Source organism: Leucoraja erinacea, chromosome 1 (assembly GCF_028641065.1).
Source record: "Leucoraja erinacea ecotype New England chromosome 1, Leri_hhj_1, whole genome shotgun sequence".
Taxonomy (NCBI): domain Eukaryota; kingdom Metazoa; phylum Chordata; class Chondrichthyes; order Rajiformes; family Rajidae; genus Leucoraja; species Leucoraja erinaceus.
The window spans coordinates 110108790-110180878 of record NC_073377.1 but is presented as its reverse complement, the minus strand read 5'-3'; positions in this window follow the sequence as shown (position 1 = coordinate 110180878).

Sequence of the window (72089 nt, the reverse complement as noted above, 5' to 3'; positions counted from 1 at the left end):
AAAAGGCACAAAGTGCTGGAGTAACTCAGTGGGTCAGGCAGCATTACAGCAGAACATGGATAGGTGATGTTTCGGGTCGGGACCCTTTTTCAAACGTACGCTTGATGGAGATAAATGATACATATAAATATATCCTCAACTGCAGTTTGCTTTATTAAATCATTTAGTTTTCTATTATCAATGTGTTCATTTATTTTCAAATATACACACCACACATAAAATTTGAAAATGTACAATCCAATACTCTACAAGAGAGAACATTCTATTTATTCAAAAAACATAGCATCAAATTTTATTTAGCATATATTCCAAAGAACAAACAATCCAAGCTGCAGAAGCAAAGAAATGCAGGTGCTGGTTTACACAAAAGGACACAATTGCTGGAGTGACTCAACGGGTCAGGCAGCATCTCTGGAGAACATTGATAGGTGATGTTTCAGGTGAGGACTCTTTGTCAGACTGATTGTAGGCAAAGATCCAACAGCGAGCAACATAGATCACTCGACAAAAAAGACGTAGTACGGTCATGGGCAGATTCATGGGTCATTTTCGGCCCCATTTCCGTTATCGGCTTCCGTCTCCGCACCAAAGATCACATAGCGGAGCAAAGATAACTAGTGCGGAGACGGAGCCAGTACGGAAACATCCTCGTAAAATAAAATAAATGTTCTTTGGTAAAAATCTTCTCCTCATTTTCAGAATTATAATTTATTAACACAAGCTGTTCCCCCGCAACGTTGATTACACTGCGAATCGGGTCGGGTCGGGTCGGGTTACTGAAATGGATGAAAAAAAGGCCCACGGTCCGCTCCGTTGCGTACTACACGTCAGCCCATTGCATTCAGAAGGAGTGGTCTATCTTGCTCCACTATAGGATCTTTGATTGTAGGGGGGGAGGAGAGTGGGTGAGAAAACTAGGAGATAGAGGAGGCAGGACAAAATGTACATGTTTACAAGCTGCAGGAAATTACAGTTCCAAGACAGCGTCGGAGTGTGGTAACTCTCAGCGTGCCAGAAGCTGCTGCAGAAGAGCATCGACTATCATCCAAATGTAATTGTTGTACTCTGTTAAATCGCTATTACACTTCACACCGATGTTTTACTCTTTGCACAACCTGCTGCATGCGTGCATGGCTTGATTGTACTCATTTATAGTATGATCTGATTTAGTTTAGTTTAGTTTAATCGCCGCCTTAAAAATACCAAATGACTTGGCTTCCACACCCATCTGTGGCAAGGAATTCCACAGATTCACCCACCCTCTGACTAAAGAAATTCCTCCTCACCCTCTTTCTAAAGACACATCCTTTTATTCTGAGGCTATGGCCTCTGGTCCTAGACTCTCCCACTAGTCAAAACATTTGTGGGCGCAAGTGGACGCAAGAGGTCTGGCAGCATCTCTGGAGAACATGGATACACCCTCTGTGTAAAGACTAGAAAACAGAGTTGAACATTTTCAGCTAAGCAACCATTCATCGGATAGAAGTATAAAAATTATGAGAGGCATCAATAGGATAGATAATCAGAACCATTTTCCCAGGGTGGAAATGTCAAACACTGGAGGCCATAGCTTTTAGGTGAGAAGGGCAAAGTTTAAAGGATATGTGTTGGGCAAGTTTTTACACAGAGGCTGGTGAGTGCCTAGAACACACTGGCAGGGATGGTAGTGGTGGAGGCCGGATACGATAGTGGCATTTAAGAGGATTTTAGTTAGGCAGATGGATATGCAGAGAATATGCACATACAGGCAGAGAAGATTAGTTTATTCGCGTCATGTTTGACACAAACATTGTGGGACATCGGGCCTATTCCTGTGCTGTACCGTTCTATGTTCCATGCTCATCAATTCTAACGAAGAGTCATTGGCATTAAACATTAACTCTTTCTATATCCAGCGATGCTGCCAAGCACTTCGACCTTTGGTGAGTGTGGCGTGAGGTAAAAGGATTATATTAACTGAAGGTTTCCTTTCCATTGTTTCATCTCCCCTTTCTGGAAATATACTCCAAATAATATTTTTTGTTTGGCACGGGGTGAATTAATGGAATAACGTCTGCAAAAAATAATTATTAAAAATCCTGGTTTGAAAGCTGAATATTTGAATATCAATTAATATTTGATCACAGGCATGGCTGGAAGCGTTTAATATTCATGTCTTAGAGCAGTACACTCATGGGTCTGCTCTGGTTCGAATGCTGCATCTGCCTACATGGCTGGTGGGTGTGAATCCAACTCAGAAATGAAGTGAGAAAAGCAGATTCAATCTTGCAGAAAAGGGTTGAAGAAAATTTCTCAAAACTATGGAGCAAAGGCACATGATTGGAATTAGAGAGTTGTGGACGCAACCAGCCTCCCTACCATTTACTCCATCGACACTTCAGCTTAACCAAGGACCAGTCTCACCCCGGTCACTCCCTCTTCTCCCCTCTCCCATCAGGCAAGAGGTACAGAAGTGTGAAAATGCACACCTTCAGATTCACGGACTGTTTCTTCCCACCTGTTATCAGGCAACTGAACCGTCCTCTCACCAACCAGAGGATGGTCCAGACTTCCAAAGATTCTGACCAGAAACGTCACCCATCCATTTTCTCCAAAGATGCGGAGAGAAGGTGAGAGGGGCCAAGATTTAAAGGAGATGTGCGGGGCAAGGTTTTTTTACATGGAGGGTGGTGGGTGCCTGGTACGTGCTGCTGGAGTGGTGGTGGAGGCAGATATGACAGTGGAATTTAAGAGACTTTTGGATCGGAATTTGGATATGCAGGGAATAGAGGGATATGGATCACATGCAGGCAGTTACAATTTCATCTTGGTGTCAGGTTTGGCAGATAATGTGGGCCAAAGGGCCTGTGCTGTACTGTTTTACGTCATGTGTTCTTTGTTCTATGTTTATATCTAGATAAAGACAAGTTTTCACTTGGGAAAAGCCTCTAATAACTCCTGCTATATTAATAAAGATGGCCCATAGGAAGGCAAAGTGAGAGAGTGCCATCAGATTAGTTTAGTTTGGAGATAGTATGCAAACAGGCCCTTCGGCCCACCATGCCGCCCAGGGATCATGCGTACACTAGTTCTATCCTACACACAAGGGTCAATTTACAAACCTACAAACCTACACTTTGTTTGGAATGTGGGAGCAAACCGGAGCACCTGGAGAAAATGCATGCGGTCACAGGGAGAAAGTACAAACTCACAGGGAGAAAGTGCAGACAGCACTTGTAGTCAGGATCCAACCTGCATCTCTGGTGCTGTGAGGCAGCAACTCTACTGCTGCACCACTGTGCCGCCCATTAAATCTTTCCCCCTTCACCTTAAACCTATGTTCTCTGGTTCTTGATTCCCCTACTATGGGTAAAAGACTTTGTGCATTTACCCTATTTATTCCCCTCATGCTTATAAGATCATCTCTATAAGATCACACCTCATCCTCCAGCGCCCCAAGGAATAAAGTTCTATCTTGCCCAACCTCTCCCTATTGTTCAGCCCCTTGAGTCCTGACAACATCCTCATAAATCTCCTCTGCAAACTTTCCAGCTTAATAGCTTCTTTCCTATAACAGGGTGACGTGAAATGAACACAATACTCCATGCGGCCTCACCAACGTCTTATACCCAAGAATAGAGGGGTCTTGGCAGGGTGGGTGTGGAGACTGTGTTTTTCCTTGCAGGTGAATCCAGAACAATGGTTTCAAAATAAGTGGTCACTCATTTAAGACAGAAATTAGATGAACCTTTCTCTCTCTGAGGGATGTGTGTCTTTAGAACACTCTTATTCCAAAGATGATAGCTCTACGCTTGTACCCACTGGAGTTTTGAAGGATGAGGGAGGATCTTATTGAAACCTATCTAAAAATGAAAGGATTCGATGGAGTGGATGTAGAGAGGAAAATGGAAGATCTAGGACTAGAGGGCAAAGCCTCAGAAGAAAAGGATGTAACTTTACAAAGGTGATGAGGAGGAATTTCGTTAGTCAGGGAGTGCCAAATCTGTGGAATTCATTGTCACAGATGGCTGTGGAGGCCAAGTCGTTGGGTATTTTTAAAGCAGAGATGAATAGGTTCTTGATTAGTGATGGCATCAATGATCATGGGGAGAATCCAAGAGAATGGGGCTGAGAGGGGAAAATAAATTAGCCATGATCAAATGGCAGAGCAGACTCGATGGGCCAAATGGTCTAATTCTGCTCCTATGTGTTATGGTCTTAAGGAAGTAAAGTCTCTTTCGAGCTTCTAAAATTGTATGGTGGAGAGCAATTTGAATGATCGCATTGCGAACTCGTTCAGAAATTCGAACGCTCAAGAACAAAAGAGGCTGCAGAAAGTGGTGGACTTAGCCCACTCCATCACAGCCACTGATCTTCCCAGCACTGAAGTGATCTACAGGTGGTGCTGCAGCAGGATGGCAGCTCATATTATCATGGACCCACACCATCCTGACCATGATCTCATCTCACTGCTACCATCAGAAAGAAGGTACGGAAATCTGATAAAACCACAACCTCCAGGTTCAAGAGCAGCTTCTTCTAAGCAACCATGTGGTTCATAGAAAATCATAGAGACATGCAGTGTGGAAACTTGCCCATACTGACCAATATGCCCCATTTACACCAGTCCCACCTGCCTGCGTTTGCCCCATATCCATCTAAACCTGTCCTATCCATGAACCCGTCCAAATGATTCTTAAACATTGTGATAGCGCCAGCCTCAACCTCCTCCTCCGGCAGTTTATTCCATATACCCACCACCCTTTGTGTAAAAATGTTGCCCCTGAGATACTTATTAAATCTTTCCCCCCTCACCTTAAATCTACGTTCTATGGTTCTTGATTCTCCTACTCTGGGTAAAAGACTCTATTTATTCCTCTCATGATAGTATGCACCTCTATACTAATTCACCCCTCATCCTCCTGCGTTCCAAGTCCTAGCCTGCCCAACCTCTCCCTATAGCTCAGGCCCTCAAGTCCTGGCAAAATTCCTCATAAATCTTCTCTGCACCCTTTCCAGCTTAAACTTCGAACCACCCTAACCTCAACCCTATCTCAGCACCAAACTCCTTTGGAGTTTGCGCAACTATGGCTGTTCTTTGTACTTTGATTTCTGCAATATCATTTTCTAGTTTGCTTAGTATATCTAATAATTCATTGTTTTTTTATGGTTGCTCTTGTGTCTAACATGCCTGTAAAGCTGCAGCAAGTAAAAATTCCATTGCTCCGCTTCACGTCTGGTGCACATGACAAATAAACTTGACTCTTGATCCCTGAAACAGCAGCAATCAAGAAGGCCAAAGTACCAACAGTGGAACTAAATGTAAAACTAAGAGCTATCAGTAATGGACATTCATGCTTCGTGATGGGGGTGGGCTTAAAATGAGGTATCAAGACACAGAAACTGTGTCCTTTATATAGAATAATATAGGATTGCATTTAAACGATTAAAATTTAATTCCATGCATCATGCTCTTTCCTTATTTATCATTATCCCTCGATAAAGGTTAAGATGTTTGTGTTAAACAAGGGCAAGTAACATTCGCCATGAAATTACTTGTTCAGATATCATCTTTCCAAGACTCTTTTTCTTTTTCTGTAAGCAGATATTTCAATGAAACTCAATAGCAATTGCAATTTGTGTTAAAAAGCCACATAGAGCATTTTCTGATCATATGGCTGGTGGATTTGTTCTGCCTGGATTTGCAATGGAACTCGGGTAGGGTTATCAACCCTTCACGATTACACTGGAGTATCTAGGAATTAGAGATTAATCTTCAGGATACAGCTGTCAACAAACCCCAGGACAAAAATTATAAGAGGAATTGAAAAGATGGTGAGGGTAGAAATGCATCCTCGGACTCATCCATCAATGTAAACTGTGAATGGCTCGATTGGAATCATGTATTGTCTTTCCGCCGGCTGGTCAGGATGCAACTAAAGCTTTTCACTGTACCTCAGTATACGTGACTAAACTAAACTAAACTAAACTAAAAGTAGCCACAGACTTTATGCTTTTTTTTCTTAAAATTGGATATGCTGAAGTCACTCGAGACAAATTTCAGGAAAAAACATAAATTGGCCAACAATGATACTAGAATTATACTATATGCTGTACTGCTCTATAGAACATAGAGCAGTACAGCATAGGAACAGGTCCTTTCGCCCACAATGTCTGTGCCGAACATGATGCCAAGTGCAGGTCCATGGTGGATATAGCCAACCTCCCTTCCATTGACTCCATCTACACTTCATGCTGCCACCAGCATAATTAAGGACCAGGCCACTCCCTCTTCTCCCCTCTCCCATCAGGTGCAGATCAGTGTCACTCATGTTATGAGTCATACTTTGTAGCTCCGCCCACTAGTTTAACAGAAAGCCTCTTACCTTTTTTCCTCAGTCTTGAGTTATGTGTTAAGATGAAGTTACCTATGATGTAATGCTAATAAAGTCTTTGGATCTTAATCACTGTGCGTAAGTTAAGTTATTCCAACAACATGGTGTCAGAATACTCGCTCACTCCTTGCCAAATATATTGCTTTTATTTTAGTTTGTTGTTTTCTCCGGTATATATTATACTGTGGCTTCTGCTCTCAGAAAACCAGAAATCCTGGTGTTTGATGAAGACCTCACAGAACGGTGGCGCATATTTTAAGAAGATTTCACTATTTACATAGACTCACTCTGCTGCTGCTCCAGGTGTTCGTGCCTCAATTCTCCTTAATCTAGCATATACAGAAGTTACCCAGCGTGCCAGAAGATTTCGGTATGAATCAGCTAGGTTTGACCTGGCTGGTGTCCGGATCGCTCCCTCTGAATCTATCCGGGACCCTGACTGCTTGCTATGCAAATTCCGACAATTATGTGAGTTAGGAACTAACTTAATATTGGAGGGGCATTTGTTTTTGTCACAAAGCCAGAGACATGGCGAACCTGTTGAAATGCATGTTAGTGCTTTGAAGCACATTGCTAGTCCGTCCTCTTTTGGGGATATACGTGGCAGCTTAGTCCATGACCACCTGATCTATGGTGTCCGCAATGATAAATTACGGTACGAATTACTACGAGATACTGTTCACTCTAAAGACTGCTGAAAACCATTGCTGCATTGCTGAAATGGCTGATGCTCATATAAACGTTTTAGGACATGGCCCCCACTCTGCTGATGACATTAATGTTGCCGGCACGTCTTACCAAACCTCTCGCGTTCTCCTCAGGTGCCCAACAGCATTATCGTTAAACTAATAGACAATTGTTTTAACCGTGGGGGTTCGCAAGCTGCAGCTCGTGACCGGTGCCCTGCGTATGGAAAAATGTGTTGTTCCGGTAACAAAAGGAACCACTTCTTCAAATGCTGCCGCTCGCGTAGCAACAGAGTTGAAACAAGACAATCTGTTAATTCACACGGCCATGAGAACCTGCTCTCAGAACGCTCTCAACCAGCTCCCACGGATTTGCAGGCTGCTAGCGAAGATTTTTGATTTGGATGTTCCCTCCCTGTCTGATTTACTGCACAAGCATCAAGATTCCAAGGTCGCTTTGCTCGTTAATGGCAAGAATTTTTATCTGAAAGTTGGTATTGGAGCCAGATGTAACGTCATGTGTCTAGCTGTTTTGAGAAATATATGAAAAACAGAGTCTATCACTCCTATGGCTGTCTCCCTTCTCCCATTTGCCTATCGGTCAAGTCGAGTTACACTGCTGTCTTAACTCACTTGCCACAATCTGAGTTTCTATGTTGTTTGTGAGAATGTGCTCACAATCCCTGCTGGGTGTCAACGCTTGTCACGACCTGGGACTTGTCTCTTTCAGCCCTTTTGTTTGTCATCAGACTGCAACCTGTGACTTTACTCAACAAATCCTGACACAATACAAAACTTCATTTGACAACAAGCTGGGCAGGTTGCCAGTTAAGTACACAATTCTGATTAACCCTGAGGTACTTCCAGTTGTCCGTCCAGCACACAGGATTCTCCATGCTATGCGGGACCGTGTTCAAAGTGAACTCAACAGAATGGCGTCTCTAGGTGTAATTGCCACCGTCGCTGACCCCTCGAATTGGGTCTCGACCATGGTTGTAGCAACAAAGAAGAATAAAGACAAAATATGGATTTGTATCAACAAGGGGACTTAAACACAGCCGCTAAACAACCTCACTATCCCATGCACACTGTGGACGAGATTGTAGCACAGCTGGCTGAAGCAACTGTATTCACAGTACTAGATGCCAAGAGTTCATTCTGGCAGATTTTGCTGGAATGCAACTCCTCCACCTTCAGCACACCATTCAGACGATACAGATTTCATCGCATGCCTTTTGGAATCAGCTCTGCTAGTGAATTATTTCAACAAGCTACGGGCAATTGTTTACAGACTACCCATGCTCCATTGTAGTGGATGACATCCTCGTTGCTGGACGAACTATCGAAGAACATGATGCTAATCTGACAAAGGTCCTGGATCACACCAAGGCCATCAACCTCAAGCTAAACCCTCAAAAATGTAAATTCAGGGTAAATGAGGTGAAATACATAGGTCATGTGTTCACTAAGGACGGCCTAAAAACTGATCCGGCGAAAACCAGTGCCATCAATGAGCTCCCAGCACCCATAGACGGGCTCCGTCTGCAGAGATTCCTTGGCATGGTTCACTACCTGAATAAATTTACTCCGTACCTCAGTGAAATATCAGCCCCACTGCGCGCCAGCTTACCTACAAACACACTGGCACGAGTAACAGCAGAGGGAGTTCGACATTCTTAAGCAGCAGATTTCATGTGCTCCTTCTCTTGCCTATTTTGATCCTAAACGACCGGTCACACTGACTTGTGATGCTTCACAACACGGACTTGGTACAGCATGTCTTCAAATTGACGGTAGCGGCAATAAGCCTGTTGCCTATGCCTTGCACACCATGACTGACACAGAACAACGCTTTGCGCAAATTGAAAAAGAGCTGCTAGCAGTTGTTGACGCCTGCAAGAAATTTAACGACTTGAAACTGACCACCAACCTCTGGTCAGCATCTTTAACAAACCGATTCGTGCCTCTCCAGGTCTCTTGCAGCGGATGTTGCTGCAACTTCAAAAATATGACATTGTTCTGACCTACAAACGTGGTAAGGATATGTACCGGGCTGACACTCTCTCACGTGCACCCCGGAAGACTTGCGAGGGTACGTCTCCACCGGATGACGACTTTATCATAACGACCGTGTCCTTTATTCCCTCGTCCTGTGTGGAGGATCTGGTTGCCCACACTGCTGCTGACAGTGCCTTACAGTTGCTCACTTCCGTCATTAAGTGCAGCTGGCCAGACAAACACTACAATGTACTGCTGCCAGTTCAGCCTTTCTTTGCCGTCTGCGATGAGCTAGTACTGCAGGATGACATTATCGTAAAAGGCCACAAGGCTGTGATCCCTGCTCCGCTGCACAGCAAGTATTTTAACGCTGAAGCCACTGTCCTACGAGCAAAAGATATGTTTTACTGGCCTGGTATGGCTGTATACATCCTCAAGAATGTGGCATCTTGTGCAGCTTGGCACCTCATCAACAAAAGCAACAGCTTCTCTCACATCCAGTTCCTGCTCTCCCGTGGTCTACAGTGGCAACTGGCATATTTGAATGGCAAGGCAAGCAGTACCTGGTACATGTCGACTCGTATTCCGGATGGTTTGATATCAATTTTCTTAGCAGCCCCGCTTCTCACGGGGTAGTTTTAAAACTCGCTCGCTATTTTGCAGACCACGGAGCTCCTTGCGTACTGTTATCTGATAACGGCAGTCAATTTACCAGCAAACACTTCAAAGAGTTTGCTGCACGCTGGGGGTTTTCGCCACATCACCAGCAGCCCTGAATATCCACAGTCGAATGGACTAGCTGAATGGGCTGTCAAGAGTGCTAAACAGCTCATGGAATGATCCCACAGAGCTAATTCCAACATGCACCTAGACCTGCTCAACCTACGCAACATCTCCTGCAACCCCATCTTGGGTTCACCTGCTCAACGTTTATTGTCAAGGCAGACCCGAGCCACGGTGCCTGTGGCAGATCAGGCATTCATCTCGCAGGTAGTCCCACCATCGGAAGTCCAGTCCAGGCTGCAACAAAAGCGTGGTGGTAGGACAAAACAAGCAGGCCGCTGCCACCATTAACCAAGGGGCAGGAGGTTCATTTGCAAACTGACAAATGTCATGACCCATATCGGTGTAATTTCTGGAACTGCCTCTGAGCCACGCTCATATCTGGTCAGTGCTGATGGCGGCACCTACAGACGTAACAGACCCTGTGAATGAGCCAGCTCCACCTCCGTATTATCCAGACCGCACAAGAGTACTTCCGTCCACATCCAGCGGCATTGGTCCGCCTGTACCAGCGCAACAACCCACTTCTGGAGCGGCTGCTCTGCCAATGGCTACGCCTCCTCCGCCTCCTCCACCTGTGCCAAAGTCCTTTGTTTCATTACCGGGAATGCTGGTTCAATCTCCACCATCAGTCATGCCACCAACTCTGTAACTGGTGGCGAAAAACGGAGATAGTTTATATCACACACATGCTGGTCATGTTTGCAAGCCGGTTGTGAAGTACCTGGGCCATGTTTGACTTTCCTCCAGCTTATTATCAATTGCTATGCATGCCTTATTTAGTCAATGGTTTTGTACTGACATTTAATTCTTTATGAAGGAGGATGTGGATCAGTGTCACTCATGTTATGAGTCAAACTTTGTAGCTAAGCCCAAGAGAAAGCCTTACTTCCCTTTCTTCCTCAGTCTTGAGTTATGTGTTAAGATGAAGTTACCTCTGCTGTAATGCTAATAAAAGTCTTTGGATCTTAATCATTGTGCATGAGTTAAGTTGTTCCAACAACAGAGCCCAACAACATCAGGCAAGATGTGAAAAGTGTGAAAATGCACACCTCCAGATTCAGAGTTTCTTTCAGCTGTCAGGCAAATAAACCATCATCTCACCAACTAGAGAGCGATCCTGAGCTGCCATCGACCTCATTGGATCTTTAATCAGACTTTACTGGACTTTATCTTGCACTAAACATTAATCCTTTATCCTGGATCTGTACACTGTGGACGGCTCAAATGTAATCATGTACAGTCTTTCCATTGACTGGACAGAATAGCTTTTCACTGTACACTACAGGAAAAAATCCTTCAGCCAATGATGATGCCAAGTCCAACACTTATCTGCCTGCACATGATCCATATCCCTCCATTCCCTGCATATCCATGCGCATATCCAAAGGTCTCAGCAGCCACTGTCGTATCAGCCTCGACCATCAATGTGTTCCAGGCACTCACCACCCTCTGTGTAAAGGATTTGTCCTTGCCTGGCCAAGCTGGCCATCCGCGAGTCACGGCGCCAGGTGGAAGAGGGCTTTGCCTGAGCCGGCTGCCTGTCTCTTTTCCGGGGTTACGTCCACACCCAGGTGGTACTAGAAAGGGATTACAGACTCTCGACAGGTGCCATGGGGGATTTCCGGGACTGCTGGGGTGAAATGCATCCTTAATAAGGATGGTGATATCGTTGTAATGGAGTTTATGTAGTATATTTGTTTAACGTATTGTGGTGGTGGGTTTTGTTTTGATTTATTTTGTACTGTAAATATTATTGTAAATAATTGATTAAATTATTTTTGGTTTAAAAAACAATAATTAGCCCTGCATATCTTTAAACTTTGCCCCTCAGTTTTTAAAGCTATGCCCTCTAGTATTTGATATTTCCACCCTTGAAAAAAGGTTTTAACTGTATCGAGGGACCTCATAATGCTGTATACTTTTGACTTTTAGACTTCAAAGATACAGCGTGCAAACAGGCCCTTCAGCCCACCAAGTACACTTGCACTATTCTACCCACCAGGGACAATTTACAATTTTACTGAAGCCAATGAACCTTCAATCCTGTACGCATTTGTATTGTGAGAGAAAACCGGAGCACCCAGTGAAAACCCATGTAGTCACAGAGAGAATGTAGAAACTCTGTAAAGAGAGCATCCATAGTCAATATTGAACCTGGATCACTGGCGCACAACTACACAGCCAAGTATGACCAATATACCAATATTAAAGACATGAATACGTTGCTCCTCGGGAGTGCCATGCATTTGCATGTGCCTTATTATATTTCTGAATAGTTTGCTTATCATTTTCTGGAGCATTTCCCAGAAACGGAATGAATGTTGATTAAAGTTTCTATCAATGACATACAGCATCGTATTCATAACACAAGACTAAGGAAATTAAAACTGATTACAATGGAAAGACAATGACTCTGATCCAGAGAAATTTTCATTAAAAACTATTTTGACGGAAGATATTTTGTCTCTTCAAATCTTAACAACTTTAAATGCAGTCTTGACAGACTCCAGGTGGGGAGGGCAATGAGGTGGGCAGCGGTACATCCGGGTTCGATTCTGAGACCCGGGTTCGATCCTGACTACGGGTGCTGTCTCCACCAAATCTGTACGTTCTCCCCGTGACCGCGTGGGTTTTCTCTAGGTGCTCCGGTTTCCTCTCACACTACAAAGACGTGCAGGTTTGTAGTTTAATTGGCTTCTGTCAAATTGTAAATTGTTGCTATTGTGTAGGGTAGTGTTAGTATAAGAGTGATCCCTGGTCGGCGTGAACTTGCTGAGTTTAAGGGCCTGTTTCCATGCAATGTCTCTAAAGTCTAAAAGTCTAGAAGAAAGAATTGTGAAAATGGACATACTGTAGATCATAGATCAGTAAAGCACAGGAACAGGCCCTTCAGCCAACAATGCCTGTGCCGAACATGTCAAGTTAAACCAATCTCTTCTGGGGGAGTGGGCAGATGCATGGCAGATGATGTTTAATGCGGATAAATGTGAGGTATCCACTTTGGGAGCAAAAACAGGAAGGCAGATTACTGTCTAAATGGCATCAAGTTGGGAAAAGGGGAAGTACAACGGGATCTGGGGGGTCCTTGTACATCAGTCTATGAAATTAAACATGCAGGTACAATACAAAACAATACAATTTATTTGTTGTCATTTGAACTACATTGAGGTTCAAACGAAATTTGGTTTCTGCAGTCATACACACAAAGGAAAAGAACCAAGACACAACACAATTTACACAAACATCCATCACAGCGCATCTCCTCCTCGCTGTGATGGAAGGCAAAGACTTATCTCTCCCCTGCACTCCCCATTATCCTCCCGATGTCAGAGTCAAAGCCCCCGGCGGGCGATGGTAAGTGTCCCGCGGTCATTAAAGCCGTGCCGGGTGATGATGTAAGGCCCCGCTCCAGGTACTCTTCAACCCCGCAACTCGGGCGGGAGAAGTCGCCGTTGCGGAAGCCCCGAAAAGCGGTCTCCCAGCAGGGACCCGCGGGCTCCCGGTGTCACTGTCCACCAGACCTGCAGTAGCTTCCGAATTGCCGGGGTCGGGTCGCAGCCGTGCGCCACCACAGCTCCACCCGCTCCGAACTCGGCCAGCTCCACGATGGTAAGTAGGTCCGCAGGCTCCGCGACTGGAGCCCCAGGTCATTCCGGTTGGAGGCCGCTCCACGATGCTCGGCCCCAACGACAACGGAGACCCGACAGAGAAAAGGTCGGGTTCTCCTTACAGGGAAAAGATTTTAAAAGTTTCCCCAGCCCCCGCCCCCCACACACATACCCAATTAAAAAAAAATAAAAACTACATTCAAACGAGACAAAAAATAATAAAAAGACAGACGGACTGCAGAGGCCGCTGCGACGTGAGTCGCGCTGCCCACCCAACATGCAGGCAGTGAAAAAAGTGAATGGCATGTTGGCCATTATAACAAGAGGAATCGAATATAAGAGCAAAGAGGTCCTTCTGCAGTTGTACAGAGCCCTAGTGAGACCACACCTGGAGTATTGTGTGCAGTTTTGGTCCTCTAATTTGAGGAAGGGCATTCTTACTATTGAGGGAGTGCAGCGTAGGTTTACAAGGTTAATTCCCGGGATGGCGGGACTGTCTTATGCTGAGAGGATGGAGCAGCTGGGCTTGTACACACTGGAGTTTAGAAGGATGAGAGGATATCTCATTGAAACATATAAGATTATTAAGGGTTTGGACACGCTAGAGGCAGGAAACATGTTCCCGATGATGGTGGAGTCCAGAACCAGGAGCCACAGTTTAAGAATAAGGAGTAAGCCATTTTGAACGGAGACGAGGAAGCACTTTTTTCTCACAGAGAGTAGTGAGTCTGGGAATTCTCTGCCTCAGAGGGCGGTGGATGCAGATTCTCTGGATGCTTTCAAGAGAGAGCTAGATAGGGCTCTTAAAAATAGCGGAGTCAGGGGAGAAGGCAGGAACGGGGTACTGATTGGGGATGATCAGCCATGATCACATTGAATGGTGGTGCTAGCTCGAAGGGCCGAATGGCCTACTCCTGCACCTATTGTCTATTGTCTATTGCCTTTAATGATCCATATCTCTCCATTCCATGCATATCCACGTCTAAAAGTTTCTTAAACATCACTATTTTACCTGCCTCCACCACCACCTTGACTTATTCAGAGAAGGACTATATTCCTTGAAGCTCAGGAGGCTAAGGGGTGATCTTGTTGAGGTGCATAAGATAATGAGTGGAAGAGAAAGAATGATGCACAACCATTTTCCAAGGGTAGGAACATCGAGAACCAGAGGGCATAGGTTTAAGGTGAAAGGCACACGATTTAATACCGTAGAAACCTGAGGGGCAACTTCTTCACACAGCGGGTGGTGGGTGTATGGAACCAGCTGCCAGAGGAGGTAGTTGAGGCAGATACTATAACAATATTTAAAAGACACTTGGACAGGTTGGTGATTGGGAAATATTTCGAGAGATATGGGCCAAACATGGGTAAATGCAACAAGCTTAGATGGAACACCTTTGTCCACATGGGCGAGTTGGGCCGAGAGGTCTGTTCCCATCTTGTCTGACTCTATGACTCTAAGAGGACCTGCCTTCCCAACTCACCTCCTCCTGCTCCAGTCTCCTCACCATGCAGTACTGTTTCTTGCGCTCCCACCATTGTGCCTCAATCTCCAGAACCACCTCTTCAATTTGTTCCAGTTTATTTCCCATGTAAATAATTACTCTGTTATGATTTGAATTTGATAATCATTCCTTCAGGGAGCCTTAGGATATTTGGCTTCTTTGAAGGTGTTTTTTAATTGCAAGCTGTAGAAACAAGGAACAAGAATATGCTGGTTTATACAAAAAGACACAAAGTGCTGGAGTAACTCAGCAGGTCAGGCAGCATCTCTGCAGAGAAGGAATGGGTGATGTTTTGGGTCGAGACCTTTCTTCAGACAGTTGTAGATCAGGTGAGCAGCAGGCATCACTGAGGCAACAAGAGAAAAGGAGAACTTCAATGTCGGCATATGAGGACATTTCACAGTGGGGCAGTCAAAATGTAGAAATGAGGAACTGCAGATCTTGGTTTACATAAAAAGACACAAAATGCTGGAGTAACTCAGCGGACCTGGAAGCATCTGTGAAGAACATTGTTAGAACCTGTTCATGGGTGCAGTTTTTGTGAAGTTTGTGCATTTTCCCAGTGACTGTGTGGGTTTTCACCGGGTTCTCTGGTTTCCTTCGACATTCTAAAGACTTGCCGGTTTATAGATTAGTTGGACTCCGTAAATTGTCCCTAGTTTGTGGGATAGAACTAGTATATGGCTGAGTCGTGGACTCAGTGGACCAAACGGCCTGTTTTTGAAAGTGACAGAAAAATAAACTTTTTTCAGTTACTGACCTCGACGGAGATGCGATTTTTCTCCGCCGCATCTCCGCCCCCCCCCCCCCCCACATTGCGACCAGCCTGGAGCTTCAAGCCATGGGTGCGGTGCGGACTTACCATCGTGGAGCCTGGGATCTTTTGCCGAGGTTCGCCAGTGTAGGAGCTCCAACTGCAGGGCCTGTGGACTTTAACACTGTGAAGCAGCGGTCTCCGGTAAGAAGCGGCCGACTTGGGAGTTCCATGCCGCGGAGTGTTCCGATCCGTCCCGATGCCGGAGTTTTGATCAACCCGACGAGAGGGCTTGAACAGCGGACGGTCAGCAATGGCTCCGTTCAAAGGCTCCGACCATGGGCGAACAAAGGAGAAAAATGACTGAATTTTATTGCCTTCCATCACAGTGAGGAATATTGATTCCACTGTGGTGAATGTTATGTTAAACTTTATTTTATGTACTGTGTGTAATTTTGCTTTTTTACTTAGTATGGCTGTATGGTAACTCAAATTTCACTGTACCTTAATTGGCGCATGTGACAATTAAATTGAATCTTGAATCTTGCCACCTTAGACCATAAGGAGCGGCCTCTGTTTCGCTGTGTCAGCTCCGTGTCCAGGTTTTCATCGCTGCTGTCCTGTTTCCAACCCTTACGTCTTGCAGCTTTTTAATTACAATCGTCAGGCTCATGAACCACACTGTACAAAAGCAACCACAACCCGACCTCAGCAATGACTAACCAAGCAGAGATTGACGGGTTCTGGATTAGTAAGGGTGTTACTAAAGGTTATGGGGAGAGGGCAGTGGAATGCAGTTGAGAGGGAAAGATAGATCAGTCATGATTGAATGGCGGAGTAGACTTGATGGGCCGAATGGCTTAATTCCTCTCCCGTGACTTATGAATACATGAATTAATGCTGCTTTAAGTCCTTTAAGGTTGTATCATGTCTCCCTGACATATTCAATACTCTGACCAATGAAGGCAAGCATACTATATGCCTTTTTTTAAAATCATTCTCAAGAACCTGATGGTTGTAGGAAAGTAGCTGTTCCTGAACCTGGTGGTGTGTGACCTCAGGCTTCTGTACCTCCTGCCTGACGGTAACAGTGAGAAGACAGCTCGACCCTGATGGTGAAGATCCTTGATGATAGATGTCGCCTTCTTGAGGCAGCGCCAGGTAAAGATGCTTTCAGTGGTGGGGAGGGCTATCCTCTGAGTCCACCTCTCTCTGCAGCCTCTTGCATTCCTGTGCACTGGAGTTGCAGTACAAGGCCATCATGTAACTAGTCAGGATACTTTCAATCGTACATCTGTCAATGTTTATTAGTGTATTTTGGAGAGAATGAAAAGATAGTTTAAGAGAGGAAAAGATGAAGAACGGGCAAAAATAAGCCTCAAAATTGGAAACAATGCATTTTTACGAATCTCCAACAATTCATTAGGTGCAAAAATGATACTTAGCAAATTAAATTCATTGTTTCTTTTTTAAGCGCAACAGGCAGGTTAAGGTAAAAAGGTGTGCATCTGAAGAAGTCTGCCAATATAAATGGGCCAATTTCTGCCATATCACTGAATCACCCGAACCTACAGGCGGCTATTGCCTCCCATAGACGAACGAACCACAATTTTTCCCAGAAAACTTGATCCTTTAAAGCAAATCAATAACATTTTATTGGAGTCAGTAACGCACATGGATCGAGTCACCACTTGGAATGTAGCCGCAGCCAATGATCAGAAATGAGTCTTTGAGCATGATAAAATTGTGGACATTGGATCATTGTGAACATCAGACTATTTCTCTGTATCTCTAATGCTACAATGCGGCAGTTTAGTTTACTTTAGTTTAGTTCTGTTTAGTTTAGATTAATTTAATTTAGTTTAATACAGTTTATTTTATTTTAGTTTAGATTAGTTTAGTTTAATTTAGTTTCATTTATTGTATCGTGTACTGAGGTACAGTGAAAAGCTTTTTTGTTGAGTGCTATGCAGTCAGTGGAAAGACTATAAAGTCAAAGTCCATTTTATTCGTCACATATGCATGATTACAATCAGTGTACAGATACAGGAATAATGGGAATAATGGTTAGTGCAATATAAGGTCTGATTAAAGGTGGTCCAAGGGTCTCCAATGAGGTAGATGGTATGTCAGGACTGCTCTCGAGCTGGTGATAGGATGGTTCAGTTGCCTGATAACTGCTGGGAAGAAACTGTCCCTGAATCTGGAGGTAACACTATATTCTGCATTCTGATATTTTTCTTATTGTGTTACCTGTTGAAGTCGGGTAATAACAAGGATCTGCAGATGTTGGTTTATACATTTTTAATACATTTACCTTTTTGGGCTCACACCTGTCTCTTCATCTGCTGCCATTATCCAACAATCTGCCTATCAAATAGCCCCCTCACCTGTGTTCATCTGTTACTGGCCATGTTCTGTCCTGCAGGGGGGGAAACCATGTTGACTGATGAAAGAGGACGTCTCAGATATCCAGGAATGGAAAGCCTCGTCTTGAGGCGGAGACAAAGGAATTGAGAGCATAGGATAGCATCTTTGCAAGAGGCAGGTTCTCACCCTGGTCACTCCCTCTTCTCCCCTCCCCCATACGGCAAGAGTCACAGAAGTGTGAAAATGCACACCTCCAGATTCAGGGAGAGTTTCCTCCCAGCTGTTACCAGGCACCTGAACCACCCTTTCAACAACTAGTGAGGTCCTTTGGTACTATCTACCTCATCGAAGACCCTTGGACTATCTTTAACTGGACTTTGCTGGACTTTATCTTGCACTAAACATTATTCCCTTTATCCTGTGTCTGTACAATGTGGGCGGCTCGATTGTAATCATGTCTAGTCTTTTCGCTGACTAGTTAACACGTAACTAAAAGGCTTTTCACTGTACTTTGGTACAAGTGACAATAAACTAAACTAATGTACAAATTCACAATAAACAAATTCATGGTCGCAGACAGCTGTGGAGACAAGTCCATGGATATTTTTAAGGCGGAGATTGACAGATTCTTGATTACGGGTACGGCTGTCAGGGGTTACGGGGAGAAGGCAGGAGAATGGGGTAGAGAGGGAAAGATTGGTCAGCCATGGTTGAATGGTGGAGTAGATTGGATGGGCCGAATGGCCTAAATCTGTTCCCAGAACTTATCAACTTATGGACTTATCAACCAAGCTGAACTAAACTGGGTAAACTGGGTGGGAGGGAATGTAGTCCAGATTCTTTACGAGGCTTTCCATTCCTGAAAATTTGAGATGTCCCCTTTCTTTAGTAAATGTGATTTCCCCCTGCAGTTGTAGCTGGATCACTCACCCATGTCTCCTCTCTGTCTGTAGTTCTGCTCCTACTCACCTTCCCACCCCAACCTCCCCAATGGAACAAGAACAGAGTGCTCCTGGTCCTCACCTTTTATCCCAGCAGCCTCCGCATCCAACACATCATCCTCCAACATTTCCATCACCTCCATCGTGATCCCACCACCAACCACATTTTCCCATCTCCACCCCTTTCCGCCTCCCACAGAGAACGCACCCACTTGAACTCCTTAATTCATTTATCCCTTCCCACCCAAACCACACAGACCCGGGCTCAATCCTGACTGCGGGTGCTGTCTGTACGGAGTTTGCACGTTCTTCCTGTGACCATGTGGGTTTACTTCAGGTGCTCCGGTTTCCCCCAAAGATGTGCAGGTTTGCAGGTTAATTGGCTTGTGTAAATTGTGCCTGGTGTGCAGGATGGAACTAGTGCACGGGGTGATCACTGGTCGGTGCAGAAGGGAGGGACCGAAGTGCCTGTTTGCGTGGTGTATCTACAAAACTAAAACTAAAAACTAAAACAGTCAATAATCTCTCCCCTGTACACTAGACACATCGGCCTGCAGTGATTAACAGGCAGTTTCCCTCTCGCAGACACCATCAAAGACAACAGGTCACCCTGAATAACCTTGATCTCTGCTCTATCACCAACACATTGCCCTTTTCTCTAACCTCCACCCTATCTCTGCAGCTTAAAAACACTTGTATTCTCATGTTTGCACTAAAATCAGTGACATAGAAACATAGAAACATAGAAAATAGGTGCAGGAGTAGGCCATTCGGCCCTTTGAGCCAGCACCGCCATTCAATATAACCATATAACCATATAACAATTACAGCACGGAAACAGGCCACCTCGGCCCTACAAGTCCGTGCCGAACAACTTATGATCATGGCTGACCCGAAACATTGACCATTTCTCTCTCTGCTAGGTATCCGCTGCATTTTCAGTTTTAATTCCTGGTTGCTTCCTGCAATAAATGTCCCAGGGCAGCTGACAGGTGGAGTGATCAGACAACGGCTAACAGCCCGGCTCATAGTTCACGACATTGACTGATGAGGGGTTAACCTGTGGGAGATTGAATATTATTTGGGTGTTCACAGCCCAAGCCATAATTTCTCTATCAACTAGTCATAGTCATAGAGTGATACAGCGTGGAAACATTCCAACTTGCCCACGCCGGCCTACATACCCCAATAGTCCCACCTGCCTACGCTTGGCCCATATCCCTCTAAACCTGTCCTATCCATGTACCTACCTAAATGTTTCTTAAAAGTTGCAATAGTACCTGCCTCAACTACCTCCTCGAGCAACTTATTCCATACACTCATCAACCTTTGTGTGAAAAAGTTACCCCTAGGGTTCCTTTTAAATGTTTCTCCCCTCACCTTCAACCTATATCCTCCGGTTCTCGATTCCACTATTCTGGGCAAGAGACTCTGTGTTATCAGATCTATTCCTCTCATGATTTTGTACACCTCTATAAGATCACCACTCATCCCACTGCTAAGGAATAGAGTCCTAGTCTGTTCAACCTCTCCATAGAGATGAGGTCCTCAAGTCCAGGCAACATCCTCTTAAATCTTCTCTGCACCATCTGCACCTTTCTGTGATGTGAAGCCATTATGTTACCCACAATACCATGCTTGTGGCTGGAACGTAAAATATGTCAGCAAGAGTCGACATGGTGGCACTGTGGCGCAGCGGGAGAGTTACTGCCTTACAGCGCCAGAGACCCGGGTTTGATCCTGACATAGAAACATAGAAACATAGAAATTAGGTGCAGGAGTAGGCCATTCGGCCCTTCGAGCCTGCACCGCCATTCAATATGACCATGGCTGATCATCCAACTCAGTATCCCGCACCTGCCTTCTCTCCATACCCTCTGATCCCTTTAGCCACAAGGGCCACATCTAACTCCCTCTTAAATATAGCCAATGAACTGGCCTCAATTACCCTCTGTGGCAGAGAGTTCCAGAGATTCACCACTCTCTGTGTGAAAAAAGTTTTTCTCATCTCGGTTTTAAAGGATTTCCCCCTTATCCTTAAGCTGTGACCCCTTGTCCTGGACTTCCCCAACATCGGGAACTTCCTGCATCTAGCCTGTCCAACCCCTTAAGAATTTTGTACGTTTCTATAAGATCCCCTCTCAATCTCCTAAATTCTGGAGATATAAACCAAGTCTATCCAGTCTTTCTTCATAAGACAGTCCTGACATCACAGGAATCAGTCTGGTGAATCTTCTCTGCACTCCCTCTATGGCAATAATGTCCTTCCTCAGATTTGGAGACCAAAACTGTACGCAATGCTCCAGGTGTGGTCTCACCAAGACCCTGTACAGTAGAACCTCCCTGCTCCTATACTCAAATCCTTTTGCAATGAAAGCTAACATACCATTCGCTTTCTTTACTGCCTGCTGCACCTGCATGCCTACCTTCAATGACTGGTGTACCATGACACCCAGGTCTCGCTGCATCTCCCCTTTTCCCAATCGGCCACCATTTAGATAATAGTCTGCTTTCCCGTTTTTGCCACCAAAATGGATAACCTCACATTTATCCACATTATACTGCATCTGCCAAACATTTGCCCACTCACCCAGCCTATCCAAGTCACCTTGCAGTCTCCTAGCATCCTCCTCCCAGCTAACACTGCCCCCCAGCTTAGTGTCATCCGCAAACTTGGAGATATTGCCTTCAATTCCCTCATCCAGATCATTAATATATATTGTAAATAGCTTGGGTCCCAGCACTGAGCCTTGCGGTACCCCACTAGTCACTGCCCGCCATTGTGAAAAAGACCCGTTTACTCCTACTCTTTGCTCCTGTTTGCCAGCCAGTTCTCTATCCACATCAATACTGAACCCCCAATGCCGTGTGCTTTAAGTTTGTATACTAATCTCTTATGTGGGACCATGTCGAAAGCCTTCTGGAAGTCCAGATACACCACATCCACTGGTTCTCCCCTATCCACGCTACTAGTTACAACCTTGAAAAATTCTATAAGAATCGTCAGACATGATTTACCTTTCGTAAATCCATGCTGACTTTGTCCAATGATTTCACCACTTTCCAAATGTGCTGCTATCCCATCTTTAATAACTGACTCTAGCAGTTTCCCCACTACTGATGTTAGACTAACTGGTCTGTAATTCCCCGTTTTCTCTCTCCCTCCCTTCTTAAAAAGTGGGGTTACATTTACTACCCGCCAATCCTCAGGAACTACTCCAGAATCTAAAGAGTTTTGAAAGATTATTACTAATGCATCCACTATTTCTGGAGCTACTTCCTTAAGTACTCTGGGATGCAGCCTATCTGGCCCTGGGGATTTATCGGCCTTTAATCCATTCAATTTACCCAACACCACTTCCTGACTAACCTGGATTTCACTCAATTCCTCCAACTCCTTTGACCCGCGGTCCCCTGCTATTTCCGGCCGATTATTTATGTCTTCCTTAGTGAAGACGGAACCAAAGTAGTTATTCAATTGGTCCGCCATATCCTTGTTCCCCATGATCAACTCACCTGTTTCTGACTGCAAGGGACCTACATTTGTTTTAACTAATCTCTTTCTTTTCACATATCTATAAAAACTTTTGCTGTCAGTTTTTATGTTCCCTGCCAGTTTTCTTTCATAATCTATTTTTCCTTTCCTAATTAAGTCCTTTGTCCTCCTCTGCTGGTCTCTGAATTTCTCCCAGTCCTCTGGTATGCTGCTTTTTCTGGCTAATTTGTACACATCATCCTTCGCTTTGATACTATCCCTGATTTCCCTTGTTATCCACGGATGCACTACCTTCCCTGATTTATTCTTTTGCCAAACTGGGATGAACAATTTTTGTAGTTCATCCATGCAGTCTTTAAATGTCTTCCATTGCATATCCACCGTCAACCCTTTTAGAATTAATTGCCAGTCAATCTTGGCCAATTCACGTCTCATACCCTCAAAGTTACCTTTCTTTAAGTTCAGAACCATTGTTTCTGAATTAACAATGTCACTCTCCATCCTAATGAAGAACCCAACCATATTATGGTCACTCTTGCCCAAGGGGGCACGTACAACAAGACTGCTAACTAACCCTTCCTCATTACTCAATACCCAGTCTAAAATAGCCTGCTCTCTCGTTGGTTCCTCTACATGTTGATTTAGATAACTATCCCGCATACATTCCAAGAAATCCTCTTCCTCAGCACCCCTGCCAATTTGATTCACCCAATCTATATGTAGATTGAAGTCACCCATTATAACTGTTTTGCCTTTGTCGCACGCATTTCTAATTTCCTGTTTGATACCATCTCCAACTTCACTACTACTGTTAGTTGGCCTGTACACAACACCCACCAGCGTTTTCTGCCCCTTAGTGTTTCGCAGCTCTACCCATACCGATTCCACATCCTCTAAACTAATGTCCTTCGTTTCCATTGCGTTAATCTTCTCTCTAACCAGCAACGCTACCCCACCTCCTTTTCCTTTCTCTCTATCCCTCCTGAATATTGAATATCCCTGGATGTTCAGCTCCCAGCCTTGGTCACCCTGGAGCCATGTCTCCATGATCCCAACTATATCATAATCATTAATGGCTATCTGCACGTTCAACTCATCCACCTTATTACGAATACTCCTTGCATTGAGACACACAAGCCTTCAGGCTTGTTTTTACAACGCTCTTACCCCTTGTTGAACTATGTTGAAAAGTGGCCATTTTTGATTTTGGCCCTGGTTTTGTCTGCCTGCCACTTTTACTTTTCACCTTGCTACCTATTGCTTCTACCCTCATTTTACACCCCCCTGCCTCTCTGCTCTTGTACCCATCCCCCTGCCACATTAGTTTAAATCCTTCCCGACAGCACTAGCAAACACTCCCCCAAGGACATTGGTTCCATTCCAGCCCAGGTGCAGACCGTCCTGTTTGTACTGGTCCCACCTCCCCCAGAACTGGTTCCAATGCCCTAAAAATTTGAATCCCTCCCCCTTGCACCATTTTTCAAGCCACATATTCATCTGCAATATCCTCCTATTTCTACTCTGACTGGCCCGTGGTACTGGTAGTAATCCAGAGATTATTACCTTTGAGGTCCTACTTTTAAGTTTATCTCCTAGCTCCCTAAATTCATCTTGTAGGACCTCATCCCTTTTTTTACCTATATCGTTGGTGCCAATATGCACCACGACAACTGGCTGTTCACCCTCCCCCTCCAGAATGTTCTGCAGCCGTTCAGTGACATCCCTGACCCTTGCACCAGGGAGGCAACATACCATCCTGGAGTCTCGTTTGCGGCCGCAGAAATGCCTATCTATTCCCCTGACAATTGAATCCCCTATTACTATTGCCCTTCCACTCTTTTTCCCCCATCATGTGCCGCAGAGCCACCCATGGTGCCATGAACTTGGCTGCTGCTGCATTCCCCTGATGAGCCATCTCCCTCAACAGTATCCAAAATGGTATACCTGTTTAGGAGGGAGATGACCGTAGGGGACTCCTGCGCTTTTGGCCACCCGTTCCCTTTCTGTCCTCTTACCTTTTACCTGCGGTGTGACCAACTCGCTGTACGTGCTATCCACGACTTTCTCAGCATCGTGGATGCTCCAGTATGAATCCAGCCGCAGTTCCAATCGTTCAATGCGGTCTGCCAGGAGCTGCAGCTGGACACACTTCCTGCAAACGTAGTCACCAGGGACACCGACCATATCCCTGATCTCCCACATGTTGCAGGCTGAGCAAACCACGGGGCCAATCTCCACTGACATATCTTACTCCCAAATTAACTCTATATTAAATATTAAAAAACACAAAACTTTATCCTTTAAACTTTACTAATAAATACTAATAAATACTGTACACTCAACTCCCAGAATCCTTAACCTGAAGGTGGAAATGTAAAAATGTAAATCCGGGGTTGCACCCAATCAACTGGTCCTCTTCCACCAATCAGAGGCTTCCGCCAGACTCCTTCTCTGGAACGTTGCCAATTTTGGTGTCAGATCCCTGGGCCTCTGTGAAAGCAAGTCCCGCGATGTATTTTATACTTACAGCGCAGGTACTCCTCCCCTCGCACCAACGGCTCCCTGGGCCTCTATGGGTGCTGTCTGTACGGAGTTTGTACGTTTTTTCCCCATGACCTGTGTAGGTTTTCTCCGAGATCTTCGGTTTCCTCCCACACTCCAAGATGTACAGGTTTGCAAGTTAATTGGCTTGGAATAAATGTAAATTGTCCCGAGTGTGTGTAGGATAGCGTTAATGTGCGGGGATCGCTGGCCGGTGCGGACTTGGTGGGCCGAAAGGCCTGTTTCCTCGTTGTATCTCTAAACTAAACTAAAGTAAACTGTACTTCCGTAACGTGACAATAATAAACTTTGAAATCATCAAGGTCATGGTTTTATTGACAGCCAGTGAGTTGCACCTACACAGAGTGGGAGGCAGAAAAATATTGGGAAGGAATTCTAGACGGAGAGTCAGGGTGATGTATCACCACTAATGCACCAAAGCAGTTAAATAGAGACATCCGGACACCTTTCGATACATTACTGTATGAAAGCAATTGAATGAACTGATAAATAGCAGGAAACACAAGCGGCTGTGTTACCACGCTAAGGATCAAAGACTGATACCTCCGCACACAACAACTGTACTCATTGCATTGAGTGAAGTGTACCGTATGAAAACAATCTGTAATGTTACATGAGCTGTAGCTCCTGGAACTGGATTGTGATAAAACACGTAGCCTCCAGCAGTGTAAAGGTCACTTGGAAAAAACTGAATAACAAATATCTAAATTCTTTTATCCTGTATAAATGTTACCTCAAGCGTTCTTTTTGAATGAAATTCTTCTATATGCTTTTTTTTTTTTTAAGGACAATTACAATGTTCTTTCTTCAGGCTTCGCTGTTATTGACTAAAATGAAACGAGTTATGTAGAAAGCTACAGCAGAAAGCTGCAAGCTGGGTTTGATGCCCCCAGGTCAGGTGGAGTGCAATAGTCATTTGCTGGGGATTTGAGGTCAGGTTATACAACATCAAGGGTTGAGTGGCCACGTTACAGTTAGGAGGTCAAATGATGGACAGTGATGTTCGAGTGGTTAACTTGGTCCAGCTATCCATGTCCTCCAGGGATATCGCCTGACCTGCTGAGTTACTCCAGCACTTGGTGTCATTTTCTTCTTCTCCGCTGTTATTGATCTACTGAACGATCATCCCATAACCTTGAGCGTACTCCCACTCTTCCAACCTACCTTTACTTAAGACTTTAGAGACATAGTGCGGAAACAGGCCATTCGGCCCACCGGGTTCGTGCCAACCAGCAATTACCCCATATGCTAGCTCTCTCCTGCACGCCAGGTACAATTTACAGTTTTACCAAAGTCAATTAACCTACAAACCTGCACGTCTTTGGAGTGTGGGAGGAAATTGGAGCACCCGGAGAAAACCCACGCGGTCACTGGGAGAACGTACAAACTCCGTACAGACAGCACCTGAGGTCAGGGTCAAACCCAGGTCTCTGATGCTGTAAGGTAGAAAGTCTACTGCTGCGTAACTATACCGCCCCTGCTCACTGTGGCCGTTGGACTTTTTTTCCTGCAACCTACACTATAACACTGTGACACGATATTCCACACTGGTGTTTTTCTCTTTACTCTCTACCTGTTGCATTTGCATATGCCTTGATCGTACTCATTTATGGTTTCATTTGACTGGATACCATGCAAATAAAGATTTTCACTGTATCTTGGTACATGTGACAATAGTAAACATCTGATCTATTAGCTGATCTATTTTTAAAAAAAGACACAAATAGCTGGCATAAAGCAGCGGGTCAGGCAACATCTCCGGAGAACATGGATAGGTGACATTTCAGTTCGGGACTCTTCTTCAGTCTAGCTGCAGCAGGAAGCTACAAGTTAGGCCTAACCTCATGGTGTCAAGCTTAGCTTGACATTTTCATGGTGGGCTGAAGGACCCGTTTCTGCACTGTATCTCTAAAGTAAACAAAACTAAACTAAAGGGCTGGGTAATACATGGTGAGGGGTGGGTGATATGGAGTCAGAGTGCGATTCGACTCTGAGTCTCCAGATCCATTTTTATTATTATTATTTTATTATTATTAATGTTTACTGTTTCATGTGTCATTCCTAATTGTCAATGTATGTTATGTTGTCACTTGTGGGCGGAGCACCAAGGCAAATTCCTTGTATGTGAGTACTTGGCCAACAAACGTATTCATTCATTCATTCCCTGCAACAATTCCCTGCAAATGTAATGTCAAGATGTTCTTCATACAGCTGAGTGCAACTGTCCTCTGATTGTGTTGCAGACACCGCTCGCAGCCAAGGTGAACTGTCTTGGCTGAAAGGCAAAGACAAGCAAAACTAATTGGTATCAAACATCTCAAGCGGGTTATTGAATAAAGGCTTCATTGTGTGAGGACACCGACACAAGTAACCTCATACCCAGCCAGACTTGTGTGTGTGTGTGTGTGTGTGTGTGTAAGCACGCATTTGTGTATGCACGTGTTTGTGTGCACGTGTTTGTGTGCACATGTGGGTTGTTGTGTGTGTGTGTGTGTGTGTGCATGTATGTGTGCCTGTGTGTGTGCATGTCCATGCAGATGTGTATCCACATATGTGTGTGCGCGTAAATTTATGTGTGCGTGTGCCTGTATGTTCACGTGTTCGTATGGGTGCATGCGTGTGGGTGTGTATGTGTTAGTGTGTGTATCTCTCTGTACACAGGTATGTGTACAGTTTTACTATGTAGAGCGACACAATATGGATAGCTGTAGAAAATTGGCTTGCGGACAGTTCTACAAGGCTTGTTTTTATAGAGGGAGGTGGCTGCTTGTAGTGTGGTACCATGGTAGGTGGTGGAGGCAGATGCAATAGCAACATGCAGTTAGCATTTAGACAGACACATGAACAGGCAGAGGATGGTGGTATATAGATCATGTGGTGGACAGATGGTATATACAGGCAAGTTTGTGTCTGCCTGTGTGTATAGGGGTGTCTGTGTGCCTGTGTGTGTGCATGATGATAATACTTTCTTGTCACATGCACCTATGTACCTAGGTACAGTGAAATTCATTGTTATACATACAATCCAATAAAATCGTACTACAAATGAGCACAGTCGTAGATAAGTACAAAATTGCAACAATTGTTTATAATAGTAAGATTAAACGAGAACTTACCAGTTTGAAGTTTGATCTGTATTTTATGAGGAGTTACGATGAGGGATTACGTGAAGAAGCCCGCCCCAGCACGCATTGCGGCATACTTCAAAGCAGCGGTGTGGAATCACAGATAGACACAAGATTTGAAGTAACATAGTAAAGAATACAGAGACATCAATTATCAGTTTGATCCATGTAATGAGGGTGGGAGCGGAGGGCACGTAATCCCTCATCGTAACTCCTCATAAAATACAGATCAAACTTCAAACTGGTAAGTTCTCGTTTAATCTTACTATTTTACTTCGGAGTCACGTGAGTGACTACGTGAAGATTTCAAAGCTTCTGTGATTTCAAACCGTGTAACAGCTTATATCACTCGCTGCCGAAGCCTTTGAGGGAGGAAGCGTGTTATCATAATGAACCAATGAATCTGTTTATAGAAAAACAATGGTATTTTTACAATAACACTGAAGAAATTTAAATGCTCCCCTTGGCTAATTTAAAATATTTGCAGATCGGAATCTTCCCTGCAAATAAAACAGGTTTTGTCAACAGTTTATAATAAATTATTTCTCTGAACGTTTACCCCCACCATTCTGCTGTAGTCAGGATGTGGTTTACAGGCACGTCCATTCTTTTGCCGTTGACGTGGAAGCTTGTCCTGGAATGAAAAACTTTGTACATGTTATTTTTATCCCAGGAGCTTTAACCTGCTTGAGCCATCTCAAAAAAGGCTTGTTACCCGACCACAAGGTTTTTTGTGACCAACCCACAAGGCTTTTCATCTCCCTCGAATAATTAGGTTGTGTCTATGTAAGGTAATAGGGTCATGGCACATTACCGTGTTTCTTGGCGGGTAAGCCCGGGTTTTATGACTGGATAAGGTGTTCCTGGTTTGGTTTGACCATTCCCTGGACAATGATAGAGATCTGGTCTGAAGCTATGAGCATGGTGTCCAGTAGTAAATAGGAGTAGTGACTGGACCCTCTGTGCTGCTCCGTGTACCTTCAACAATGTGTTTAGTGCATAGAAGGTTCAGGTTTAGGGCTCTGGCTGGTGGGTATCCCCTGAAGTATGGTTAACCACTGTGACATCCCATATATGGGTGTACCTGGTCTAGGGGTTTAGAGTTTTAATACCCTTCAAATTTACCACCAGCCAGTGACCCCATGGCCTGTTGTCCTGTAGCTGTTTTGAAACAACAGGCAGGGCAATTCTAGCTGTGTTGATGGTACTGTAGCCGAATCCTTCATCGTGATGAAGGTTCTCCAAGAATTCCAGTTCGTCCTTGCAGTACTTCTCTTGATGCTGGACAAGTGTTGTAGTCCAGTGGATGTTCAAAAGGATGCTGACATGGTGTCGATTGTTCAGTATAACAATCCCAGTCCCAGAGGCTTGCGCAGAATCTGCAGCTCAGGAGCTTATTTTTATTTATTTTTTTCTTCCCCATGGCACAGTTGACTTGTGCCCGGCTCCGTCTGGGTACTGGGAAATACCATCCAAGTTCCAACAACCATGTCATGGCGTAAGTGAAACAATGGCTGCGTAAGTCCGTCAGGTACTGTCAAATACCTGAAGCAGAATCCTTTTGTACTGTGCGTTGTTCTCGATTGGTGAGGCAGAAGGGAAAAAATACATAGAATTAATTTCACCAATGCAGCATGAACGCATTTGTCTATCAATATTATAAATACATTGTTGAATGACAACATGACCTATAGGTCAGAAAAGTTAATATATATAGCTGACGAGCTTTCTGCTGGAACTATCTGTCCCAGAGAAATTTTTTAATGAGGATTCCACTGCCCCAGGGTCTGGTTTCCCCCGCGACATACATAGGACATCCCCGAACACCTGGTGATATAGCATTGATGCAAATAATCGATATCAGATTCACATTCCATTTTAATTGTCATTGTCAGTGTGCAGTACAGAGACAATGAAATGCATTAATATCTGTTGCATCATATAGCTTGATAGTTTTGTTAAAACTTTATATGAAAACATCTAATTGATGTTGTCCTTAATATTATGTGACCTGGTGTCTGTCACTGTATTTTGCTTACCGGGCAGGTAAGTTGTTGATAGTCCAATACCTCCATGGATATACCATTGCCAAATTGTTTTGACCAACTTGTCATATGATACCGACTTTATGCTGCCATATGGTTAATATAGGCCACCTCCATAGTGTAGTCTATTTATACCCATACATGCAAGTGCTTAAAAACTCATAAATTTCACCCGAACATTTTTTAGATAATTAATGCCCAGTATAAGTGGTAACCCCACCACTGTCTTTCTGATATTACTTCAGTGGGTAACTTCATGAGATGCTCAATGACAACCTATATGTTGTTTTTGATACTAACATCTGAATCATGTAGACAGAAATGGTACCATTTTTTCCCAATTACTCTGTTATTTGTCGAGTAGTTGGTAGTTTGACCATTAATTTGTTGCTTGTTTGTGCCAATTCAACTATGTTGTCTCTTGGCAACATTATAGTTACGTGGACTGAATTAATATGAAAGCCAAGATAGTCCAAGAAAGCGCTCTATATGCTGGTAGGAACCAGACCCACCTACCTCCATGGTTATTGGCGGTTTTGTGTTTTCTGTTTTCTGAGTGCTTTTGTTCTGAGGACGTGCTGGCGACGTTGGGGGGAGGCGTATTTTCCAGGGGTTCCACGGCGGGCCCTGATCTAAAAGATCTTTGGGGATAGTGCGGCCCCAAGCGTTCACCAGTCCCATATTCTAGACATCGACTGGTGGATGCCGTGAGGTGCTGCTGCTTGGGTATCGGAAGTCGTGGTTTGCTCGTCCCGGGGCCTGCCCTCATGATGCCGGAGGTTTTTGATGCCTCTTCCATCTCCTTCAGCATTTTGTTCCGATCTCTCCCAAATAGCAGTGAGTCTGCCTCCGCAGCTGGGGCTTTGCTCAAGCCTGCAAATTTTGAGATTGAGGGCAGGTGTTATATTTCCCTTCGGAGATTGTTTAGTTCGAATTGTGTGGTACGCCTTAATACCAGCACTTTCTGGTGGTATGTGTTCATCTCGTTATCTCCACAGAACGAGCATAGACTGTGATAGCTGACGTCAGGAGCCTTCGGATCCGCTGTAGCTTGAGTTTTTATGCCCGCATAAGGGCCCCCACAATCGCAGATTTTGCTGTTTGAGGCTTATTCCCCTTAAGGGCCTCACAGTTCTCTGGTGCTGTATATTCTTGCAGCTCCTTGGCGAGCACCTTTTTTAGTAGAGTTTTGTGCTGGCTGCCATTGTTTTGGCTCCGGCGGTGCTCCAGCCCGTGGGGTTGCTATGAAGCGGTCCACCATACCCAACAGCTGTTCCTGATCCTGCACCTCATGCATACTCCCGATTTTGTCCGCCTGCCCCATTTGCAGACCAGCCCTGCCCTGGTCACCAATGCTAGCCTCCTGCTCCAACCCGTGGTATGAGGGTAGCAAAGGGCAGTGCCTTACATGACACTATGGAGGAGGTGCCTGTCCTGTCTCGCCGGGAGCGCTGCTGTTCCCGGTGGACCTTCTCCTCCAGGAGCTGCTAAGTGCAGCTCAGGCGGCTGTCTCTCTCTGCTTTGGTAGAGACATGTCCCCCTCCGACGAGTCGGAGACGACCGGCCGTTTGGCTTCCTGGCCGCTTTCCCAGTCCGCCGTGCAGGCTCTGGCGAGACTGGCTTGGCTCGGTCTCAGGGATAGCGAAAAACGCTCTGCGCGCGACGCTGCCGCCGGTTGCTGCCCCGCTGGTAGAGTTGGAGCGGGGCAGTTTCTCTTTGCGAGTTTTTGCGTTGTGTACCTGAAATCTGTAATAAAACACAACTGCAAACTCACCTTTGCAATGCCCAAGAGCCGCTCCTGCAGCTCAGGCGGCTGTCTCTCCCCCTCCTGGGTGGAGAGACGTCCCAGTCCGATGTCGGCTCCACCGCCCGGTTTTACACACATCCAGCCCGCTGCTCAGGCGCTAGCGGGCTGACTCGGTCGCGGTGTCGGGTTTGCGGACCGCCCGCTAAGCGGTCCTACCGCCTGTTGCTGCCCAATGACGTTTCCTCCGTCGAGCGGGCAGGTGCAGCATTTTCCCCAGCCCGCAGCTGATGCTGACGGGCTTGGTGCAGTGTCGGGAGCGGCCCGCTGATTAACGGTCCTTGCTCTCTCTCTCTCTGCACTCGGGCTGCTGCTCACCTGCACTCGGGCTGCAGCGCATTCACGCCAGCACTGCACAGTGGGTCCCCTTACCGGCTCCGCAAAAGTCGGAAGCCTCCTCCCGCCTGCCTGCCTGCCTCACCTGGACAGTACTCGAGAGCGAGCGAGGACTGAGAGGAACCTCCACGCAGTGCTAGCGCCGTCTTCCTGCGCTCTCTTGATGTCGCCCCTGTGGAGAGTTACCGGCCCTGTCTCCCGCCTGCCGCTGTTGCCTGCTGAAACGTAATGCCGCAATGCGTGCTGGGGCGGGCTTCTTCACGTAGTCACTCACGTGACTCCGAAGTAAAATAGTTGACATTGCCGAGACAGTACACAAAGCATCGGCAAGTTTCTGGTGCCCACAAAGTTCCAAAGTTGTTAAGAGCACTGTCTTATCTTGGCCTTAAAGACCCGTTGTCCTGACGGCCCTTTGTCCAGCGTCCGTCGCCATCGCAAACCCCCTCCACCCTCCTCCCTGGTTCCCAGTCTACAGGGACGTGCAAGACACAAGCCTCGGGTGACTCCAGGTGTGTTCTCGGTTCTCTATATTTTTGCGTTTGTGTGTATATATATCAGAGCCTGCATGGGTGTGCTTGATAGTGTTTTCCTGTGTGTATCGATTGTGTGAGTGTGGTATTGTCACATGTTGATGTAACATACAACATAGAACAGTGTTGCCAGGAGTCGTTGGTCTGAGCTATAAGGAGAGGCTGAGCAGGCTGGGACTCTACGCCTTGGAGCGCAGGTGGATGAGGGATGATCTTATGGAGGTGTATAAAATCATGAGAGGAATAGATCGGGTAGACGCACAGAATTTCTTGCCCAGAGTAGGATAATCGCGAACAAGAGGACATGGGTTTAAGTGGAGAGGGGAAAGATGGGGGATCCTGAGGGATGTTTTTCACACAAAGGGTGGTGGGTGTATGGAATGAGTTGCCAGAGAAAGTAGTTGAGGCAGATACAATTACAATGTTTAAGAAACATTTAGACAGGTACAGGGATGGGTTTAGAGGGATATGGCCCGAACGCAGGCAGGTGGGACTAGTGCAGGTGGAACGTTGGTCGGTGTGGGCAAGTTGGGCTGAAGGGCCTGTTTCCACACTGTATCACTCTATGACTCAAGGACTCTATGAGTACAGGATGGGAACAGACCATTCAGCCCACAATGTCCATGTCGAGCAGGTTAAACTAACCTCCTCTGCCCGCACATGACCCTTATCCCAACATATTCATGTGTCTATCTAAAAGCCTCTTAAATGCCACTGTCATAACTGCCTCAATCACCACCCCCAGCAGCACATTCCAGACTCCCCTCACTCTCTGTGTAAAAGACATGTACCCTGCACATCCTCAAACATCGCTCCTCTCACCTTAAAGCTATGCTCTCCAGATATTGTCATTGCTACCCTGGGGGAAAAGGTTCTGTTGTCTATCCTGTCTATATACTTCTTTCTTACTAGAGGGCACTCCTTTAAGATGTGAGGGTAAAGTTTAAAGGAGATGTGCTGGCCATGTACATGGCGTCATGTTCGGCACAGGCACTGTGGGCTGAAGGGCCTGTTCCAATGCTGTACTGTTCTATGTTCTATGTTCTACGTAGTCTCCCCACAGCCCTCCAGAGAAAACAACCCAAGTTTATTGAATCTCCCCCAGTTGCTGCAATCCGCTAATCCAGCCAGCATTCTGGTAAACCTCTACTGCCGTCTCTCCAAAGCCTCTACATCCTTCCTGTAAACTGGGTGACCAAAACTCGATAGCTTCAGGCAGAAGAGTTAGAGTCATACAGCATGGAAATAGGCTCTTCAGCCCAACTTGCCCATGCTGACCAACATGCCCCATCTATACTAGTCCCACCTGTGTGCATTTGGCTCATATCCCTCTAAGCCTCTCCTATCCATGTACCATTCCCTATTCAAATGTCTTTAAAATGTTGATAAAGTACCTGCCTCAACTATCTCCTCTGGCAGCTCGATCCATACACCCACCACCCTTTGTGTGAGAAAGTTACCCTGAGGTTCATATGAACCTTGTCCCTCCCACCTTAAACCCACTGTGTGTCCTGTGATTCTTGATTCCCATATTATGGATAATAGTCTCTGTGCATTCCTCCTATCTATTGGAGTCATAGAGTGATACAGTGTGGAAACAGGCCCTTCAGCCCAACCCGCCCACATCGACCAACAATGTCCCATCAACACTAGTCCCATCTTCCTGCGTTTGGCTCATGTCCCTCTAAGTCTATCCTATCCATGTACCTTGCTGAATGTTTCTTAAACGTTGCGATAGCACCTGCCACAACTACCACCTCTGGCAACTTGTTCCATACACCCACCACCCTTTGTGCAAAAAAGTGACCTCTCAAGTTTGTATTAAATCGCTCCCCCCTCACTTTAAACCACTGTCCTCTGGTTCTTGAATCCCCTTCCCTGGATAACCCTTGTGCATATACTCTATCTAATCACCACATTATTTTATGCACCTCTGTCCAATCACCCTTCAGCCTCCTGTGCTCCAATCAACAAAGTCCTAGCCTGCCCAACCTCCCCCTATAGGTCAGTCATCTACCCAATCTCTTCCATCCATGGTTTTATACGCCTCTATACGATCACCAATGGAATGTGGACGCACCCCAGAAACATCACACAAACCAACCTCCCTTCTATGAACTCCATTTATATCTCATGCTGCCTCGGCAAGGTCAGCAGCATAAACAAGGATGAGTCACATGCTGGTCACTCCCTCTTCTCCCCTCTCCCATCAGGCAAAAGGTATAGAAGTGTGAAAACGCACACCAACAGTTTCAGGGACAGTTTCTTCCCAGCTGTTATCAGGCAACTAAATCATCCTACCAGAACCAGAGAGCAGTGCTGAACTACTATCTAACTCTTTGATGACCCTCGGACTATCCTTGATTGGACTTGCTGGCTTTACCTTGCATTAAACGTTATTCCCCCATCATGTACCAATACACTAAATGGATCGATTGTAATCATGTTTTGGCTTTCTGCTGACTGGTTGGCATTCAACCAAAAGCTTTTCACTGTACCTCAGTACACGTGACAATAAACTGAACTGAATCCCTCATCCTCTGTGCTCCATGAAAATAACCTCTTGGTTGTCACGGTACGGAAGGTATGTGCATCACAGGGTTAATTCTGACTGTCTCAGGGTCTTGCTGTGACCTCCTGCAGTACAGCAGGACTGGCTGCATCTCTGACGCCTTGTCCTTTAATCTTGCTCAGTAACCCGGCATCTGGTTGAACAGCGACACTGGCCATGTTGCCATGACCCCTGCTGTCCCGTCGCCTGTCAGCCCGTCCCTCCCAGCAGATGTCAAGAGCCGTCCCCGGCCGCTCCCCCCTGGAGTTGTCGGCTAGCAGCCAGCCCACCCTATAGCCAGCTCCAAAATCCCCCAGAACTCAATTATCACTGATGGTACCGGCCATACAGACCCAGCCCCTCCAGGAGGCCTGCTAGGGTTCAACATGCTCTCATCAGCTAACACAGCACCCCAATTACCCTTCGCCTGATATGGCTCCCTCTGCCTAATGTGACAGGACGGGGCACAGTGGATATCTGTCTATCCATCCCAAGCTGTGCTCTATCCATCCCTTCACGAGCATTCAACCTGCTCGCTCGCTGGACAGCGCCGACCCTTTTCTGAAACACGAATGATCAGAATTGCAATGACAGGAGGGCTGTCAAAGTCTGCGGATGAGATCCTAACGTAACAACACAAGTCAAGAACCATCCCCTCCCACAGTTTGCGCACTCTCTCTCTCTCTCTCTCTCTCTCTCTCTCAGCTGACTCGTCTTTACGTTTCTCCAGGAAATAAATGACACCAACCCATCTGGTGCTGCTGTCCTCGCCAGGTCTCAGAACAAATCAGGCGCTTACTGATCTGCGCAACAATGCTTAAATACCACGGCACTTACAGGCCGATTAACCTACACACCCGCACGTCTTTGGGATGCAGGAGAAATCGGAGCACCCGGCTTCACTCCTCTCTGAAAGTTTAGATTTGCTTAATTTAGAAACACAGCATGGAAACAGGCCCTTTAGCCCATCGACCACCCGTTCACACTAGTTCTATGTTATCCCACTTTCTCATCCCCGCGCTACACACAGGGGGCAATTTACAGAGGCCAATTAACATATAAACCCGCACGTCTTTGGGATGTGGGAGGAAACCGGAGCACCCGGAAGAAATGAGGAGGAATTTCCTTGGCCAGAGGGTAGTGAATCTGTGGCATTCATTGACACAGGCAGCGGTGGAGGCCAAGACATTGGGTATTTTTAAAGTGGAGATTGCTAGGTTCTTGATTAGTAATGGTGTCAAAGATTATGGGGAAACCCCATTCTCCTGCCATCACCCCATAACCCCTAACACTACTAATCAAATATCTGTCAATCTCTGATTTCAAATTACTCAAAGTACCCACAGCCGTCTGTGACCATGAATTCCACAGATTCACCACCCTCTGACTAAAAAAATCCTCTTCACCTACTATGTAAAAGTACGTCCTTTTATTCTGAGGCTGTGCCCTCTGGTTCTAGACTCTCCCACTAGAAACATAGAAACATAGAAAAATAGGTGCAGAAGTAGGCCATTCGGCCCTTCGAGCCTGCACCGCCATTCAATATGACCATGGCTGATCATCCACTAGTGGAATCATCCTCGCCACATCCACTGTATCCAAGCCTTTACTATTCGGTAAGCATCAATGAGGTGTCCCCTCATCCTTCTAAACACCAGCGAGTACAGGCCCAGTGCTGTCAAATGCTCATCATATGTCAAGAGTCAAGTGTTTTATTGTCATGTGTCCCAGATAGAACAATGAAATTCTTACTTGCTGCAGCACAACAGAATATGTAAACATTACACATAATGGAAGAAAAGTTCAGTGTGTGTATATAAACACATGCACACATACACAATAAACAAACTATTATAGTCCAATAATAATATTGTAGTTCAGAACATATTTGTTGTTGTGTTTAATAGGCTGATGGCTGAAGGGAAGGAGCTGTTACTGAACCTGGACGTTACAGTTTTCAGGCTCCTGTACCTTCTTCCCGATGGCAATGGTGAGATGAGTGTGTGGTCAGGATGGTGTGGGTCTCTGATGATGTTGGCTGCCTTTTTGACGCTGCAACTTCGATACATCCCTTCGATGTTGGGAAGGTCAGAGCCGGTGATGGACTGGGCAGTGGTCACAAATTTTTGCAGTCTTTTCCGCTCCTGGACGTTCAAGTTGCTGAACCAGGCCACGATGCAACCAGTCATTTGATTTGATTTGATTTAATTTATTGTCATTGCCTTCAATGAAGAGACAACAAAATTATTTTTCCCTTACAATCATACAAAAAAATAAATTAAAAAAACACAAAACACAGAACACAGTAGTCCACCACACAAACATCCCCACAATGGCACCAAAGTTCCCCACAGTGAGGGAAGAAACCAAAGTCCAGCCAACCTCCTCGCCAATGTTCCCCCGTGGTCGGGGCCTCATGAGCACCCCGTAGTCGCCGCTACGAGCGGCCCGATGTTCAGGCCCTCTCGCCGGGAACCTCTCGTCGGCCACCTTCCACAGGAGTCCGCGGCTCCCGATGTCCACAGGCCGCGCTGGGCGGAGATTCGCGCTGGCGACCCCCGGCAAAGGGTCCCAGGACACCGCGATGTTAAAGTCAGCGCCGCCCGCGTTGGGAACTCCGCACCCGCAGCTCCGCAATGTTGTAGCAATGTCCCAGCACTCCGGAGCTCCAAGCGGCGATCTCAGGAAGGCATCGTCCGCTCCGCGATGTTTCCAGCGCCTCGCCGCCGCTGCTGAAGCTCTGGTCCTGGTCCGGCAGGAAAGGCCGTGCCAATCCAGCTGGTAGGCAGGTGGGGGGGGGGGGGGATGACTGAAGGACAGTTTCCCCCATACCCTACCCGCTTCCCCCCCCACGGAAAATACCAAAAAAAACTAAAAAAACACACTCTAAACATAATAAAATAAAAAAAGACAGCCAGACTTTGGGTGGAGGCAGCTAGCAACAGCGCCACCGGATGTCAATATGCTCTCTACTGTGCTCCTGTAGACGTTCAAGTTCTTTGACATAAGGAATCTCCATAAATCTACTCAGGAAGTCAACCCATTCATCCCTGGGATCATTCTCATAAACCTCCTGTGGACCCTCTCATCCCTCCTCAGATTTGGGGCACAAAACTGCCCTAAGTACTCCAAATGCGGTCTGACCAGTGCCTCAACATTACATCACTGTTTTCATTTTCTAGCCCTGTCAAAATGAATGCTGACATTGCATTTGTCTTCCTTACTACTGATTCAACTTACAAATTAACCTTGCACCTCCGATTTCTGAATCAGAATGTTCCTTCAGTCACAACATCACACAAAGCATGGATATTAAAGACACGGCAAACATGTTTCTGTTTTCAGAACAGGGAACTGCAGGAGGTACCTGGCCTGAAACATCAACTATCCATGTTCTCCAGAGATGCCGCCTGACCCGCTAAGTTACCCCAGCACTACGAATCTTTTTTTTTTTTAAACTAAGATGCTGCCTGGATTAGAGGATATTAGTTACAAGGAGAGGTTGGATAAACTTGGATAGTTTTCTTTGGATCGTCAAAGGCTGAAGGGAGACCTGATAGAAGTACAGTAAACCCTCAGTATAACACACCATAGCAGGGGGAATGGTGTCTGCTGTGGGCCGATTGTCTGCTCTAACAACTCATTGTATATGAAGCAGAAACAAACAACTGCAGATGCTGGTTAATACACAAAAAGACACAAAGTGCTGGAGTAACTCAGCAGGTCAGGCACCATCTGTGGAAAACATGGATAGGTGATGTTTCGGGTCGGGACCCTTCTTCAGGCTCTCGTTCTGGAACTGTGCCTGAAATCCGTGTGCGTTGACGGCAAGGATCCAGGAGAGGCGAGGATCGGCGGGGTCAATGGTCACGGCCCGTGGGCGGCTGGACTGTAGGTGAGGGTCGGCAGTGGTGATGGTAGGCACAGCCTGGAAGTGGCCGGGTAGGCAGTGAGGGCCGGGATTGGCGTCGGCAGCCCGGCCTAGCGGCGATGATCAGTAGGTCCATCCACTTTAACCAGAATCTGTTATAAAGAGGTGCATAATAACGAGGTTTACTGCACATAAAATTATAAGAGGCATCGATAGGGTAGACGGTCAGCACCTTTCTCCCTGGGCGGAAATGTCAAAGACTAGAGGGCATAGCTTTAACTAGAGGCAATAACATGTTTATATTTGCAGTGGATTCAAATACATTATCACCACAGTTTCTACCTTTTAATCATTTCGAATTCTGAAGTTTGGTTTCCTCAAAGCCAATGTCACTATGTGCACCATAAGGCTTAGTCTTTACAATGTAATTTCTTAATTAGTCAGGAGATTATGTCTTGGGGCATGCAGATACAAGAGCATGCTTTTGATCCTATTAAAATTCAAGAACCCGTGATATTTTTTAATTTCTTTTCTGTATGTCTGATGATTAAGACCTTTAAAGTTTCCTCGTGGGATTAAAGACAAGGTTTCTGTAAATCTGTGTTAAAAACGGAAATTGTGCTGGAGGGATGATTGAGATAGCAGTAAACAGCTTGGAGATCTTTAACCATTCACACTCTGCTGCTTTCCCCAGACTTCCTCCTGAAGCCATTGGATCTGGGATAAGGCATGGACTTCCACCACCCTATGGGAAAAAGGAAGGAAGTGTAATGAACTGGTACTACAACCAGAGGTAGAATAAAGGAACTTCAGCTGCTTTAGATTTTAGAGATACAGCACGGAAACGTTTTGGACGCACCAAGTCCATGCCGACCACTATCCTACACACTAAGGACAATTTACAATTTTCCGAAGCCAATTAACATACAAACCAGCACATCTTTGTAGTGTGGGAGGAAACCGGAGCACCCAGAGAAAACCCACGCAGTTACAGGGAGAACATACAAACTTTGTACAGACCAGAACCCATGGTTAGGATCGACCCCAGGTCTCTGGTGTTGTAAGGAGGCAACTCTACCGCTGCACCATCGTGCCGCCCCATGCTGGTTTATATAAAAAGACACACGCACACACACACACACAATGTTCCAACAGAGAAATGAAGTAAAGACGCAACATGCTGGAGTAACTCAGCGGGTTGGCAACATCTCTGGAGAACACGGATACGTGACATTTCATGTCAGAACATGGATAGGTGACATTTCATGTCAGAACATGGATAGGTGACATTTCATGTCAGAACATGGATAGGTGACATTTCATGTCAGAACATGGATACGTGACATTTCACGTCAGAACATGGATACGTGACATTTCATGTCAGAACATGGATAGGTGACATTTCATGTCAGAACATGGATAGGTGGCATTTCATGTCAGACTCTGAATCTGGTCTGAAGAAAGATCCCAACCCGAAATGTTACCAAATCATGTTCTCCAGAGATGCTGCATCAAACCTCCCCAGCATCCACAGATTGTCAAGTGTTAAGATTCAATATTCATTGTCATATGTACCGAAAACAGAACAATGAAATCCTTGCAGCAGCATAACAGGTCTCTCAACACAGTTTCATAACACAATAATGAAAAGGAAGTTCAATAAATTAAAAAGAACCACCACTATTACAGGGTAGTGCAAAACAGAAGCACGAATTCCCTAGTGCAATCCAGGCAGCTCATAGTTTGGCATTTAGTTGAAGTTTGCAGAGATTAATAGCCTGATGGTCGTTGGGAAGAAGCTGTTCTTGAACCTGGTGGTCAGACTCCAATACCTTCTTCCCAATGGCAGGATTACAATGAGAGTATTGCCAAGGTGATGTGGGTCTTTAAGGATGCTGACTGTCTTTTCAAGACAGCAACTCTTCTAGATCCCTTCGATGGTGGGGAGGTCAGTACCCTTAATGGACTAGACAGTGTCCACCTCCTTCGTAACCTCCTTCGTTCCAGGGCATTCGAGTTGCCAAACCATGCCGTGAGGCTGAAATAATCATAGATCAGGTGGCCACAACATGCGAGAGGTTGGATGTCGGGCCGAGGGCCGTGTTGTGTGTCTTCCATGGCGGAAACATAGAAATATAGAAACATAGAAAGTAAGTCGAGGAGGAGGCCATTCGGCCTTTCGGGCCAGCACCGCCATTCAATACAATCATGATTAGTCATCCAAAATCAGTACCCCGTGCCTGCTTTCTCCCCATGTCCTTTGATTCCGTTAGCCCAAAGGGCTACATCTAACTCTCTCTTGCACACATCGAGATGTATTTGATATACCAAGGAGGTTGTGAATCTGTAGAATTTATTGCCACAGATGCCTGTGGAGGCCAAGTCATTTTAAAGTGGAGATTGACAGGTGTGTGATTTACTAATCAATGGAGCATTTAAGGTTATGCGGGAAAAGGCAGATGAATGGGGTTGAGAGGGAAAGATAGGCCAGCAATGATTGAATGGCGGAATAGATTAGAGGGGCCGAATGGCCTAATTCTTCTCCTATGACCTGTGGACCAAAGCGGCATTCTTTATGGAGAGCTGACTGAGGGAAAACAATTGAGAGGGTGGAAAGAATCATTGATTTAAAGACTCTCTGAAGAGTTTTAGTATTGACACTCACCACTGGGAACACCAAGCATTAGAATGTCCTGGCTGCCGTACCCGTATCACTAGCCATGCTCACCCAGTGATGGAATGGGGGCAGGGGTGGCAAAGCGACACAGCTGGTGGAGCCGCTGCCTCACAGCGCCAGAGACACGTGTTCGATCCTGACCTCGGGTGCTGTCTGCGTGGAGTTTGTACGTTCTCCCTGTGACCATACGGGTTTCCTCCAGGTGCTTCGGTTTCCTCCCACATCCCAAATACTTGCAGGTTTGTAGGTTAACCGGAGTGGGGAGTGGAATGGAAAGTAGGATAATATAGAACTGGTGTGAATGGGGGGTCGATGGTTGATGTGGACTCGGTGAGCCAAAGGACCTGGCTCCACGCTGTATGATCTCTAAACTAAAACTTAAACAAAGAGGAAAAGAGGACGTTGGAAAAGAAGAGCCACTGATACTACAGCATCCCAACAACTCTGTCACTATGTGGAAGGAACTATGGAACCCAGATTGATTTAATCAGACATCTCCATATCCATGACATACAATGTGTTTAAGAAGGAACTGCAGATGCTGGAAAATCGAAGGTATACAAAAATGCTGGAGAAACTCAGCAGGTGCAGCAGTATCTATGGAGCGAAGGAGATAGGCAACGTTTTGGGCCGAAACCCAAGGGTTTCGGCCCGAAACGTTGCCTATCTCCTTCGCTCCATAGATGCTGCTGCACCCGCTGAGTTTCTCCAGCATTTTTGTGTACCTTCCATGTCATACAACTTGCCCAACTCATCCATGCCGACCAATATGCCCCATCTAAGCTAGTTCCATTTGCCTGCAGGTGGCCCATATCCCTCTAAACCTTTCCTATCCATATACCTGCCCAAATGTATTTTAAATGGTGTTATTACATAGGGTCATACTGCAGGAAAACAAGCCCTTTGGCCTAATTCATCCATGTTGCACAGGATGCCCCATCGAAGCTAGTCCCATTTACTCCGTACCTGTCCAAATGTTTTTTAAATGTTGTTATATTACTTCCCTCAACTACTTCCTCTGGCAGCTCGTTCCATACACCCACCACCGACTGTGTGAAAAGGTTTTCCCTCAGGTTCCTGTTAAATCTATCCATTCTCACCTTAAACCAATCACCTCGGGTTCTCGATTCCCTTGCCCTGGGTTAAAGAGTGTACATTCACCCTGTCTATTCCCCCTCCTGATTTTGTGCTCCTCACCCCGCAGTCTCCAAGGAATAAAGTCCAGCCTGCCCATCCTCTCCCTATAGCTCAGGCCCTCGTTTCTTGGCAGCATCCTCGTCAACCTTCTCTGCACCCATTCCAGCTAAATGGCATCTTTTCTATATCAGATAACCACAATGTAGATGCCTTGGTCTTACTAATGAATGACAAACAGCAAGAGCAACAACATCCTAAAGGTAGATGTCATCAGTCTGAAGAAGGGTTTCGGGCCGAAACGTCACCCATTTCCTTCGCTCCATAGATGTTGCTGCACCCGCTGAGTTTCTCCAGCATTTTTCCAAAAGGTAGATAATCTGTTTATAATTACCTTGTTGTTTGTGGGCTTTTGTTCTGTCCCAAACAGTTGTGGCGTTCCCTTCATTATTGCAATACCCCATTTCAAAGTATTTAATCTGTGTATGGGATTTATATCCTGTTTACGGGCCAATAATAAGGACAATGGGATTTCAAGTCTGAAGAAAGGTCTCGACCCAAAACGTCACCCATTCCTTTTCTCCAGCGATGCTGCCTGTCCCCCTGTGTTACTCCAGCATTTTGTGTCTATCTTCGGCATCTGCAGTTCCTTCCTACACAATGGGATTTCAAAGCAGTAATGGAATTCTTATAGGGTCATAGTCATACAGCGTGGAAACAGGCACTTCGGCCTAAGTTACCCACGCCGACCAACATGCCCCATCTACACTAGTCCCACGCCTGCATTTGGCCCATATCTCTCTGAACCTGTCCAATCCGTGTATCTCTCCAAATGTTGTATAACGTTGTGATAGTCCCCCGCCTCAACTATTTTCTCTGGCAGCTCAGTGCATATACCTACTATCCTTTGTGTAATTCTTCAAAAGAAAACTTAATGAATGGTTAAATTAATGCGTATGAAGACCGAAAACACCAGGAACAATTTGCATTTCAAAACCATTCAGCCAAAGTTGTACAAAATGGGAGCCTTTGTTGCATTAAGTGTTTTTACACTATTTAGTTGTCGGTTCAATATCTTCCTATCGATTGCATTCCTGTGTGCAGTAATCATTTATTTGGACTGCTTTGCAGTACGATTTGCAGTGCGATTACAGCAGGAGAGGAATCACGGGCTAGGTCACCTCTTTATTCAACACTCTAAAGACACCTGAGGTTCTGGCTGCCTATTCCATGACCTCTTCACCTCAGAGTCATAAAGTCATACAGCACAGAAACAGGCCCTTGGCCCTCGGAAAGGACGCAGAGAAAGCTGGAAAGGACGCAGAGAAGCTTTTCGAGGACTCGGGGACCTGAATTGAGCAGGTTGGAACTATTCCTTGGAGCGCAGGAGGATGAGGGGTGATCTTATGGAGGTGTATAAGATCATGAGAGGAATAGATCAGATATACACACAGAGTCTCTTGCCCAGAGTAGGGGAATCAAGATCCAGAGGACACAGGTTTAAGATGACGGGGGGGGAAAGATTTAATAGGAGCCTGAGGGGTAAGTTTTTCACACAAAGGGTGGTAGGTGTATGGAACAAGTTGTAGGAGGAGGGAGCCGAGGCAGGTACTATCACAATGTTTAAGAAACATTTAAATAAGTGTATGTATAGGATACGTTTAGAGGGATATGGGCCAAATGCAGGCACGTTGGACTAGTGTAGATGGGACATGTTGGTCAGTTGTGGACAAGTTGGGTCGAATGGCCTGTTTTCACACTGTGTGACTATGACTTATCGATGTCGACCAAGTCGCCCATCTAATCTACTCCCACATTTGGCACAAATCCCTCCACTCCCTATCCATGCATGTACTTCATCCTCCTCCATCCAGGGGTCCTTCCAGGTGAGACAGAGGTTCACATGCACCTCCTCTAACCTCATCTACTGCATCTGGTGATCCCAATGTGTTCAATGTGTAGGAAGGAACTGCAGATGCTGGTTTGCCACGAAGATAGACACAAAGTGCTGGAGTAACTCAGCTGGTCAGGCAGCATAGAAACATAGAAAATAAGTGCAGGAGTAGGCCATTCGGCCCTTCGAGCCAGCACCGCCGTTCAATATGATCATGGCACATCATCCAGAATCAGTACCCCGTTCCTGCTTTCTCCCCATATCCCCTGATTCCGTTAGCTCTAAGAGTCTATCCAATTCTCTCTTGAACACATCCAGTGAATTGGTCTCCACTTCCATCTGTGGCAGAGAATTCCACAGATTCACAACTCGCTGGGTAAAAATATTTGTCCTCATCTCAGTCCTAAATGGCCAACCCCTTTTTTCTTAAACTATGACCCCTGGTTATTCCACAGATTCACCACCCTCTGACTAAAGATATTCCTCCTCATCTGTTTATTTTTCCTTATTCATAAGTTATAGGAACATTCAACCCATCAAGTCTATTCCGCCATTCATTTATGGCCGATCTATTTTTACCTCTCAACCCGATTCTCCTGTCTTCGCCACATAACCCCCGACACCCTTACAAACCAAGACTCTGTCAACCTCTGCTTTAAGCATACCCAATGACTTGGCCTCCACAACCATCTGTGGCGATTAATTCCGCAGATTCACCAGCCTCTAACTGAGAAATTCCTCCTCATCTGCTTATCTTTCCTTATTGTTGCGGTCTACCCGACACCTTTGAAACATAGTAATTTATGTGTTAGGTCCCTCAAGCTGCTACTCCTCTTAATGATCTTCTACACCCCCCTCCTAATTACGGTGTTCTACAGATCAGCTACCTCCCGACACTAACCCTGTGAATTTCCCTTTCACCACCTTGACTCTCTTAGTCAGAGGGTGGTGAATCTGTGGAATTCATTGTCACAGACAGCCGTGAAGGGCAAGTCAATGGATATTTTTACAGTGGAGATTGACAGATTCTTGAGGTGTCAGGGGTTATGGGAAGAAGGCAGGAGAATGGGATTAAGAGGGAAAGATAGATTAGCCACGATTGACTGGCAGAGTACACTAGATGAGCAGAATGGCCTAATTCTGCTCCTAGAACTTGTGAATTTATGAACCCCTGAACCCAAGGAGTCTTAAGGGCCTGTCCCACTTTCACAACCTAATTCACAGCCTTTTTTACTCGTGGACATTTTTCATCATGTTGAAAAAACGCCCCGACCTACTTGATGCCACAAATACCTACGATTAGCATCACGGCCTACCTACGACCTACCTACGACTTCCTATGACCTCCTACATTGTAGCGCACCAATGCCATCGACTAGGTTCAATGTCTGCAATGGGGAAGAGGTGAACTGGACAGTACCTTCGCTGATGGAAGGACCGTTCAGATGCCTGAGGGGAAGAAGCTGTTCTTGAGCAACACAGCCCTGTCATCTGGCCTGCTGTCTCTAATTAACAACAACCGCATCTGATCTAAGACATGTCAAACTGCAAAGACCGCATGACGACCATGCTGCGAATACGAGTCAATGGCAAACTCGGCAGAGGACGTGAATTTGGTCATGAAAGTGGGACAGGCTCTTAAGGTGGAGAGTTCACACTGGACACGTTTGCCCACATTGCAGAATATTAACAATATCTCCAGCCAATTAATATCTGTATTCTCTTTTCATCAGCAAGTCGTTTAGCCAGAGAGAGAGAAAAAAAATTAGCTGATCTGACCGACTGCAATTTTCTTAAGAAACAAGTATTGCAGTTCGTCACGCCGTAGATCAGATACGGATTGCTAAGTTAATTAGAGACAGCAGCACAGACGACATTATTATTGACAGGGCATATATCTTCCTTATCTACAGTGCTACTTACAGCCACAAGTAATTAGTGCGGCTGTTCTTTGTGAATTCATGTTTTGATCTGCATATTTTTGTTAACTGTCCAATTCAAATTCTTTCTCTTTTGCCTGACCAGCCATCGTAATGCAAAAAAAAAAAAGGTTTTCGGGTATGCAAAATGCAAAGTTTTTTGAGGAACTCAGCATCTGTGGGGGGAATGGGTAGGTCCAGGATTTTAGAGATACAGTGCGGAAACAGGCCCTTTGGCCCTTCGAGGCTGCACCGACCAATAATCACCCCGTAGAGAGTGCAGAATACAGTTCCCAGCATTGTAGCGCACCAATGCCATCGACTAGGTCCACTGTCTGCAATGGGGTAGAGGTGATCTGGACAGTACCCTCGCTTATGGAAGGACCGTTCAGATGCCTGAGGGGAAGAAGCTGTTCTTGAGCAACACAGCCCTGTCATCTGGCCTGCTCTCTCTAATTAACAACAATCCGCATCTGATCTAAGGCATGTCAAACTGCAATACTTGTTTGAGATTACTGCAGTTGGTCAGATCAGTTAAGATGTCTGGTGGTGTGCAATTTCAAGCTTGACGGGAGCAGGGAAAAAAAGGAATGACCGGGGTGGGACAACTCTTTGATTATGTTAGACAAAAGTGCTGGAGAAACGGGTGAGGCAGCATCTTTGGAGCGAAGGAAATAGGCAACGTTTCTGGCCGAAACCCTTCTTCAGATTGATATAGGGTGGGGGGCGGAAAGAAGAAAGGAAGAGGAGGAGCCAGAGGGCTCAGGGAGAGCTGAGAAGGGGAGGAAACAATAAGGGCTACCGGAAATTGGAGAAGTCAATTGATTATGTTGGCTGCTTTTCCAAGGCAGGGTGAAGTGTGGATGGAGTCAATGGTGGGGATTCTGGTCTGTGTGATGGTCTGGGCGACTTCTACAACTGGGCTACATCTACACCTACACCTACTCTTGGGAAGAGCTATTCCCAAACCAAGCTGTATGCTGTCTATGGTGCATCTGCAGAGGTTTGTAAGAGTCATTGGAGACACGGAGAATTCCCTCAGTCTCCTAAGGAAGCAGAGGCATTGGTGTACCTGCTTGGCTGTTGCATTAATATGGTTGGTCCACAACAGATCGTTAGTAAGCAGGAGCTCAGTCACATGGCAATGATACTAAAAGTACAAACTACACTGCATCCTAGCTTGATGGGCCAGGGTGTAACCATGTTCCATGTTCGAACTTCAGAGATACTAAACATAAAACATTGGAAATACTCAGCAGGTCAGGCAGCATCTGTGGAAATGGAAAGAGAATACATTATATAGTCTGAACTTGGAATGAGAGAAAACAAATATAGACACAAAGTGCTGGAGTCCAATGGTTCAGTGAATCAATGGTTCCTGATTGTCACATATGCACAGAGAAATTCTTTGACCATACCTTATAGTTGCCCATTTTGCCAAATGTTGGCACCATTAACACAAGGAAAGAGTCCAAAGTCCACATGCTGAATGTACTGGAGTGCCTCAGATCCAGGTAGGCCCCAGGCTCCTCCATCACCCTTGACTGGCTTAGCCCACGAACCAACGTCCCTCTCCTCACCCAGCTGCCTCTGTGTCCCAGAGACGCCCCCTGCAGCTGACCTTGAAGGCACCCCAGTTCACCCTCCTGCCAGGTAACTCAACAGGTCAGGCAGTTTCTCTGGAGGAAAGGGTTAGGTGGCGTTTCGGGGCGGGACCCTTCTTCAGATTGAGAGTCAGGGTTAGAGGGAAATGAGACTGGATGTAGCGGGCTGAAACTGTGTCTATCTTTGCATAAGCCAGAATCTGCAGTTCATTGTTTCATCATGAGAGAAATCAAGTTGGTTTTAAGTTGCAGAGGAAATGGAGGGACGAGGGCCCTTCTTCCGGGACACACGGGTGTAGGGCCGGAGTCAGAGAGCCTCCTCTCCGAGGGCATGGGAAGTGAGTGCCAGATACGCTCACTGGCACCCTTCTTCGCCATCACCCACTGCTGCTGCCATCTCGAAGTTTAGTTTAGAGATACAGAGTCAAATCAAACCCTTCAGCCCACAGAGTCCGCGCTGACCAGCGATCCCCGTACACTAGCACAATCCAACTCACTAAGAACAATTTATAATTTTTTTTTTTAACCAAAGCCAATTAACTGATAAACCTGCACATCTTTGGAGTGTGGGAGGAACCTGGAACACCCGGAGGAAACCCACGCAGTCACAGAGAGAACGTACAAACTCCCTACAGACAGTACCCGGAGTCAGGATCGAACCCAAGTCTCTGGCACTGTAAAACAGCAACTCTAGTCAAGTCAAGTCAAATTTATTTATAGAGCACATTTAAAAAACAACTCTCGTTGGCCAAAGTGCTTTACATTTGTTATAAGAATAGTATAAACAATCAAACTACATACATATATACATATAGCCCTCGCTCAGTGGACGTCTGGAAAGGATTGGGAGTATAGATAAGTTTTTAGTCTTGACTTAAAGGACTCTACAACTGTGCCATTTTGCTGCCCACAAAGAATAACAGCGGGCTATGTTTTAAACTGGCTATCCTCCTTAGTGTTGAAAACAAGAGTTGCATCAGGCACTGACCTAGTCTTGGCTATCTCTGAGAAGGTAAAAGTTGATCTTATCTTCTTGTTTTGTGTTCTTGCACCCGTGTGATCTCATGAACTCATGAGAAACAAACCACCCCCTCGCATGTATCCACCCATCACTCGCCAGGCGTGGTCCTGCTCCCCCTCTTCCAGCTTCTCACCCCCCCCCCCCCCCCCTCCCCACCCACTCCCCGCCACCACCACAATCAGTCTGAAGAAGGGTCCCAACCAGAAACATCACCTATCTATGTTCTCCAGAGATGCAGCCTGAGTTGCTCCATCATTGTGTCTTTTTGTAAATACACCAACATCTGCTGTTAAAATCATAGAGTTGTAGAGCTTGGAAACAGGCTGGATCCAACGCCCACGCTGACCAACATGCCCCATTTACATTAGTCCCACCTGCCTGCGTTTGGCCCCTATCCCTCTAAACCTATCTTATCCATGTACCTGTCTAAATGTACTTCATGATTTATTTGTTCTTCTAAGTTAGCCCAAGCATTCTTTAAAGCATCTAATTGTTTTTCTAAGCGAGGCTGCTTGCATGACAAATGGCGCTGTTAATTTAGCTAAAAAGCATGCATGGATATGGCTATTAGCTGATAACTCCATTTTATTAGACACTGTCTGCTTAACCCCTATGTTACGCCTACAGCCTGCACATCATGACTTTTACATTCCCTTATTTTGTGTTCTTACTCTACAAAGGGCTTGCCCCACTTGGTTGTCATTTGCGCGTCATTTACGCAACAGGCCGGTTGTGACGGACGCGACTGCTGTGCGCAAAGCACGCGTTATCATGCATAATCATGCGTCAGTACAGCCGCCTGGTGCAGGTGACATCATTAGTATACCCTGCTGCCCTATTCTGCATCATGACCATCATGGAAGAACTGCAGATTTTATTGCTACAGCAACAACAGAGACTTCTGTTAGCAGCAACCCTCATATTTACAGATCAGCCAGACAAGAGTACAACATGAAAGGCTAGCAAGAAACCCAGGAAGAGGTTTGTGTGAACGAGGTTAGAGGTTACAGGACGCCTAAAAGGCGGGCCGACTGCCTATGTGCGACGTCGCATGTTTACGGACGTTGACGCGCGGTGACGTAACCATGCGATACAGCGTGCGTAGCCAATGTGTCAGCGTGCGTAGCCAATGCGTCAGCATGTGTAAGCATTACACTATGAAATCCTGGAGCGCCGCACGATACCGCGCGCCACTACATGCGATTTCACACCTCACCATGCACGCGTCACCCACGAGGCTCCCCCACACGTCATGACACGTCGACCAATTTTCTACATGACACGTAAATGAGGTGCAAATAACGCCCTTAACTGTGCTCATTTCATACCTCCAAAGACTGTCCGGGAAGGTAGTTGAGGTAGGTAGTATAACAACATTTAAAAGACATTTGGACAGATACGCGACAGGAATGGTTTAAATACGGGCCAAATGCAAGTAAATAGGACTAGCTTAGACGGGGCACCTTGGTTAGCATAGGCAGGTTACGCCAAAGGGGCTGTGTCCATGCTGTACGTATGAATCTATCACTCTATGAAAATACATCAGTGCATCTTCTCCATTGCTGGGTCTAAATCCTGGAACACTCTCACCGACAATATTGTGGGAACAACTTCTGTATTGGTTTATTATTGTTACGTACCAAGATTGAGTGAAAATCTTTGCTGTCTGGATGAGAAGGTATTAGCTACAAAGAGAGGTGGGACAAACTTGGATTGTTTTCTCTGGAGCATCAGAGTCTGATAGAAGTTTATAAAATTATGAGAGCCATAGATAGGGTAGACAGTCGGAACCTTTCTCCCAGGGTAGAAATGTCAAAAACTAGAGAGCATTGTTTTAAGACGAAAGGGGCAAAATGGAAAGAGTCATGAGTTAAGTGTGTTTAATTGTCACATGTTACAACAATTGAACAATGAAATTCTAATTTGCAGCTACACAACAGGCTTGCTTTATATAATGGAGATGGGTGGAGCAGGTTTTTCCACACAGAGAGTGATGGGTGCCTGGAATGCACTGCCAGGTGTGGTTTGGAAGAAGATGTGGTCATGGCGTTTAAAAGACTTTTAGATAGGCACATGGATATGCAGGAAACATGGATCGCAGTGCGGACTCAGTGGGCCGTTGAACCAGTTTCCACCCTGATGTCTAAAATGGCGGAGCTGGCGGCCTCCAACTGCGACCGACCTCGAGGCTCCGGAGGCAGAGCCAGCCAGGACTTACCAGCGTGAGGCTGGCCTACCGGTCGGTTTTCCTTGGTCCTGAAAACTCCAATGAGCCAATGCCCAGTCAGGGAAGGAGATTGCCTACAGCTGCCCTCGACTGCCTGTAACTACATAGCGACCCCACTCCACTGCATTACGAGTTCAAAAGAAACCATGCCGACCAATTTTTACTCGCGGAAAATTTTTCAATATGCTGACATTTTTTCCGTAACTTTGGTGAGGCCACGAGTATGCGGGAACTTCCCTCGAGCATGAAGGAGAGTTCCAGTAACCTCATAGGACCTATTAGGACCACGTGTCGACAATGCTGCGAGTTTGAGTCAAGGACAAACTCTTCCAAACTCGCAGATTAGGTCGCCGCAGTGGGACAGCCCCTTTAGGGACATTCAGAAGAAGGATGCAATCCATACGGTTCAAAACATGTACCAAGGACTGGCAGCACCGTTTAAAGACACAAGTGATAAGATTATCTCTGGTGGTATTGAGGATGGCATTAAGGTATGGGGCCAATGACAAAACAAGTTAAAATCTGCCTTTCGTGGTCATGCAGACTTGGTGACTGGTTTGACCCAGAGTGGGGTAAAAGAGAACATCACCAACCTCGCTGAGCATTTGGGTTCTCACTCCCAAATAAGGGACAATAAAGAACGGATGTAGACGGGAATGTTGGTCGGTGTGGGCATGTTGGGCCGAAGGGCCTCTATCCGAGAGAGCGAGAGGACAGGACATTTAGGTGGAGGGGAGGGGGACTGGACGAAGGAGGGGGTGGAATGACGGGCAAGATTTAGCGAACAACTAATGCGCATAAGGAGGCCTGCAATTGGATGACAGGTGAATCACTCTTGTGTGTCGTCAACAGCACATGGAACATGCACGCACGCTGTTGTATCAGATCTAGGATCTGTCTGTAAGCATGCCCTCTGGTGATTACAGAGTGGTAGCCTGCAGGCCAGATGTAACGAGGTAACTGCTGGGATGCAGTCCCCTGCCATTGGTTATAGTTTGAATTTGGGAGCATCGCTATTGGCCGGGACTTACCGCCGGTTATTTCAACAGCTGATTTCTTACCTGTATAAAGGCAGGCGCCAGTAAGCCAGGAGTTAGTTCAAGTTCATGTACAAGAGGGGTTCACCGACGGGCTGAGTCACGGTCAGTGCCACGGACGGAGGCAGAGAGAGGAGAGAGAGGGGGTGGAAGATTGCAACCTTCACGTGGTCCGCCCTGTTTCGACTAATGCAATCAAGGGGGGGGGGGAGAGGGAGAGGGAGAGGGAGAGGGAGAGGGAGAGGGAGAGGGAGAGGGAGAGGGAGAGGGAGAGGGAGAGGGAGAGGGAGAGGGAGAGGGAGAGGGAGAGGGAGAGGGAGAGGGAGAGGGAGAGGAGAGGGAGAGGGAGAGGGAGAGAGGAGAGGGAGAGGGAGAGGGAGAGGGAGGGAGAGGGAGAGGGAGAGGGAGAGGGAGAGGGAGAGGGAGAGGGAGAGGAGAGGGAGAGGGAGAGGGAGAGGGAGAGGGAGAGGGAGAGGGAGAGGGGAGAGGGAGAGGAGAGAGGGAGAGGGAGAGGGAGAGGGAGAGGGAGAGAGAGGGAGAGGGAGAGAGAGAGAGGGGGAGAGAGGGGGAGAAGGAGAGAGGGAGAGAGAGAGAGGCAGAGAGGGAGAGGGAGAGGGGAGAGAGAGACGGAGAGAGACAGAGAGAGAATGAGGGATAATGAGGGAGAGAGAGAGGGAGAGGGAGGAGGGGGAGAGGGGTGTGTTGCTGTAAAACGGACCCCGCGCATACCGAGACAAGTATTGTTTTTGTCCTCTCTTGCCAATAAAACTGATTTACAACACAACAGACGAGTGAACCTTTTACTGTTCTACTAGTCAGATCCTTAAACCTGAAAAACCACCAGGGGTGCCGGGGCGATGGCTGCTTCGCCGGCAGTCTGTTCGTTTTTTCATCCTTTTTGTTATTTTTAGTGTTGTTAAAAGTTTGTTTTAATGTTCTTCGGTTTGTCTTGTGTGTGGGGAGGGGGAGGGGATCGGGGGAAACTTTTTTTTCAAGTTCTTACCTTGCCGGAGATCAATTTTCAGATCACATTCTCCGGGCTCTGCGGCCTACCATCGATGGAGCTGGAAGCCTCCTTGGACTGACTTTGAGCCGTATCGCGGGGCGAGGACTTAACATCGGAGCTGATCCCTTGCCTGGGATCGCTCCCACGGTGGCCACCATGGACTTTACCATCAAGCTCGCACTCAGGAGAGGCCGAGGATGTTCAACCAGCCCCGACGCGAGGTTTGATCGCCCAGCGCGTGGCAGCTGGCATCCCCCCGATGCAGGAGCTGAACAACTCGATGTGGAGGGCCAAAACGCCACCAGCTACGGGAGTCAAGACCATCCCGTCAACAGAGTGCTCGAGGCCCCCGACCAAGGAAGAACTAAGGGAAGCGGCTTGAACATTATTTCGCCTTCCATCACAGTGAGGAATGTGTAGGAGTCTCTGTGGTGGATGTTCATGTTAAAATGTGTTTTTGAGTGATCTGTTGCTTTTAATTGTACGTCTGACCTGGCCAATGAAATTCCTCGTCTGTTGCAAAACATACTTGGCGAATAAAGTGTGATTTATGATTACTGATTCTGATTCCCTTGTAACACCGCCCGAATTTCAGGGCTGTCAATTTTATTATTTCTTTGTTGTTTTTATGGAGCCACAGAACAGCCTGAATTGTGTGACGCAAGAAGCTTCAGATGCTAGAATTTGAGTAAAACACTCAAATTGGGAGGAAATGGGAACACCAGGAGAAAACCGCCGTGGGAGAACGTACAAACTTCGTACAGACAGCACCTGGAGTCAGGATCGAACCGGGGTCTCTAGTGCTGTACAGAAGCAACTCACCGCTGCGCCACCATGCTGGCCCTGTATTTAACCTCTGTAAATTGCCCCTAGTGCGTAGGGAGTAGATGAGAAAGTGAGATAAATAGAACTAGCGGGTGGATCGATGGTTGGAGTGGACCTGGTGGGCCAAAGGGCCTGTTTTCCTACTGTAATATTTCCATCATTCAATCAATCAAATTACATATAGCTCCAAATATTGGCCTACATGATCTCTTGGTTGCCAAACATTTTAACTCCCCTTCCCATTGTGATACTGACCTTTCTGCACTGGACTTCCACCACGCAATGAGAGGAACAACCTCATATTTTACTTGGGCAGCTTACAACCCAGCAGTAACATTGATTTCTCGAATTTCAAGTAACCCTTGCATTCCCTCTCTCTCGTCGTCTCTCCTCAACCCTAGTTGTCTTGCCAGTTTCATTGTTCGTATCCCCTCATTATCATCTCTCCCACAGCCAACAATGGACCATTGTGTGCTCCAACTTTCCTTGGTCATCGGTACTGGCTCTGATTTGTTCTGTACCTTTTCATATCTCTAGTTTCCCTCTCTCCTGACTCTCAAACTGAGGAAGGGTCTCAAACCGAAACGTCACCTATTCCTTTTCTCCAGAGATGCTGCCCGACTCGCTTAATTACTCCAGCTATTTGTGTCCATGATCATGTAGTCACATTTCTTGGACATTATCTATACTCTGCCTTCTCATGTGTATTCCCTTTAATACTTTTGGTGTTTAGACTTTAGCAAGTGGAAGCTGACAGCCAGCTACCTAATATCAACTGTATCTATAACAACTAAATCAATTATAACTCAACTGAGGGGTTACAGCCTGAAGCTTAGTTTTTGTGTCTCTTATCAGTTACACCATTGTCTGTCTTTACTTGAGGAAAGATTTTCTGCCTTAGGTCGATTTAAACCGTTGCAAATTAAATATGGGGAGTTGCTGGTGGAAGGTGGGCAGTGGATAAGGAGATGCCTTCAATAGTCCAATGGGACTATATTTGTCACATGTACTGAGGTACAATGAAATACATTTCTGTATAAAGTTCAGTGCAAGTAATACTATACATACGCACTTAGATACATCGTAGATAAAGGCCACACAGTGGCGCAGCAGTAGAATTGTTGCCTTAGTCAGAAAGATGAGCGGGGATCTTATATAGAAACATATAAAATTGTTAAGGGATTGGACAGGCTAGATGCAGGAAAAAAAATGTTCCCAATGTTGGGGGGAGTCTAGAACCTGGGGTCACAGGCTAAGAATAAGGGGGTAGGCCATTTAGGACTGATATGAGGAAAAGCTTTTTCACCCAGAGAGTTGTGAATCTCTGCTACAAAAGGCAGCGGAGGCCAATTCACTGGATGGTGTCAAGAGACAGTTAGATAGAGCTCTTAGGGCTAATGGAATCAAGGGATACTGTATGGGGAGAAAGCAGGAATGATCAGCCATGATCAGTTTGAATGGCGGTGCTGGCTCGTGGGGCCAAATCGCCTACTCCTGCACCCATTTTCTATGTTTCTATGTTTCTTACAGTGCCGGAGACCCGGGTTCAACCCTGACTATGGGTGCTGTCTGTACAGAGTTTGTACATTCTCCCTTTGACGGGGTGGATTTTCTCCGGATGCTCCAGTTTTCTCCAACACTCCAAAGATGTTCAGGTTTGTAGGTCAATTGTCTTCAGTAAAGAAAATTGCAAATTGTCCTAATTGTGTAGAATAGTGCTAGTGTACAGGGATTGCTGATAAATCGCTGGGCCAAAGGGCTGTATCTCTGAAAGATGATGTTTTTAAAAAAGCATCAGATTCAGTACAAGTGTTATAGCAGTAGTTGACTGAGCAATGTACAGAGTCAATTGACAATAGACCACAGGTGTAGGAGTAGGCCATTTGGCCCTTCGAGTCAGCACCGCCATTCAATGTGATCAAGCTTGATCATCCCCAATCAGTACCCCGTTTCTGCCTTCTCCCCATATCCCCTGAATCCGCTATCTTTAAGAGCCCGATCTAGCTCTCTCTTGAAAGTATCCAGAGAACCGGCCTCCACCGCCCGCTGAGGCAGAGAATTCCACAGACTCACCACTCTCTGTGTGAAAAAGTGTTTCCTCGTCTCCGTTCTAAATGGCTTACCTCTTATTCTTAAACTGTGGCCCCTGGTTCTGAACTCCCCCAACATCGGGAACATGTTTCCTGCCTCTAGCGTGCCAGTCAGTATTTGACGCCATTTCCAAGTGCAGGGTTTTTGACCCGACGATGAATACCCATTCTCCTGGCAGTATTGCAGGGTCGGCCTGGCCAGGCTTGGGCATTGGTATCCGCCACCACTGCTGCACCGCCCTGGTCCACGCTCTCGGTATCTTGGAGCAGCGCCCGGTCCAGCATAGCCCCAGGCTGTTACAGGGACTCCAGCGGCCCACTTCACCATCGAGGCGCTGCCCTTCCTCCCACCGCCAGGCTCCATACTGGTCCTCCGTCCGACTCCTTCCACTCTGGGCGGGCCAGCCTTGTCCTTGCAGTTGCTCACACGACAACCAAACATTCTGAGAACCCGCCGTGGTTTGATAGCAGTTGACTTTTTGAGAGATACAGCATGGAAACAGTCCCTACAGCCCAGCAAGCCCACGCCAAACCATGAACCATTCACCCATTGATCATGTTGGTTTCCTCTGGATGCTCCGTCTTCCTCCCACATCCCAAAGATGCCACATATCTGGAGAAGGGGTCCCAACCCAAAACGTCACTTATCCATGTTCTCCAGGGATGCTGCCTGACCTGCTAAGTTACTCCAACAGTTTGTGTCTTTTTTTTGCAAACCAGCATCTGCAGTTCCTCGTTTCTCCAAATATGTCCCTGTTGGAAAATTAAGTGACCATTGTGAATTGTCCCTCAAGAAACAAGGAACTGCAGATGCTGATTTCTCTACAGGGATGCTGCCTCTGACTGGCAGAGTTACTCCAGCACTTTGTGTCTTTTTACTTTCAATAGGAACCCGAGGGATATTGTTTTCAACAAAAGAGGGTGGTGAATATATGGACATTTGGACAGTAAAGGGTTTAGAGGGATTTGAGCCAAACGCAGGCAAATGGAATGAGATCGGATGGGGCATTTTGCTTGACATGGACAATGGCCTGCATCCATGCTGTACGCCCAACTTGCCCCGCTGACCAACATGACCCATCTACATTAGTCCCACCTGCCTGTATTTGGCCCATATCCCTCTAAGCCTATTCATATACCCGTCCAAATGTTTCTTAAACATTGCGATAATACCTGTCTCAACTACCTCCCACGGCAGCTCGTTTCATACACCCACCACACCTTGTGTGAAAAAGTTACCCCACAGGTTTCCATTCAATCTTTCCCCCCCCCTCACCTTAAACCTATGTCCTCTGGTTCTTAAATCTCCTACTCTGTGTAAAAGATTCTGTGCATTCACCCCGTCTATCCCCCTTATGATTTTATACATCTCTATAAGATCACCCAATCTATTCCTCTCGTGATTTTGTACACTTGTACTTCTATCGACACAAAGGATGTGTTTGCGTGGGATGCGAATAGATATTTTAGCAGCATCAGATGTCAGTAAAAATTAATGCATGATCTAATACGGAACTCATTGTAGTCTGAACTGATGCTGCAGTTATTTTTAGGTCATATGTTAACCTATGTTTATCAATAATGGCATGTATCATTTGATGCTTGTTAGGACGATCTATCATTACATCTGATGTGGGCTGTACAAGTGCTAATGGCTTGTTCAGCCATGAACATTATTGTCTGGCGACGGCAAATCATTTGATTGAATTGGATTGAAGGACACAGCATGGAAACAAGCCCTTCAGCCCATCAAATCCATGCCGCCCATCGATCATCCGTTCACACGATATTTCAAGAGATGCAGCACAGAAACAACCCCTTCAGCCCACAGAGTCCATGCTGATCATCGATCATCAGTTCACCCTTTGGGCCACCGGGTCCGTGCCAGCCAGCGATCACCCCGTACACTAACCTACACACACTAGAGACAATTTTACAACTCACTGAAGCCAATTAACCTACAAACCTGGACGTCTTTGGTGTGTGGGTGTAACGGGTATAGCTTGGACCCAATAGCAGCACAGAGTCAGGCAGGTATAATTGGTAATGAACCTTATAACGAGACTGTAACACAGAGAAGTAACACAGGAATGGGTACACCGTACTCACACAGAGGCTCAGGATTGAGCAAGGGTTCCGAAGAGGGGCAGGCAGGAGGCGTAGTCGGGGTAGTGGAAGATCCAGTAACCAGGAGATCCAACACACGATGCAAACAAACCAGCGAGGGACAGACGAAAGGAGAGTTGAAGTCAGGCAGGTAGTCGAGGAGCCATTGCAGAGATACACCAAACAGCCCAGGCAGACAGAAACCAGGAGGTCGGGGACAGAAGGCTGAGGTGCTATCCTGGAAGACGACAGGACGGAATGGCCAGGGGCCGGCAGGTTCGAATCCGTGTAGGCAGTCGGGAAATCGCTGGAGAGTCTTGCACGAATGCTGAGAACAATCTGGCACTGTGTGAATGGTGAGGAGAGTCTATATACCGGGTTAATAGGTGATCAGAGGCAACTGAGTGCAACAGGTGAGGAGAGTTGGGCTGATGAGAGGGGAGTGGCAGGCGAGGAGAAGGAGGGACCGGTGGAAAAGTACTGGGAGGTGAAGTGGATGAGAATGAGGAGAGGGCAGACTGTGACAGTGGGAGGAAACCGAAGCACCCAAGAAAACTCACCAGGTCACAGGGAGAATGTACAAACTCATCAAATTCAATGTTTTCCCACTTACTCACCCACTCGCTATGCACTAGGGACAATTTACAGAGGGTCCATTGTCCTACAAACCCGCACGTCTTTGGAATGTGGGGGGAAACCAGAGCACCTGGAGGAAACACACACACACACACACACAGTCACAGGGAGAAGGTGCAAACTCCACACAGACAGCACCAGAGATGAGAATTGGACCTGGGTCTCTGGTGCTGTGGCAACAACTCACCGTGCTGCCTGGGCTCAGTTTCAGTTTAGTTTCTTGTCACATGTACTGATGTGCAGTGAAAAGCTGTACCCAGGCTTAGTGAGATTAGTTAAACTTCTTCCAAATTAGTTTAGATTTTTTATTTATTTTTGTTGAAAAGATGACTGTCTGATGGCCAGCGAGAAGCATCCAGTCTGTGCTCTTGTGTAGGACACAGTGATGCAGTGGGAGAGTTGCTGCTTTACAGTGCCTGAGACCCTTGTTCGATCCTAACTACAGGTGCTGCCTATCTTTGCATTTCTTCCCACATCCTAAAGACATGCAGGTTTGAGGTTTGTAGGTTAATTGGCTTCTGGAAATTATCCCTTGTGTGTAGGGTGGAACCTGTGTATGGGTGATCATTGGTCGGCATGGATTCGGTGGGTGAATGGCCTATTCCCACGCTGTATCTGTAAACTAAACTAAACTTAGAACTACTGTGAACAGGTGATCGATGGTCAGTGTGGACTCGGTGGGCCGAAGGGCCTGTTTCCACGGTGTATCTGTAACTAAACTAAACTTAGAGCTACTGTGAACAGGTGATCGATGGTCGGTGTGGACTCGGTGGGCCGAAGGGCCTGTTTCCATGGTGAATCGCTACACTAAACAATCCATCCATTCCGTTGGAAAATTAATTGTGGCCTTCAAAGTCAGTTGAATTCCAACATTGTTTGATTACACCTGATTATCCGAAAGTCAAATGCATTTCCATTTAGAACACTTGCTTAAACAGGCATGAAGATGGTGGTGACTCAGAACAAGGAACATACATCATGATAGATTTGAGTCACTTTACAGCTTCCATCCATTCAAATATGCTCATTGCCTTTTGAAATTATGCATTTAAGGCATTTCATTTCCCAAATGATACAGATAGATCACCAATGTAGAGTGATAGAAGCTCATTAATAGGGAAGCATCAGACACTTGCAATGATCAAACATGTGCAAATTAGCAGCTCAACTGAAGAAACTTATGCAAAGAAAACTGTGCAAGGTTAGTCATGAATAAACCCCATAGTGTCTAAGGATAGCGGACTTTGTATAATTAACTCCTTTATATGAAACACACAAGGATTCAGGTATTTGTTTTAAGTTATTCATAGTGACATAGGGTGGCCAACTGTCCCGTATTAGCCGGGACATCCCGTATATTGGGCTAAATAGGTTTGTCCCATTCGGGACCGCTCCTTGTCCCGTATTTGGCTGCTACTCTTCAGGTCGAGGGGACTGTCGGGTCGGAGCGCCGCGTCCGGCCCCGCCTCACCCGTCCCGACGTAGAGCAGCCCGTGGAGTGCAGCAGCAGCGCCTCGCCCGTGGCCCCATCAGTCGGCAGCCTGGCCAGCTGTCCGACCTTCGGAGCTTTGCTTACAGCCGACATCACCACCCCTCCTTCTCTTGGTCGATCATCGGTTCATGAGTTGGATGGGGTGCCGGACTTTGCACGCGACGTCGTGCAGCCCGGGCCAGAACTCTTCAGTTGGCCTGCCGGCTGGGCTCTATGTGCAGTCCAGCAACCGGGCCAACTCATCATTCACCCAGACACGGCCGAGTCAGTCAACGAATTGCCGTCGGGAATTTGTCCCTTATTTTGACCTTTTATCTCTTATTTGGGAGTGAGAAAGCCGACAACCCTATAGACATACAGCTCCAAAACAGGCATTTAAACCCAACTTGCCCATGCTAACCAAGGTGCCCATCGACACTAGTCCCACCGGCTCACAGTTGGCCCATATCCCTTCATAAGTTCATGTTCTTGGAGCAGAATCAGGCCATTCGGCCCATCAAGTCTACTCCACCATTCAATCATGGCTGATCTATCCCTCCCTCTCAACCCCAATCTTCTGCCTCCCCCCCACAAGCCCTGACATCTTTACTAATCAAGAATCCCTCTAAAACGTTTTACCTGTCCAAATGATCTTTTATTTGTTGTTATTGTACGTTCCTCAATTATCCCTTTTGACAGCTCGGTCCATATACCCATCACCCTCTGTGTGAAAACGTTGCCCCTCGGTTCTCTATTACATCATTCACTTCTCACCTGAAACCTGTGTCCTCTGGTTATTAATTCCCCTACTCTGGGTAAAAGACTCTTGCACATTCAGCCTATTTATTCCCCTCATGATTTTATACACCTCTATGAGACCCCCCAGCATCCTGTACTCCAAGGAATAAAGTCCCTGCCTGCCTAACCTCCCACTACAGCTCAGGTCCTCAATTCCTGACACCATTCTCTGCACTCTTTCCAGTACAATAACATCCTTCCTATGGCAGTGGTTATGAGTTATTTGCTTTGAGTTATTTGTTTTAATGTGTGAAGAAGATTTACACATTTGAAGACTAAGGCATATGATATGCTTGCTTTCATAGATCGAGGCATTGAGTATAAGAGTCAAGAAGTCATGATGCAGCTGTATACTGTAGAATATGGTTAGGTTGTATTTGGAGTATTATGTGCATTGGTCACACCATTACAGGAAAGATGTGGAGGCTTTGGAATGGGCGCAGAGGACGTTTACATGGATTAGGGGATATTAGCTACACTGAGAGGTTGGACAGACTGGAATGTTTTATCTGGAATGCCAGAGGTTGAGGGGAGACCTAATTGAAGTAGAGAAAATTATGAGAGGCACAGATAGGGTAGACAGTCGGAACCATTTCCCCAGGAAGGAAATATCAAATTACTAGAGGCCATAGCTTTAAAGTTTAAAGGAATGCCTGGGACATGCTGCCAGGGGTGGTGGTGGAGACAGATATGATAGTGGTGTTTAAGAGGCTTCAGAGAGGCACATGGATATGCAGGGAATGGGGGGATATGGATTATGTGCGGGGAGACAAGAGATGGCCTTGGCATCATGATTGGCACAGGCATTGTGGGCCAAAGGGCCTGTTCTTGTCTCAAGTTCAAGTTCAAATAGTATTGTCATGTGTCCCTGATAGGACAATGAAATTCTTGCTTTGCTTCAGCACACAGAACATAGTAGGCATTTACTACAAAACAGATCAATGTGTCCATATACTATAATATAAATATATACACACATGAATAAATAAAATGATAAAGTGCAAATAACAGGTCATTAATAATCAGAGTTTTGTCCAAGCCAGGTTTATTAGCCTGATGTCTGTGGGGAAGTAGCTATTCCTGAACCTGGTTGTTGCAGTCTTCAGGCTCCTGTACCTTCTACCTGAAGGTAGCAGGGAGATGGGTGTGTGGCCAGGATGTTGTGGGTCTTTGATGATACTGCCAGCATTTTTGAGGCAGCGACTGCGATAAATCCCCTCGATGGAAGGAAGGTCAGAGCCGATGATGGACTGGGCAGTGTTTACTACTTTTTGGAGTCTTTTCCTCTCCAGGGTGCTCATGTTTCCGAACCAAACCATGATGCAACCGGTCAGCATGCTCTCTACTGTGCACCTGTAGAAGTTAGAGAGAGTCCTCCTTGACAAACCGACTCTCCGTAATCTTCTCAGGAAGTAGAGGCGATGATGAGCTTTCTGTACTGTTCAACAATGAAAATCTTGCTTGCAGCAGCATCACAGGCTCAAAGGCTCAGACGACACACAGAGACGAAAATGATTTAGGAGTAAACATCACCAGCAATTTGTTCTGTACCAGCTACATGGAAGCAATGGCAAACTACTGCCTCTACTTCCTCAGAAGGCTTAGGAAGTTGGGCATGTCCCCAACAACTTTCACCAACTTCTACAGAAAGCATTTTATCGGAGCACGTCACAGCAAGGTTTGGGAGCAGCTCCATCCAAGACCACACGAATCGTGGATGTAGCCCAGACCATCACAAAAACCAACGTCCCTTCCATTGACTGCATCTATACTTCACGCTGCCTCGACAAGGCCTCCAACATAATCAAGGACCAGTCTCACCCGGGTCATGTGATGCAACCTCCTAGTATGCTTACTAGGGTGCATTTTGTAGAATTTTGTAAACTTTAGTTTGTTAAATTTAGAAAGCATACTGTCAGGTTGCATCACAGCTTGGTTTGGGAACAGCCCAAGTCCGCAAGAAATTGCAGAGAGTTGTGGACCTAGCCCAGATTGAGAGATGCTGAATTTCCTCAGACTTCTGAAGATGTCGTGACGTTGGTATGGCTTCTTGTATATCGCTTCAATGTGCTTGGTCCACGACAGATCACTGGTAGTATGAACGCCAAGGAACTTAAATCTCTCAATGATTTCCCTACATTTTCATTTCCCTCCAATCCTGAGATGATTTGCATTGAATTATTGATATACATTTGTTCAATCATGCATCTGGCAACCTCGACATTTATCATCCATTGCTGATGACCCTGGAGAAGGGCTCCCCAGCTTTCTCCCACAGCCCGCTCCTGCACTCTCTCGGGATGACACAGACACACATTCATTGTCTTTTCACATCACACGGCAGAATAAAACCTCCAACAGATGCTGCCCTTTTTAAACAAGTCCGTGTGACATTGACACAATATGGTTGGAGTTGCCATGACAACAATTGCCAGTTAAGATTTTCTTGCAAACTTTAAAGAAAGCTTACATTTCTGAGCACCTTTTATGAATCGAGGTCGCACAACTACAGTGTTCTGTGATAATGAAGCAAAGTACAGAGACTAATATAGTATGTATACAGTTGTGAGGTAGAAGCTCTCAATCCTCAACCCGCTCTTAGGGCGGCACAGCAACACAGCGCTGGAGTTGCGGCCTACCATGAATCCTGACCACAAGTGCTGCCTGTAAGGGGGTTGTACGTTCTCCCTGTGATCACATGGGATTTCTCCTGGTGCTTTGGCTTCCTCCTACACTCCAAAGATATGCAGGTTTGTAGGTTAATTGGTTTTGGTAAAATTGTAAATTGTTCCTAGTGTGTAGGATAGTGCTAGTGTACGGGGTGATCGCTGATCGGTGCGGACTCGGTGGGATGAAGGGTCTGTTTCCACACTATATCTTTAAAGACTAAAGTCTCTACCAGTTGGACCACTTCCTTGGAAATAAAAGTATTGGAATATCAATAGAACATCAGGCTTGATGTGCCAGTGTTAATGTTCAGTGACACTTTCTTTGGAGTTTGGTAATATGTAGGATTCATGTTTGATAATATTAAGTACATACAACATAAAACAGTGCAGCACAAGAACAGGCCCTTCAGCCCACAATGTTTGTGCCGAATATGAACTCAACACAAGTTCAAGTTCAAGTTCAAGTGAGTTTATTGTCATGTGTCCCTCATCGGACAATGAAATTCTTGCTTTGCTTCAGCACAACAGAACATAGTAGGCATTGACTACAAAACACATGAATAAACAAACTGATAAAGTGCAAATAACAGACAATGGGCTATTAATGTTCAGAGTTTTGTCCGAGCCAGGTTTAATAGCCTGATGGCTGTGGGGAAGTAACTATTCCTGAACCTGGTTGTTGCAGTCTTCAGGCTCCTGTACCTTCTACCTGAAGGTAGCAGGGAGATGTGCGTGTGGCCAGGATGTTGTGGGTCTTTGATGATATTGCCAGCCTTTTTTAGGCAGCGACTGCGATAAATCCCCTCGATGGAAGGAAGGTCAGAGCCGAATGATGGACTGGGCAGTGTTTACTACTTTTTGGAGTCTCTTCCTCTCCAGGGCGCTCAAGTTGCCGAACCAAGCCACGATGCAACCGGTCAGCATGCTCTCTACTGTGCACCTGTAGAAGTTAGAGAGAGTCCTCCTTGACAAACCGACTCTCCGTAATCTTCTCAGGAAGTAGAGGCGCTGATGAGCTTTCTTGATAATTGCATCAGTGTTCTCAGACCAGGAAAGATCTTCAGTGATGTGCACGCCAAGGAATTTGAAGCTCTTGACACTTTAAACCATTTTGATATAAACGGTCAAGCAATTTGACAGAATAACATTTCAGATGACTCTCCAATCAAAATCATATGGCATCTGTTATTTTGAAGCAAATGTCTCTTTACTGGGTCCTCATTGATCCCTCGTGTTTGGAGCACTACGACGGATCACTAGGAAACAAATCTCCAAATTTTCAAGTCACAGTGTTCAAATTGAGGAAGGGCTTTGTACAAATGCATTCTGTGGCTAAATGAGCGATGACCACAGGGTACGGATTGGTGAAGAAGCCAGAGTCTATTTATTCATGAACTTAGAGTCACAGAGTTATACAGCATGGAAACAGGCCCATTGGCCCAACTTACCCACGCCAACCAACATGTTCCATCTACACTAGTCCCACCTGCCTACATTTTACCCATATCCCTCCAAATCTATCCTTTTCATATACTTGTCTAAATGTTTCTTTAAACGTTATGATAGTACCTGCCACAACTACCTGCTTTGGCAACTTGTTCCATAAACCCACCACCCTTTGTGTAAAAAGATTACCCTCAAATCTTTCCTCTCTCACCTTAAACCTATGTCTTTGGGTTCTCAATTCCCCTACTCTGGGCAAGAGATTCTGTGCGTTCATCCTATCTATTCTTTTCATGATTTTGTACACTTCTATAAGATCACCCCTCATCCTCCTACATTCCAAAGAAAAGATTGCCAGTCTGCTCAACCTTATAGCTCAGCCCCTCAAGTCCTGCCACCATCCTCATAAATCTTCTCTGTTTCATTTCCAGCTTGACATCTTTCCTATAACATGGTGCCCAGAACTGAACACAATAGTCTAAATGTGGCCTGACCAATGTCTTATACAATTGCAACATGACCTCCCAACTCCTATATTAATTACTGTGACTGATGAAGGCCAAAGTGCCAAAAGCCTTTTTGACCACCTTATCTACCTGTGCCACTTTCAAGTAAGGGCCTGTCCCACTTAGGTGATTTTTTTGGGCAACTTCCGGCGACTGTCACAGTCATAGCAGGTCGCCGTAAAAGCGACGGCTGGACCTCCCCCTACGATAAGGGGGACGTCAAGCTACCGACAACCGGCGACCCATTAGGACGTCCACCTACGACCACACCTGCGACAACCTACGACCACACAGGCGACAACCAAAGTCCACCTACGTCCACCCGCGACATGCGACGACAAGCAACGACCCTGTCAGCGACAACTGAAGACAATTCATTCGGCGGTACCTGTCGCCGGTTGACACAGGTAGTCGCCAATGGAATTCACCAAAGTCAACATCTGGCTACAACCAACAACAACTGGCGACAACCTGCCTCTACCTGGCGACAACCAGCGACAGCACCTACAACAGGAGGAGACAAGCGGGGTCAAGCCCACAGTCGCCAAAAGGTTTTGAACATTTCAAAATCCAGCGGAGACCAGAAGAACGTTACGACTCTTTAGGCGACCATACAGACGACACCCCGCGATCATGTGGCGACAGCCTAGTCACCTGTAGTCGCCGAAAAAATCGCCTCAGTGGGACAGGGGCTTAACAATGTACCTGCACTCTTAGATCCTTCTGCTCTCCCCAGAGCCCTACCATTCACTGCGTCAACCTGTGAACTTTTGGCTACTTACAGTTCACTGATAACACCCTGGACAAAGAAAACTCTATGACCACAACTTCCCCTAGGCTGTGGCAAACCCTGTGTGGTGATAGCATCATAGAGCACGGAAACAGGCCATTCAGCCCAGACCTACCATGCTGACCAGGTGTGGCCACATTTGGAGTATTGTGTTCCGTTTTGGTCACCCTGCTATGGGAAGGATGTCATTAAGCTGGAACAAGTGCAGAGAAGATTTACGAGGGTGTTGCCGGGACTCAAGGGCCTGAGCCTTAGCGGAGATTGTGCAAGCTATATTCCCTGAAACTCAGGAGGGAAGAGGGGTGCTGGAAGTATATACAATAATGAGGGGAATTGACAGGGTGAATGCAGTCTTTTACACACCACAGGGGGATCAAGAACTAGAGCACACAGGTTTAAAGTGAGGGGGGGGGGGAAGATTTAATAGGGCGAGGGGGGACACAAAATGCTGGGGGGGGGGGGAAAGATTTAGATAGGTCCCGTGAGGGGCACTGCCATCTGCAGTTCTTTCCTACACATTTCACACATGGTGGTGGGTGTATGGAACAAGCTGCCAGAGGAGGTAGTTGAAGCAGGTGCTATAACAACATTTAAAATACATTTAAATAGGTACATGGATAGGAAAGGTTTAGGGAGATATTGGACAAGGTTAGACTGGATAGACTCGGCTTGTACTCGCTAGAATTTAGAAGATTGAGGGGGGGGTCTTATAGAAACTTACAAAATGCATAAGGGGTTGGACAGGCTAGATGCAGGAAGATTGTTCCCGATGTTGGGGAAGTCCAGAACAAGGGGTCACAGTTTAAGGATAAGGGGGAAATCTTTTAGGACCGAGATGAGGAAAACATTTTTCACACAGAGAGTGGTGAATCTCTGGAATCTCTGCCACAGAAGGTAGTTGAGGCCTGTTCAGTGGCTATATTTAAGAGGGAGTTAGATGTGGCCCTTGTGGCTAAAGGGACCAGGGGGTATGGAGAGAAGACAGGTACAGGATACTGAGTTGGATGATGAGCCATGATCATATTGAATGGTGGTGCTGGCTCGAAGGGCCGAATGGCCTACTCCTGCACCTATTTTCTATGTTTCTATGTTTCTAAGGTGGGCAGGTGGGAATAGTGTAGATGGAGAAACAAGGAACTGAGATGCTGGTTTGCTTTTTTTTTAAAGATACAAAGTGCTGGAGTAATTGATCGGGTCAGGTGGTACCCCGGGAAAACATGAATAGGTGACATTTTGGGTCAGGACCTTTCTTTAGATTGGGATACTCGGTTAGTATGAATAAGTTGTGCCAAAGGGCCTGTTTTTCCGCCGTATGACTCGATGACTCTGTACCCCATCTAAGCTCGTTCCATTTGCCCACTGCATCTTCAGTTTGCTCAAAATGAAGATAGATTGAAACCTTTACAGTGAAGAGATTGGTTTCTTGAAAACTGAGGAAAGAGACCCTTCAAAATCAAAGTCTTGGGAGTGGAGTGTTGTTCCAAGCCAAAGTGACTGCCCTCTTCAAATCAACCCCTAATGGTTGATGGTCACTTGAATCAAAGAACTCATTTCATAATCACACTTCTCCTGTGTCCCAAACAATTTATTTCCTGTCAGCCTTTTATTATTTTCCTTTCTAAACCCTAACATGAAAATGCATCACAAAGAATCAACAATCAATCACTTGGCTATGGATCTTACTTTATTTTCACGTCTCATTTGCTTGCTGTGCTTTCATCTTTCCGCTTCCATTCCTTGATTTATTCATTGTCATTGTGAAAAGGGCAACTGAGATAATGCCACCCTTTTGATCGTTGAGTTAGCAAAGTGAAATCTAAACTCAGAGAGAGAGAGAGAGGTGAAAAAAACTGATGGAGAATGAGGTGTGTAACTATGGATCTGTATGTGGGGAGTCACGACAGTGTGATTACAAAGTATATTAAAACAAACCATGGCAATAAACATTATTGATAATTCCTTCACTGTAAAGCACTCTGGAGACAGTTCAGGTAGACAAGCATATAGCTCAACGTATTCTCACTTCTTTTTTACAGAGGTTTTATCACATTTCCAATAGCCTTTAGTTTAGTTTAGTTTAGTTTAGTTTGGAGATACAGCGTGGAAACAGGCACTTTGGCCCACCGAGCCCACTCTAACCATCCGTCACCCGTTCACACACGTTCTATGTTATCCCACTCACTACACACTAGGGGCAATTTACAGAAGGCCAATTGACTTACACGTCTTTGGAAACCCACGCAGTCACAGGGAGAATGCACACGCTCCACACAAGGACTCTTGTCACGCCGCAAACTAAGGGGTTGGTCATTGAAAACTGAGGCAAGCAAAGTTTCTTCTTCTGGAGATGTGATCTCTGGAATTCTCTGCCCCCTAGGATGGTATCATTAGATACATTTAAGGTGAAGAGAGATAAATCTTTAAAATCATCAATCATAGTGTCGTACAGCACAGAAACAGGCCCTTTGGGCAAACTCATCCATTCTGGCCAAGACTCTAAGTATTCCCATTTGCCTGCACTCAGCCCATATCTCTCACAGCCTTTCCTGGGCAAATATCTTTTAAACTTTGTTATTGTACTTACGTCAACCACCTCCTCTGGCAGCTCGTTCCAAAAACCCATCATCCTCTGTGTGGAAAAGTTTCCCCTCATAGTCATAGAGAGATACAGCATGGAAAATGTTCCAACTGTCCCATCTAAACTAGTCCCACTGCCTGCATTTGGCCTATATCCCTCTAAACCTATCCTATCCATGTAGGTTCCCTCAGAATCTAACAAGTAGAATGGATAAGGGAGAGCCAGTGGGTGTGGTGTATATGGACTTTCTAAAAGCTCCCACACAAGTGATTAATGTGCAAAATTAGAGCACATGGTATTGGGGGTAGGGTATTGACATGGATAGAGAACTGGTTGGCAGACAGGAAGCAAAGAGTAGGAATTAACGGGCCCTTTACAGAATGGCAGGCAGTGACTAGTGGGGTGCCGCAAGGTTCGATGCTGGGAACTCTCTTATTTACAATATATATTAATGATTTAGATGAGGGAATTAAATGTGACATCTCCAAGTTTGCAGATGACACAAAGCTGGGTGACAATGTGAGCTGCGATGAAGATGCTATGAGGCTGCAGGGTGACTTAGATAGGTTAGGTGAGTGGGCAGATGCATGGGTGATGCAGTATAATGTGGATAAATGTGAGATTATCCACTTTGGTGGCAAGAACAGGAAGGCAGATTATTATCTGAATGGTGTCAGATTAGGAAAAGGAGAGGTGCAACGAGACCTGTGTGTGCTTGTACATCAGTCACTGAATGTAAGCATGCAGGTACAGCAGGTAGTGAAGAAAGCCAATGGCATGTTGGCCTTCATTGCGAGAGGATTTGAGTTTAGGAGCAAGGAGGTCCCACTGCAGTTGTACAGGGCCCTGGTGAGACTGCACCTGGAATATTGTGTGCAATGTTGGTCTGATAAATTTGAGGAGGGTCATTCTTGCTAATGAGGGCGTGCAGCACAGATTCACCAGGTTATTCAGGAAAGCGGGACTGACATACAATGAAAGAATGGGTCGACTGGGCTTGTATTCACTCGGATTTAGAAGATTGAGAGGGGATCTTATAGAAACATATAAAATTCTTAAAGGATTGGACAGGCTAGATGCAGGAAAAATGTTCCCTATGTTGGGGAGTCCAGAACCAGTTGTCACAGTTTAAGAATAAGGGGTAGGACATTTAGGACTGAGACGAGGACAAAATTCTTCAGCCAGAGAGTTGTGAATCTGTGGAATTCTTTGCCACAGTGGCAGTGGAGGCAAAGTCACGGGATGTTTTCAAGAGAGAGTTAGATTTAGCTCTTGGGGCTAAAGGGATATGGGGGAAAGCATGTACTAATTTTAGATAATCAGTCAAAATCATATTGAATGGTGGTGCTGGCTCGAAGGGCCAAATGGCCTACTCCTGCACCTATGTTTCTATGTTTCAGGGTCTTTCTTTTCCCTCCTTAAATCTATGTCTTCTGGTTCTTTATATATATAGATACAGTGTGGAAACAAGCCCTTCAATCTAGTGAGTCCACGCCAACCAATGATCACCTGCACACTAGTTCTATCTCACTCTACGGACAATTTACCAAAGCCAATTAACCTACAAACGTGCATGTCGTTGCGATGTGGGGGGAAACCGAAGCTCCCGGAGAAAACCCACGCGGTGACAGGGAGAACGTACAAACTCCCTACAGCCAACACCCGTAGTCAGGATCGAACTCGGGTTTCTGGCACTGTAAGGCAGCAACTCTACCACCACTGCTCCGCTGTGCTGCCTGTACTGCCTTACCCTGGGTAAAATACTCTGCACATTCACCCATTCTGTTCCCATCATCAGCAGAAGATGTTTCTGGTTTGTGTTTTGCTCCTGGGGCCTTCCAGGATTGCATTAAATGGTGAAAGCTTATTGGGAGCGGTGTGTGACAGGAATTAGTGACGAGCCAAGAGTTTTTAATTGTCATATGTACCGACAATTAATAAAATGGAATTCTTACTTGCAGTGGTATAACAGGCGCAGATAATATGTAATATTCAAATAAGAAATTCAATAATCACAATACTATTGCAAAAAACACAAAGTCCTTAGTGCAATAAAAGACAGTCCATAGAAGTTCCTGGTTGAGGTTAGTGTTGTGCAGTGTTCAAAATCACGATGGTTGATGGTCAGGAAGAAGCTGTTCTTGAACCTGGAGGTCACGGTTTTCAGGCGGAAAATTTGATCCTCCGATCGGCTGCAGAAGTCTCGATGAGGTTGAGTCTCACCACCCGGCCTAGGCCCCACATTTTCTATGGGACTTCTAGTGGGGGGGGGGGGGGAGGGGATGAGGGTGAGGGTAGCAAGTGCGCTCTTGGATT